This window comes from Pinus tabuliformis, chromosome 4_2, assembly GCF_031772625.1.
Source record: "Pinus tabuliformis cultivar Carrire ecotype Pingquan chromosome 4_2, CPIR1, whole genome shotgun sequence".
NCBI lineage: Eukaryota > Viridiplantae > Streptophyta > Pinopsida > Pinales > Pinaceae > Pinus > Pinus tabuliformis.
The window spans coordinates 730,398,337-730,470,425 of NC_142304.1; the positions used below are offsets into that span (position 1 = coordinate 730,398,337).

Sequence of the window (72,089 nt, forward strand, 5' to 3'; positions counted from 1 at the left end):
GGATATTATAGACGGTTTGTTGAAGGATTTATAGGGTGGCATATCCTATCACATCCTTGCAAAAGAAAGGGAAGGCCTTTAAATGGACCCCCGACTGCCAAAAGAGCATTTTCCAGCTCAAACATCTACTCACCACAACACCCATTTTGAGCATCGTTGATCCCAACAAGGAATATGTGGTTTCTACAGATACTAGCAAAGAGGGTGTAGGTGGCGTATTAATGCAAGAAGTTAGGGTTGTAGCTTATGAATCAACAAAACTTAAGGAGTACAAACAAAAGTATTTTTCTTATGATTTTCAACTCACAGCGGTGATTCATGCCTTGAAAATGTGACGGCACTACTTAATGGGTAAGAAATTCCCGCTATTGACAAATCATCATAGTCTAACAAGTTACTTTAAGCAACCCACTTTGAATGCCAGACAAGCTCGTTGGGCATATTTCCTAAGCGAATTTGATTTCAAGCATTTGAAGGGGAAAAAACTGGGATGTGGATGATCTAAGTCGGAAGGTAAATTTTATATATGAAATTTCTTTCAGTGAATCAAAAACCTTTTTTTATGAGTAGATTCGTGAAATAGCCATGCAATATTTAGTATACAAACATTTATGGCAACAACTGAAAATTCCAAACAACCATGAACAACAATTAGGATATGAGGTAAATTCAGAAGAATTACTAATTTATCAGAAGAGGTTATATGTACCTAATGAAAGACATCTCAAAATTTTAATTTTAGATGAATTTCATAAGATTCCTTATGCAGGCCATCCTAGATACCAGAAAATGATCTCTGCCTTAAGGAAGGAATTTTTTTGGCCTGGAGTGAAAAATGAGGTAGCTGGATATTTGGCCAAATGTTTGGAATGTCAGAAAATAAAAGCTGAAGAGCAACACCCAACATGTTTACTCCACCCCTTACCTATTCCTGAATGAAAATGGGAAACCATATCCATTGATTTCATCACTGGATTTCCTAAGTCAAAAACAAAAAATGACTCCATTATGGTAGTGGTAGAGAAACTGAGCAAATCTGCTCATTTCATACCAGTCCAATCAACTTATAAAGTGGTGCAGGTGGCTAACATTTTCATGCAACACATTTTCAAGCTACATGGTATACCCAAAATGATCATCTCAAACCGCGATGTGAAATTCATATCAACCTTTTGGAAGGCCCTCTTCGAGGGATTGGGCATGCAATTACACTTCAGCAGCGCTTATCATCCTCAAACAGATGGACAAACAAAGAGAGTAAAGCAAGTGGTTGAAGACATGTTGCGAACTTATGTTAGGCAACAACCTTCGAAATGGGAAGATTGCTTACACTTAGTAGAATTTGCTTACAATAATGGATACCATGCATCTCTACAGATGAGTCCTTTTGAAGTATTATATGCGTGGAAGTGTAGAACACCATTGAGTTGGAGTGGACCAGAGGACAAGTTGATGTTACGACCAAACATGTTGGAGGAAATGGAGGAAATGGTAAAGAAAATACAAAAAACCTAAAGGCCGCTTAAGACTGGCAAAAGACCTTTTCTAATCAAAAACAGAGTTTTCAAGAATTTCAAGTAGGGAACTATGTTTACATTAGAGTTCGAGCTAAGAAAAGTACATTGCAATGGGCCGGATGTGGTAAGTTAGCACCCCAGTTTTGCGGACCATTTCAAATCCTAGCTCAAATCAGGTCAGCGACTTATCTGCTTGCTTTACCCAGCCACATTCATGTGTACAATGTCTTCCACATTTCTTTACTTAAGAAATACATTTATGATCCTAAACACATAATCAATTGGCAAAACATCCAGGTAAAATATTCGAGGAATATTTTTTTTCTTTTTATATATATTAAGAAGTTTATTGCTGACTTAAGTTGTTTGTTGCTATGTAGGTCGAACCAGAAGGCGAGTTCGAGGAATATTTTTTTCTTTTTATATATATTAAGAAGTTGATTGCTGACTTAAGTTGTTTGTTGCTATGTAGGTTGAACCAGAAGTCGAGTTTTTGGTCGAACCTTTAGGTATACTAGATCAAAGAGAAGTAACGCTACAGAAACGAGTTATCACCCAGGTTAAAGTGCAATGGAAATACTTTGGGCTTGAGGAGGTCACCTGGGAAGATGAGCAGGTTATGAAAGAGACCTTTCCAGATTTCTTTTAAAATGAAAACATCGGGAAGATGTTACATATTTGGGGGGGAAGATGTGATATCCCCCAAACTATGTAAATATTTTAATTACTACAGTTTGGACAACTATTTATTTTTAGTTAAAAATACCATTTTTGGAAGTTAATATTTTTTGAATGAAGACAACAATTAACAGTAAATATTATTTTACTTAATAAATAGTTAGGGAAAACAATTACCTATTCCTAACTAAGTTCTTGAAACTAATTTTCTTGAGGTTTTAACTAAGAGATCAAGAGGATAGAGGTATCAGAGATCGAGGGAAGAAAGGAGAGGATTACTAAGGAGGATGTTGTGCTGAAGAGTGAGACAGTTCTGAAAGGCCATGTCTGGTTGGGAGCAGAGGGCGCAGAGACTGTAACTCTTGGGAAAACTAAAGAGTTCCTGTGAACACTAAAGCTCGGGGGGAGAGTACTGAAGTAGATCTCAAAGTTGGGAGGCAAATATATAACACGATTCAGGTCTGGTGGCAAGATTGAATAAGGGATATTCAAATAGAGAGTAATACATATAAATATTATTAATAGTGCTTATTAAGTAGTTTTTGTGCTGATCATGATATAGAAATAATGATCATCTCAGTAGTTCAAGATTGAAATAGCTTGTACGAATGTTAGTTAACGTTCATTTTAAATTGTTGACATTGTATGATTCAAGAAAAGAACAGAAAAGATTAGCATAGTAAAGTTCATGCATTTGGAAATCTAAATCAAATAGTCTTATAAGGTTCCATACAGATGTAAAATCTAAATATACATGATGGACTGACTTCATTTTCATTAGAAAAGTTGTACTAACAGGAATTACAGTACACAAAAGAATTTAATAAATCTTTTGTTAACAAAGACAAGGAAAAATTGTAGGAAAACTATCTTTCTACATAAAAGAAGAAACTAGTATATGAGTATTGTTTATAAACAGTTAGTCACCCATGTAATTCGAAGAATACATAACAATAGGGAGATTTGTTTGAATTATAGACATGCCCAGAATGAAAGAAAAAATGAGTCATGTAACCTCTCCATAAAATTATTAGAACACGCAAAGGGTATTTCATTCGAAAAGAATAACCGCATCGATATTAACTGATTCCTTCAAATTAATATAAAACATTACCAGAGATAGAGTCTCTGTTGATACTATAGACAATAAAACTTTCGAAATAGAAGACATACGTAGCTTATTTTGAACCATAAAACCCTCACAAGGCATTCGAAGGAAACCTTGACAAAACATTGCCAGAAGGAAATTAACTGAACAAATTGGAGTATATCGCACGAAAACGTCTAGGAATGAAAGAACGAAACAAATATGCATACATTTTCCATTCAACTATTCTGAAACTATGTTGTAACCATACCAGCCAGGGTTCGAGTGTCTTCACCCTCAGTATACTTAGAAATGATACAAATAATTAAGTCGGTTGACGCCCAATAAATTTAGCAATTTGTTCATGGCTGATAGGCCTCAAAAATAAAAAAAAAATAGAATCCAAAAATTACAGAGGATAACCGAATATCACAGTCATGGCAAGGAATAAAGCATAAACTCTCCACGAAGTCATAAACCCTAAAAGATTTAAACTTCATTGCAGGACTCTTGCATGCCCGGGATACTTATAATCCTACCCCCAATTCAAACCGAGGGCCTCGTAGTAGGCAAGAGTTGTGTTTTGACCATTTCATGCCCACTGCAAAACCCTCCACCCCGAATGGGTGGAGATAAAACATGTATTAGCATACTGGTTAGCAAATAACAATACAAGAATAACTAGAGGAGAAACTAAAAAGCAAAGTTGCCATTAACAATACCTGGAAGGTAAGGTGTGAGCCGACTGTAGGTAAATCCACATCGGCAAGCCAACAGTTCTGAGAGTTGTTGATAACTCTAGCAACAAATCCAAAGAAACTTAGAGCTCAACAAAGGGCAAAATCGAGGAACCATCAAGCAGCAAATACAAATCAACCAAGGTTAGCAGCAGCATGAACCAGAATGGAGAAATGACAAAAATTCATACACACTTGAGGGTTAGGAGAAAAACAATAAGACACTCCACCGTTCAATCAAGAGAAGTTACCGGAGCCATTGATCCATAACAAATTAAAAGTCACCATGTACGAGGGTCTGCAGCATTAACTCCAGCAAGTCGCCACCTCCACCTAGGCCAATACAGCGATCAGCCAGGATTAATGATGGGTGGTGCGAGCCATAAGGTAAGTGTAGATGTCACATAGGACCAGACCATGAATTATTGTGAACAAATCTTACAGTACAAGTTCTTTAATGAAGAAAATCGTGGAGGTATCTTACGTGCTAAATTAACTCTGAGATAGCATGAGGGCTGGAGAGGTGTCCCTCTCTGACTTTATATACATTGTAATCAGATTAAAGTCTAAACTATAATTGCAGTGTATAATCAAATCAATGTATTAAGTTTTTTTTTTTAATTCAATGATTATGGTGATAAAAGATGTAAATCATTATGTTCATATATCAATAGTATTATCATTATCCAGTGGTTTTAGAAAATAGATAAGTAATTTTTTAATTTTATATATATATATATGCTTAATAGATGTGTGACAAGTAGCAAACTCTCACAAGAAAAGGATTGATGTATGCTCTATTTTAGATAGTCAATATTTATCAGACTTAACTTAAAAAACATTCAAATCCCAATGAGATAGGAAAATTAACATTTTCAATCATGTAAAATATCAACACCACTATTTTTAATACTTTCAAGTAATACATACCATCAAAGAATCACAATCAAATATTACATATCAATAATTATATTTACAATCACTCTTTGCCAAAATTTTGCCAAAATATAACATAGTCTTTGCATGTAAGAGTTACTTCAAGGACCACCAGCGGGTTATTTCAGGCGGCGTGGTTTTCCTTGATAACAGTGATGTGTCAACTGACATTTGCGGATAGCAGCCAGAGATAGCTATCCTCACTGTTGGTTTGACAAACTGAGTTTGATAGGTTTTTCCACCTTTTGAAAAAAAAAAGAGTTACTTCAAGGAAATTTGATTAAAACTCACTTTGGATTTATTTTTAATATTTAAATTTATCAATTTATATATTTAAAAATATTTTTAATTTAAGAATATTCAATATTAAATAGTGAATAAATATGTCATATTTGTTTTAAAATAATATATTATTATTAAAGAAATTATATATTTTTGCAAATATTTATATAAAAATAACAAATTTTTTTTTATTAAATATATATATTAAAAAATCTAGAGTTTATATAAATTTTAAGAAATAAAATTTAATTTAGAAATTAGTCAAAAAGTTAAATTTTGAATTTTTCTTAAAGCATGTCATCATATATTCACCCAACATGTAATTAACATAATATTTGAATAAATAAATATATAGGAATAAAATGGAACAGTTTCTAATTAGTTAATACATCCACCCGAAACAAGGCGATTTATATCTTATTTTTATACGCTTAACTAATTTATAAATGTTATAAAAGTTAGCCATAAATTAAATTTAATGAGAAATTCACCTTCTAGTTACACATCAATCTAAGAACATGTATATCATTAACTATAATTTAACAATTTTAAAAATAGAATATACATGTGTTTTTAACATAAAATATTTACTCATCCTAACACATATACTCATTCCTCATATACATCAAATAAATTTCAAAAATATTTGTAATTTAATAAATAATTTATTTAGATTAAATAACATTTATATATAATTATTATCTTTTTATATTATATTAATGTTTTGAAACAATATAATCGTACAATTTACATAAATATAACAAAATTTAAGCTTAATTCTTTAGATTCATTTCTATATCACAATGGGTCATTTGTATATTATCATCATACAATCCATTGTTAAATTCTTCCGTATTTCCTAAAACTACTTATTAAAAAAATAAAACCAATAAAGTGTAAACCGCTTATTCAAAAGACCAAAACATATAAAGAAGATATGCCTAAAACCAATAAAGTGTAAATCGCTTATTAAAAAAAACAAAACATATAAAGAGGATTATGGTATATAGAAGAGTACATTATAATATTTTAAATGAAAATGGAAATTACTTCAATTTACAATCAAAATGTAGATAGATATAAATTATAAATAAATTTAAAATTTAAAATAATTTCAAACCCTTAACATTAAAGAAATATAACTTTATTGTATTTCATTACATGTTGATCATGATGTTAAACGACCATTTCCCATCACGAGATGGACTTTCACGTTTTTAATATCAATAAACATATTCCGTGGCAAATAAGTAGCGGATAAACTTTCAACTCTTATGATGTCTATTTGAATCATAATTCTACTTACCAATAAGTTAACGCTTCACGATTCAAATCTTTCTCCATGCTTCCGCATTTTTTTTTATCTGGTCATATTTGTAAGATAGGAGTAAATAAACGATTGGTTTACTGTTTTTCTTGGATATAGGAATAGGAATAGATATAATGTGATACTTAATCAAACTAAATGAAATGTGATCCGATCAATTATTAACATTTTGTATGGATTAAATATTTAATTAATTTTAAAATATTATTATTATAAGTGAAAATAGTTATGTTGAAATTAAGTTGTTATTGATATAAGTAAAAAGAATTATGTTGAAATTATGACTTTTATTTAGGCTAAAGTAGATGTGGTCAAGATATTTAGTTCTTACTCTCACTAATAAATAATTAAAAGTAAAAAAATCTTATATTTTAGCTTTCTAGTATTAGAAGATGTATAATTCTTATACTATTTTAAAAATATTTCAATAAAGAATTTCAATATTTTTTTTCAAAGAAACAAAAGTCATAGATACTCATGTTGAAGAATATATACATTTTGCAGTCAGTTGCCCAAAATTAAAACCATAATAATAGATATTTCTACTTTCTATCCAATATGGCAAAACCATTTCCAAAAGTGACTTGCTCCACTTTTCAAAATTACAAAGCTTTGACAAAATTTAAGTTCTGTGTAAAAGCTTATAACAAAAAACCTAGAAATTCAATCTAGACCTGTCACTAAACTCATATAGATGGACCTTCTGCATTCATTTCCCACACAACATAATTATATGAAATGGGGCTTAAATAAATTATTTGAATATTCATATTAATTTATTTATTTTAGCAACAACTTTATGTAGACAACCCCTCTATAAATTAAACTATTTTAATATAAACTATCATAAATTATTTCAATGAGAACCATGGACATATCATGTACGGTTAAATTATTTCAGGTAGCCTCAATACATGTTTTGGTCAATTTTGTTTGAAATGTAAAAAAAAAATATTGGATGGAATTGTAAATTTAAGCTACATAGTTTATGTAATCTACGTTATCAAAAAGATTTTCAAGATATTGAATTAATTTATACATTCAAAAATATAATTTAAAAAATGACAAATTATATTTACAACTAGTATAAATTTATTTTAACCAGTAATCTAGAAAAACTTTGAAAATAATCAAATTCTTTAAAACTTCTTTCGAAGAATAAAATTTGAAAAAAAAAAATTACACCTGCTTCTAAAAACACAGTAAATTTATAATTAAAATACACCTATATTAATTTTTTACTTTTAAGTTTTTAACATATTTAACATATTGGCAACATTTGATCTTCTGCGAGCATCATAAATCTATGGTTATGGTTAAGATTTATCTATATTTATTTATAAGTTTCCAACCTATCCATTCATTAGGTTATTGAGAGCAGTTAAAAACATTCAAAATTTTGGATTATGAATAGCGCAATATGCTTTTCGGAGCAGGTAAAGAAATGTAAAGAGTTGAATTATGAAAAGCCATTAGTTAATTGTTTATATATGTCCAAATATGTCCAATCGTGGTTCGTTTCGTTTTCAACGTGTGCACCCACAGTGCTATTCCGAGTAGGTAATGAATCATGAACTTCCACAACTAGCTTAATGATGTTGCTGGAGGATTTTGAGACAAATACGGCCATTCATGGCGATTGGATTCGAGACGATCGTAAATCACTTGTAAAACGCTTTGTTGACATCATGGTGTCAGCGCATTTTCAGTGTTAGCCGAAACTGATAAGGCACGATTCCGATCGTTTGGATATAATATAAATCCTTTGAAAATTGATTACACAGTAACTTTTATATATGGTTCGTAAAAGTTGATGTTACGGTAGTATAAATGTTTTGAAAATTCATTACATAATAGCTATATAAATTAAATACCCAGTAAAAATTGATAAACATTTATCATAAAAATTATTCAAACATTTTATTATTAATTATAAAATAAATTAATTCACAATTTAAATATATAAATAACAAGAATTTTTATCATGGAAAATTTTGATTTTTAAAGAGATATTGTTATTATATTATTGGTCAATATTAAGTTTTATTAATATTGTATGCTCAAAAAACTATAATTCATCGTAAATAATTTTTGTTTATATGATATATTTTTTTAATTGATCAAATTAATTAAAAATGAAAAAATTATATAATTATTTTAAAGATAAATCTTAATTTTTTATTTGTGTATAGTATTATTGATATTCTTAAATATTTTGTGGAAGTTAAATCTCTACCATCCATTTAATAATTAGTAATAATTGAATTAAAATTATGAAAATTTCATTTTAAAATCAATTCACATATTATCTTAAACAAAAATAATTAAAATAAAAATATAAAAATAATTAAAATACGTCAAAGTGATCACAAATTAATTTCATATATCAATTTATTATAAATCATTCTATTGCTTTATACTACTTTCTTTTTATTTTATATATATATATATATATATATATATATATACATTGCAGTATTTCAGTAATAAAAGCATAATATACATATTTTTAAACTAATGTGAATTTATATTACATCTATTTTAGTTTAGGAGAATGTACCAAATCTCTTTCTTGCAGAGTAATATTATTAAGATTATATTAAAAAGACCGAACTGGCTCATTCGAAAATTATATGGAAGATAATTTACGTTGATACATATAATCCACTACAGAAATTAATGAAAGTATTTGAGAGCGCTGTTAAATACTCTATACATAATGTTTTTGGATAACGATCTAACTATGAAAACATTTTCTGAAAATATAGAAATCAATACAGACGAATTAGATTGAGGAAAACTATGGTTCCGTTTTGTGAAAAATATAGAAATCAATACATAAGAATTAGATTGAGGAAAGCTATGGTTCCGCGTAGGCCTTAGCCTTTCCACATACAGTTTTGAGTGACATGCTACACACGGCTACACATATAACATGGGAGAAAGTATTCGGGAATAAAGCAGGATTCTAGAATTTGAGTATTATTTTCACTTGGTAAAGCAGGAAAAGCTATTCTGAACTTACACAATGAAGAAAAGTTTTTCTTTTTCAACACATTACAGTTCTCCCTTATTTTCGTTCAGACGTAGGATTGAATTAAACTCGGCTTCACTGACTACCAATCCAACTTCATCTTTCTGTGGCGATTCAAAATCGTTTTGAATAAGTGAATGTTCATTCAACTGCCAAATATCATTGTCCCACAGCGACCCATAGAAATCTTCCGTAATCTCAGCATTGCCGTGAACAGCATCCAAACACATAATATCGGCCATTGAATCTGCGCCGATATAATTGTCGATGATGATTCCAAGTTCGTTCGGATAAATATGTTCTGCAAAGAAACCAAACTCAGCAAGAACATTGTACTAGTACGTCATGTCTCCTATATCACACCCTGAGGTCGCTTCAGAATTTGATCCGTATGCAGTTAATTCGCCTGGCTTATATGAACCCATCTGATCAGCACTGCCTTTCTCTTCTGGGTATTCAATTTGATTTTCTGCTTGTGCCTCCAATCCAATTTCATCTTCCCGGCCCTTTGTAACCACGTTGAGCTCATTCACAGCCTCTGTATCTTCTGGATTACTGTATTTGGATCCATACATTCTATTTCTTATCAATCGCTTTGAAGGATGTGCAAGAACTATATATATTTGGATCCATACATGCTATTTCTTCGATGCGTAAGAACTATATATATTTGGATCCATACATGCTATTTCTTCTCAATCCCTTTGAAGGATGTGTAAGAACTATATACCAATTAGCCTTTAGATAGACTTGTAGGTAGAATGAAATTTAATCAAAGAATAAAATCAATGAAATTCAAATAATTTATCCTTTTAACTGTAATAAAGACTTTACATACATATAAGAATTTAATGAATGCATTTTAATTTGTTGGTTTCTCAGACGTGTGGCAATGTTTTGTTAGTTGGAAAGTGTGAGGGCCTCGAGTTGGATGAACCCCTGTGATGACCCACCAACTCATGGAGAGTCGAAAAACCGAACTCAAGTGATGGGCTCGTTTAACAGAACCCACATGGGAAAGTCGGAGACATGCACACATAATTGAGGGGCGAGTCACCCAAGCACGTTTAACCGAAAATGTGTGATGAACAATGCGGGCGCTCGCCACACACAACAAGTGGATGGGCATGCAGACACGACCTGTGGATGGATAGGTCAGCTGGAGTGTGCGACTGTGCAGTGCGACCCAAGTGGAGGTTAAAAGATGCGACCCTTGGACAAGTTGCATGGGTGGAATGTGTATATATTAGACAACGGCCATTCATTCAAGGCAACCAAGGAGCTCAACCAAAAGAGGAGTTCGACTAAAAGAAAAGAGATGTGAATTATAGAGGCATGAGCCTAGCAAGGTTAGTTGACCATAGGAGGAAGAGCAAAATTCGATAAGACAGAGCCAAAGTGAAGGAGGAAGCTTTTCCGCAGGCACTGTATTTCCGTAGGGAGTGAAGGTTGATTTTTCACAGGTAGAAAACAGAGGCAAACTGAGTACAGGTCGATTTTCCACAGGCAGCGCTGAGAACTTGGGCAGGTTTAGACATCTAAATTTTGGGGTTTCTTCGGAGTGTGCCAACACTATGGTTGGGCACAAATTAGGAAGATTTTTACTTGTGCACCTAGCTTGGAGGCATGGTCCATTTGTTGAACTTTTAGGGAGAAGTTTACAACATTAAGGTGGGACTGGCCCGTTGTAACAATATTTATATCTTCGAATATTATAACAGTTCAAGGCAAGATCATTGGGGAGTTTCCCCCTCCCGTGTAAATCTTGTCTACATTGTTTTGGACTGTTGTATTTGTTATTTTCGCTACGTATCTAAGTAAAGTTAATGTTATTGCTGTTGCATAATAAAAGAAGTGAACACTTAACAAGAATTAACTAAGTGTTGGTAAGTCGTAGTCTGAAAATTTAAGTAGTTAAAAGAAAAAAAGTTGGTGTGGCATGAGTTGTTAGTTAAGAAAGTTGGCCAGTTTCCTTAAGAGTTGGGGCTATGACAAATGGTATCAAAGCCTTCTTTGTGAAAACTAGTAGCAGAGATACATCTTCGCACTTCGTGGTTTGGTGGTATCAGAGCCCATTTTTGCGGAAAATGGGCTAGTAGAAGTTGGTTGCAGTGCGACATAATTTGGCAGGGGCAAGGTAGCGAAGTCAAGGCCAAAGATGAACAATTGGAGACTACGATGATACCTTGCCCATTTGTGAAAAAAGGATTATTAGTTGTTGCAAAACTTGTTTGGGAAATATGCGGCCTTAGAGAAAAAGGTGCGGATGCTCGTGACAAGGGTGGAACACGATAGACTTTGCGATGGATGAGTCATGCCTAGGAAAATGGAGAATTGGCTAAATGCACGACATGACTCATGGACAAAACGAAGGAAGGGCACACCAAACCAAAGTAAAGAAAACATGACATACTTGGGTAGACTTATTCATTGTAGTTTCATTGAGGACAAAAGGAAATCTTGGGAATACAGTTAGTGTGGGAGACAATGATGAAGGGAGGTACCTGCGATGCGATATGAGGATAGAGTGACTGAGGGCACTAACCTGGATAAAGGTAATGATTTGATGATTGAATTTATGTTGAGTCCACTAGAGTGGACGAGTTGGGAAGTCGAAGTCATGGACATCGAGTTAAAGGGAGCATGACAAGCTTCATGGAGTGGCATTAAGCAAAAGAACTTGTAGAGATGTTGTGTATGGGAATCAAGGAGAAGTGTCAAGGTAAGGATGTTGGGCAAGATGGACTTGCCAATGCGACTTGATGACTTGAGATAGTTGCAGAAGATGAAGACTTCATACTATGGTGGTCTTGGAGTATTTAGTTCATTAAGGAGATAAGGTCAGTTCGGTACTTGACTTTGAAGTGGTATGGATGCATACATTGGAAATAGTATGGGATATTTTCGTGAGGAGTGACTTGATGAATGCGATAGAGATGTAATACTGTGGAGTTGAAATGATGGAGGTGCCTTGTTGGGAGCACTTAGGCATGGGTTGAGCTGATGAGACTTAGCCACTTTTTCATGGACATGGAGGTTGATTGGTCTATGGCCATGGGAAGCACATGGACGAGATGATGAAGCAGGAGTAAAATTACCACTTTGATAGAATTTATGAGCAACATATCGTTCAAGGGATGGAGACTTCTTCATGGACTTGGATATGGCACATTGAGCATTGGATTGATGGGAGGAGTTCTTGATGGAGTTTAGGATGTGAAAAAATTCAAAAAAAAAAATAATGAAGGCATGTGAAGGTGAATTCTCATGGTGTGGGTGCGATGGTTGGATTGGCTACCCAACTGGTTCAATTCATGGGGGTGTGCAAGTGCACGGATACATGGCAGAGTTGAGTTGGAGTATTACAACAACAATTCACATGATTATGATACATGGTGGATAGGCACGATATGAGTTGTGATCGTAGCATGTAGCCAAATTAGACGGAGCCTCCTTCTACATGATAAGGCAATATGGAGGATTGCGACAAGTTGTGACCGATGACCATGGATTGAGGAGTCTTACCCACATATAGTCATGATCCTTGGTGGACGTTCGTGCAATAGAGAGTAGGGAGTTCATGCTACATGAGCATATGATGTTGGCATTAGTGACACTTTGCGACATTTGGTCTTGGAAATGGCGATTTCAGAGATGGTGTTGTCGAGGGTGACAACCTTTTTAAAGTGCGGGAGGATGTTAGGGCAAGAGCTAACCAGCCATACATTGGGTATTAAATGCCCAATGTAGGCTGGCCCATCTCTATGTATATCATGGGGGTCATCCATGTACACCATGTCTGACATCCCGATCCCCGGCGAATTCCCGGCGACTCCACGACAACTCTGACGCCAGCAGCCATAGATAAGACATGAACTTAAATGCATTTAATGCTACCTCCGCACCAAAAGATTTCAAAATTCAAATGCGTTCCCGCCTAGGATTTCAAATTGAAATATTGAGCCCGGAGTTTCTGCAACAGATTATTGATTAGGGAAGAGATGGTTCTCTGCTTCATTGTGAACCTCTGACGCACCGACTTCGGCACCGTCCCCCACTGCAACAACATCCAAGGCAACTCCATAATCGACATCAGCAACAGGCTTCTCATGGCCAGATCTCTTCCTCATCTGCGGCTGCTGGATCAATTTCTCAAGTTGAGGGGCATGGATATGATTGCGGATCAAATCTAGGCATTCAGGCTATGTAAGCTCCCCTCACAACGCCGCTAAAATCTCCAACACCATATTATGATCTCCATACTTTTAAAATCGAAGTTTATATTAGAAATAAAAAACTATTTTACTTGATTCCGTTCCGTTTTAATTGATGTTTCCGTGCAGGCGAGGATACAATTCAGTAGCGTTGAAGGCAGAAAGTAGAGGACTAATTCGCGCAGAACCAAAAGGGCAGAAAGTAGAGGATTAATTCGAGCAGAACCAAAACAAGCTGTTGATACGCCTGCTGCAGGTTATTAAAAAGGTTTTGGATGTCAGATCCTGTAACGGGTTATTATATCCCGGGATATCTCTTTGGTGAGGCCGATGTAACCGAACAGAGAAAATATTCTCAGGATGGATTCAACTAATTCCAGCGGAGTACCAAATTAAGGCTGCTCGATTCAATTTCAAATATAAAACTTTAATGATGTGCAAGTCCAGCGACCCTTTTGGTAGGAAGAGATGTACTTTGGATGCATTTACATATTATTGTATCGTTTTATTATCATTTTATTAACTATCAATGAAGGAAGTGTGTGTTGTCGAACTTCTGAGTTTGAAGTTGTTGTTTTAGATAAATTGTTTTGTCTTGTATGACCATATTGCATTTAATTAATAAAATTGACTTTAATTCTTAGAAATCAGTCTAGGTTGGCTTCTGAATTGTTAGCTACTGTAATCCTAAAACCAAAAGCTAATCGTGAATACAAACAAGAATACAAACAAGGCATTGGGGAATTCTCCAACTCAGTAAAAATGTGTAAATTATTCAGAAGGCATGGGAAATTTACTAAATCAGTCTCAAGATCGATATTAGGGGGACACTAAGGATGTAGAGATTTACATCATATTCTTATTTTTATTTTGGTTGTAGGGCTTTCTCGATGGGGTTGTTGGTTTTAGGGCTTTTTGGATTAGGTTGTTAAAAATAAATTTTTGATAATAAAAAAATTTACTTATGTGTGGGTATAAATAAATTTAATTATAAATTTTACAAGTTTTAAAATATAAATTAGCTGACAATATTTTTTTTGAAATTGTTAGTTCAAATTTTGTGTTAATTTTTTTCTTTAATATGTTGGATGTTATAACTTGTTGATTCCAGAACTTCAAAGTAAAAAAATTTGACAAATAAAATGAGTAATAAAAAAATCATTCATTTACTAGAAAAACTAACTTAACTGCAATAAAAGAAATTATTTATTTACTACCAAAATTAACTTAACGGCTAATAATAGCAGTGCAGACTTCAAGTTAGAGGGTTCCCAAATGCAAAAATTCTCACTTACATGATTGTAAGAATAGGCTGTAAAATGTATTATTTTGAAATAGTCCTTTGAAATTAATTTTTTTTAGAAGGATCATATTACATTTTAAGTTATTTGTTTAGCATCACAATATGCTTATTCATAAGAATATATTAGACAATTTTTTTCAATAAATAAGATAAATGGAAAAATATTTCAACTATTAAAAGAAGGTAAAATATTTATGGATTTTTAATCGTAATATGCTAAGTCATTATATGGTACTCAATTTATTTTTGTCAGTTTGACTTCAGTAAGAAGGCATAAATTCAAGGAAACATCAAAAAACTTGTTAATACATTGTTTTATGGTAAGGTTCTATGTGGTGATGGAAAGAAAATCTCTTCTCTTGTAATTAGAAACTTTTCACGTTGACTGGTATTTAAAATACTGAAGTATTTAAATCATGTATGTCATATTGTTCAAAAAAAAATTGTGAACTATAATTACTTTAATTGATGGGTTTAAAATTTGTAAAAACCTCTATAGTAATTTAAATTAGTAAAAAGCTTAGATACCAACACACTTTCTTGTTGAAAACATAGGGTTAGAAGTAAAATAGTTAAGAAAGTAACAAAAAAACATATAAATTTAAATAAGATAATAAATGTGTTACAAAATAAAGATAACTGATCAATTAAGTATTTAATAACGATATAAGATTTTCTTTTTGGTTTTTACCTACTATTCTATATGTCTCTATGTGTGGGGTCCTAGTCATGGAGATGGATTCCATAGATTATCTTATACTAATGACCCATATGATAAGATGTAGATTTCGTCTACTTTGGATTGCAATGTTGGTTTCTCATTGAGGGTCTCTTAGGTGGGCACATCCTTTCCCTTATGAGAGGATGGCGTCTTAATGGAATTGATGAAGTGTCTATATGTATAAATAGTGGTGTGGCAACAATGGAGATTCTAGTTGTGTATACAAAGATTCCATTTGGTTCATGTGCAATTCTGCTACAAACATTTGGCTTTCTTTGTTAGAAAATTTCATCATTATAGTTCTGCAAGTTGGCTTAATTTACTTCAAATGGATGCTTTCTGGAAGTAGTAACTCAACAATCGACCTACTAATTGTAATGTGGAATATTTGAGTACACTTAGTTGCTAGAATTCGGAAAAGAATGAGAAAACAAGTAATTAGATGCCATAACTAGTTATCCAAACTTGGGGTCACTTGATATCTAAGATTGATAATTGTAGAGTACTCAAAGATTAGTCCAAACTGCCAATGAAAGACTCATTGTCTGAAATACCCCATGTAAAATTGTTGTTAGAGAAGATCATGAATAGAAAATGTAGAGACCATAAAATGTTCAAGATATTATTATAAGACTGCTTCCAACAATGAAAAAGACACAAAACATATACTACAATGAAATGTCCATTATGGAGCCTGTTGCTTATGTCTTGGCTCTACTTTCTTCCATATTCCTTCATCGATTCAAACTAAAAAAAAAGTGTTTTTGAAATAGTCTCCAAGACAAATGAGACGTGGTATACTGCAACTTTAATATTTTGAATTTAATTTTAAAACTCAAAAAAAACTGCCCCATCACATTTAATATTTAAACTACCTTTTCAACTCACCATATCACTTACTCAACCATTTGGAAACTGTAGCAGTGATCCTAACGAAGATTACTTCAGACGAAGGGGTTGACAGAAAATGGATGACCAAAATATGGGAGGAGGAGGATGCTATAAAAGTGCCAAGATTATCAATAGCATACATGCATACATATAGATAACATAATCCTAAGGTCTCTTCATTCAGGTGGATAATTCTCATCGTTCTCCCACATAATGGATACATTTCTCCCACTACTCATCATTAAATAATGGATACATTGAAAAGATATATTTTGGAATCAATTCAAGAAAAACTATGACCTTTATAACTCTATCGAATGGGAACTGTAACCCATAGTAAATATAACCAGTGAGAACTATTACCACAATTACTCTATATGACAAGAACTTTGATCAATGAATGACTAAGATTATTATAGGTCGTTGGTCATAATAGTTATCTGATCAACAAATTTCCTATAGCTATGACTAATAGACATTGATTATAGTTATTGTGAGTCAAGGCTCCTAACTAACAAAGGAATTATTCCCTAGAACTATGACTGGAAAAAAGGGTCCTATTTTAATTTCATTGTCAAAGCTCCCACATCATAATTCTTGTGGTCATGATTCTTGTAAAATAAATTAAAAGTTCCTAATTGACAAGGGAACTATGAACAACAGAGGAATGATTCCTAAGGTCATAATTCATGAGGGTCAAACTTCTCGAGGTCATAGTTATTATGCGTCATAGTTCATAATGGTAAAATTTCTCAAGTTCATAATTCTTGTATGTCATAGTTATTATGGTCATATTTATCATGGGTCGTATTTTCTATTGGTTAGAGATTCCAATGATAAGAAAGCTCATAAAATTTCTTCAATGAGAGTCGATGAAGTGCTTGTTGGACAATGAGGGAGGGAGGGAAATAAAAATAGAGAGAGAGAGAGAGTAGAAAATGTGTAAATGGAAATAGAGAGTTATAGAGTGTTGGGAATAAATTAGTCATAATGGTATAAACAACAATTACATCCATACAATTCCATTCCATCAAATTCTACAATACTAGCATTCTCAAATTCCATAAAAGTAGGGTTTTCAAATTGCACAAAATTAAGGTCTTCAAATTTCAATTCAATATACATTCACAAACGTCGCCAACTTGTGATGCAAGGTAAATATGGTTTTTTTACTTACATTGTATAATTATGCACTCAAATTTGAACTCACTATATTGGAGTTTCCACATTCCACATTGATAGGGTTTTCAAATTACACAAAGCTAGGGTTTTCATAGTGCATAAAGTTAAGGTTTTCAAATTTCATTATGATATTTCCTAATAATGCACGTACACTTTTGAGCCATGCTAAGCAGGTAGCCTAGTTTGGGCCTTACAGAGCCTAGACAACTAGGACCACGTGTGCATTCCTAAGGACAGGCACACGTTCTTGTGGGCATGTGTTCCTCATGATAGCCCCATTTGCACTTCTGGGGTCATCATTCTTGTGCAAGTTCCCTTAGTTAATTCTCACTAGTTTTTTCAATTATGCATAATCCTTCTCAAGGTCTCATTATAGAATTTCTCACAACATTCCTTCATACACTTCAAGCCAGGTGTTTTCTCATTAGTCTACATAGTTTATTTCTTTTTCCACATATGAAGTCATTGCCACACATATGTGATTCCACAACCACTTGCCACACACTTATTTATAATATACAAGTAGAGTGCTAATTTATTTCATCATTACTATTCCATAATTACAAAAGCCTCCATAATGTTCTAGTTGATTTCTTACACTTGTTTGAGAAAATTTCACATATATAACTTTATGTATCCATTTATTACCCTTTTATGTTCGTATCATCATTCTAGATTGATCATGGTTATGAGCACTACAATAGGTTATCATTGCTCATTTCTTAAAACCCCAATTTATTTATACTTATTTTTTCTATCTTCTCATAGGTTTTGTATTCTTTTAGGGGTAAGTTTCTTCCAATTTTGACTTCATTCGTATGTAATTTAGGGAATTGTGATACTATTTATCATCTACAGTTTCTCTTGATTCATATTGAATTATTATATTGTTCTTTATCTATCTCAATGCTTTCAGAGTGGAAGAATTACTTGAATGAGCTTGTAGGGTATTTTTTATCGATGGGTCCCAATTTGAAAATTTTGGGTATGAAATCTTCCATAGCCATTTTGAGGCATTAAACAATTTTTTTTGGGGTAAAAAAATTATCGCTTGTGTGAGACCATTCAGTACTCAAAGTTTGTATATAAAATCTATGCCTCTCACAAGTTGATCTACCATATTTACTGCCATGGTACAAGTCAATGTGACATTAATCCCTATTACTCATGCATATTGGGATAACCATGTATGGAATTTCAAAAATACTCTAGAAGGTACAAATTTATAACTTTAATTGAGGGTTGAGGGAGTCAAACCTTTCATATAATTACACTACAACAAAACCAGTGATTTGCGCCAGATTTAGCACCAGATTTTAGTGCATTTTTTTTGTAATTGTGATGAGCAACCTGGCGCTAAATCTGGCTCTATTGTACAATTTTTAAAGCGTCCTTTTTTGCACCTGATTTTGCATCCTTTTTCACGCTAGATTTTGCATCATTTTTTACACCAAACTATGCATCATTTTTTGCGTCAAATTTTGAACCAAGATTTGCATCTTATTTTATGACAAGTTTTGCTTCTAGTTTTGTGTCATTTTTTGCATCTATTTTCAATTCTCTTTTGCTTCCTATTTTGTGTCATTCTTTGCTTCCATTTTTGCACCATCATTTGCATCAAGTTTACACTGTATTTTGAATCCAATTTAACGTCTTTTTATGCATCCATTTTGTGTCAGTTTTTGCATCTAGTCTTACCCCAGGTTTTGCATCTAGTCTTACACTAGTTTTTGCTTCTATTTTTGCACCAGCTTTGGTGCCTATCTTTGCACCATGTGTTGAATTTGATTTAGCACCAAATTTTGCATCCATTTTTGTGCCCATTTTTGGACCATTTTTTACATCCACATTTACGTTTGATTTGTCTCCATTTTTCCCATCTCATTTTGCACCATATTTTGCGTCATTTGTTTCATCCAATTTTGCATCATTTTTAACACCATCTCTTGCATCTAATGTTACATCATTTTGAGCATCCAAATTTGCATTTATATTTGCATCTTATGTTGAGTCATGTGTTGTGTCCACCTTTGCATCTTATTTTGTGTCTAATGGTACATTCAATGTAGAGCCATTTTTTACGTCTAATTTTGTATTTGTTTTTGCACCAAGTTTTGCATCCAATTTTAAGATATTTTATGCCCCTTTTTGCACCATTTTTTGTGTCTACTTGTGTCCAATGTTGCACCATTATTTACACCGACTTTTTCATCCAATTTTGCATTTTTTGGTGTCTAGTTTTACATCGTTTTCACCGTCCAAATTTGCATCTTTTTTTGCCTCATTTTGTGTCCACATTTGCATATAATTTTGTGTCTGAGTTCGAGCCTAAATTTGCATGAGATTAGGACTCATTTTTTACATCCAATATGGCATCCTTGGTTTCACCTTTTTTTCAGCCCCATTTTGCATCTTGTTTTATGTCTTTTCTTACATCTTTTTCTTTTTCCTTTTTTGCACCCAAGTTTGCATCCCAAATTTACACCATTATTTGCATCATCATTTGGCATATTAATTTGTAACGTTTTTTGCTTCTTTTTAACACTCAACTTTGCATCTTATTTTACCTCTAGTTGTTGTCTTTTTTTGCATCTAATTTGGTGCCCATTTATGTGTCCTTGTTTTTGCCCAATTTGATATCCTTTTGTATGCCATGTTTTGTTCCCTTCTTTGTGTCAACTATTGCACAATTTTTCACTTCTAATTTAAAACACTTTGTATGTCAATTGTTTGCATTTTGTATTAATTCCTAGTTTAACATCCAATTTTACTTTCAATTTTGCATCCATGGTTACATCCGCATTTGACTTCTTATATAGAGTATATTTTTCTTTACATATATGACCCCCTTTATAGATTCATAGTGAAATATATGATAGTTTCTAAATATCATTAAAGCAGATATCACAATTCAAAATCATCTGTAAAGAAATTTAAGAGAAATTGACAACATCCATCCAAAAAAATAACAATGTGTCATTAACAATTTTCAAAACATGTATAAAATAGCAACATAATACTAATAAAATCAGTATTATTTTTAATCAAAACAACTAAAATTCAAATATGATTAACAAATCAAAATATTTCATGAATATCGTTATTCTACGATAAATTAACAACATACATAAATCAAACTCATCGTATGATTACAAAATCAAAATGTCTCATTGATATAGGGTAAATTCACAACACCCATCTAAACATAACAATGTCATTCTACACAATAATTTCTTCATAAAAAACAATGCATGTGCATGCCTAGCTACCACCACCAAGATCATCCTCATGATCATCTTGACCATCCTCATTACTCTGATCCACATCATCACCAACACCGCAACTATCATCATCATCTCCTCCTTCACCACCATCATCCTCATCATCTCCTGATATATGTTGAACATAATTTGGATCATCGTCTTGGCAATCATTACCTATAGCATTCTGACAAAAAAAATCAATATTACATGTTAGTATTAATTACATAACACAACGCATGTTTTTGTTATACAATGTTAACCATAAAATGAGGTAAGATATAATATCTAATAGTACTAAAAAATAAAATGAAAATATGGTTTAAAAGTATATTGGAAATCCAACTAAGATTACATACCATAGAGTCCATCCAAACAACAAATTCAACCCATCTCTTTTGCTGCAGCACCTCCTTTTCCAAATGATTTGGAGGTCTTCCATATTTTAGTTCCTATCAATCAGTAAATAGGGAGAAATTAGATAACAATGACTTTCTTCTAGTACAAAATTTATTAAAAAAATATCACATGTTTAATATACTTACAAAGGTTGTTATCAGTGCTTTTAAACCTTTCTGGCCACTACGATGAGTGACTTTTGTCTTGGTTAACCTCGCCTTGGATGCCTTGTCCTTAAACATAAACCAATTCAATTTATTTTCACACAAATACATGTCTAAGATACTTATAAGTATTAATACATTCTAAATAATGTTTAATGAAAAATTCAATACCTGAATGCTCTCATTGCCGGCTTTTCTTTGTGCATCCAACTTCTCATATGATTTTACAAGTTCTTTCCATACTTTAAAAGGTATGTCAATAGGTCTTTGTTTCAGTCTTTGATCTTGAGGCATTTTTTTAATTTTTCTTGTTTGGTTAAAAATTTTGGTTAAAAAAAACCGAACAAGTAATTCACATCAATGGCATGGGGACTCTATGGATATGTGTAAAAAAATGGCTATAAAGAAAACATCCAAAAAACATATGAGCTCTCCCTTTGATGGTCACTTGGGGCATATGGCTGGAAAGGAACAACTCCATTTTCGAAAATCAAGGACAATCCTTTCTCAAAGTCCTTCCTAATATTTGCTCCAAATGTCTTAAAATGAAAAACAAAATTCAAACATCATCCTTAAACATCTCCCTTAAATATAATATTGGACCATAAATTCTTCACTTTTATTGTTATCGGCTCTGGAATGATTTTTCTATATGCAATTATATAATGAAATATGTGTGCACTAATGAAAAAACATTGAGTTTCATTTTTCATAATCACAAACAATGAAAAAAGAATCACACGTAACTAGCATCATTTTGGAAATTTTATATTTATTAAAAATCTTTAACATGTTTTCCTCCCATATCTCATAAAAAGGTGTGAAATTTTTTATATACTCTCCAATAAGCACTACAACAAAACCAGCGATTTGGAGGTTTTACACTAAGTTTTTCAACATCGAGCTTACTAGGGCTTGCACCACCGGGGTTATTAGTAAGAATCTCATGAGGTTTGCATAGCCATGATTATTAGAATCAAAATAGTAGGATTTGCACTAAAAAACAGTTCATAGAGCTTTCCTGCTGGGGAGAAAATCACAAGTTCAACTTCTGCAGTGCAGAGCACCGAGAGCTCGTAAGCTTTCTTCAGCAATCCACCTACGTTTGGAAAATGTAGCCTGCCTGTTGGCGATGTTCTCAATCCTCTTCCTCTGCATCTTTCCCCTCACTATTCTTGTATGTCCTCTTTCGTTTTTCCCTCCAAACAAACCCTCTCAAATTGAGAAAGCAGAACAACTCACTCGATGAGAATCCGAATCCAATTATCGCTTCTAACAATAACCCAATACGATACCAGAAGTGATTACACAAAACCTCATTGACTCTTCATTTGTTTGGAAAAGAGCCAAGCATATACTTCTGACGAGGGTTTCCGTCTCAAGTCTGGCTCGCAGGACGTCGCTTAGTCAATTGCGAGAAAAGTTTTCCACTTGCCTGTCACATACGGTTTGTCACACTATATATTAAAATAAGGTTGATCATACTAACAATAAGGTTGTATAGTTTAAAAGGAGGGCTCTCCTGACTGCATTTGGTTGGTTTATAGAAAAGATTGCTGGAATGCGTAATGTGAATGCTCTGCTAACTATTTTTTAAGCATTTGGAAGTATTAAAACCCCCTAGGATAATTAATGTAAGACCTGTTAATTAATGTGTAAAGATGGCTATTGTCCTTGGGCTACCTTAGCTGTTCGTGTTTAGTGATCTGTGGTATTATGACTCCTCAAGTCACTATTAAACCATGAGAACCATGCCCAGGCAGACTAGTGTGACATTGTGGATGAGAACCAAAACTAGACTCCTATAACCTCCTTTTTCATCCTTTAAATTGCAGAATTAACTGACTGTTCTAGTAATCGTTCTTGAGCACCTGAAGATGTGCACCCTAAATAATAAGAATAATACCCTGTAACATATGAATAGTCCATCCTGTGCATGTAGGATATGCACATGAGGTCCAATAAAATCACTAACCAGAATACCAGGTGTTATTAAAGCCTCTACAGGTTGATATATATGAATGTTATAGTGTGCAGGAGTATGATTCAATTCCATACGAAAATACAAAACATCTGATAGGATTTCCTTATACCTCATAGGCAAACAACCATTGTCCCTTCTATAGATGAGCAGAATAAGTGCTTGGTTCTCTACACTAAATAAAGACAAAGTATAGTACTTATTGCTGACAAAATAGGATTTAAATCGCGGTTCAATTGCTTGACATTCAGCTGGTCACAGAATTGTAGAGCGCATAATCGTAAGTGATGTTGCGAGCCTCATTGCTCAAAGTCTAAGGGTCTTGCGAGCCATAATCACAGCCATGTATGGCATATCTTGTGATTATGGCATTTTATGAGGTCAATTCTTGTGAAGACATTTCAGTTTATAATAAATTTTGAACCTCAACAGAGTTTTGGCAAGACCTGGCTGAGCTAGTACATCAACAACACAGCTGATATGAATGACATAATCTAGCCTCAAGAGGGAGCCTCTTTTGTTTCATCACTCTAACAATCTATGAAGTGGTGGAAAGCATAACAACTTCCCCTTGAATATGACACCTAAACTGAGTACAAATCCTAAATGATGCAGCCCTTGGTGCATGTCTCTCAAAGTATCAATATTTCAAATGTTGAAAGCTCTTGTGCCCATTTGATATGCATTCGATTGCAGTTCCCCTGAAGAAAGAATCTTATAAAGGCCATGGCCAATATGTTAGCCATATCCATTGGAGTTGCCATTGCTTGACAACTTTAGTGTGATCAGTCCCACCATGATTCACATGGGCTTCTACTCAACACTGGCTGTTGCTATTGTAAGAGTCTTCAAGCTCGTTGAACCCATAGTATTGATAAGTGTATTCTTTGGGTCTCTGGTTTTCAAATTCTTCCTATGTTTTCCTCTCAGTATCATTATTTCAAATGCTGAAAGCTCTAATTCCCATTGCTGTGTATTTGATTGTGGTTTCCCTAAAGAAAGAAGCTTATAAAGGTGAGCCCGAGGCCAATATGTTGGCCATATCCATTGGAGTTACTATTTCAGCTTATGGGGAGGCCAAGATGAATGCATGGGAGGTGATTCTCCAGTTAAGTGCAGTTGCATGTGAGACTACCCAATTGGTTCTCATACAAATTCCACGAACATCAAAAGGGATTAAGTTGAATCCCATCACATCTTTGTTGCTCCTTGTTGCCTTGTTTTTCTCAGCACCCCCTGGGCCTTAGTAGAATACCCATTTCTGATAATCAGGGTCTCTTCCTTTGATTTGGATTACATGACATTTCTGCTTGTGCCTTGGCTCTTAATCTTGCAGTGTTTCTTCTGATAGGAAAGACTTCAGCCTTGACTATGAATGTTGCTGGTCTTGTCAAGGACTGGCTGCTCATAACATAATCTTTGTCTGTAATAAATGAAAAGGTTACAGTCATAAACTTGAGTGGGTGTGGACTGGCTTTTCTCGCTGTCTGTTACTATAATCATTTGAAACTTCAAGCTCCCAAGTCCAATGACAACCAACCAAAGTACCTCAGCAGTGCAGCTGATGCCAATGATGAAGGAGAAGGTTTGATAATGACGAGTGGGAGATTCTCAATCAGAGATTCAGAACCAGTAGAGAAAAATCAAACTCAAGCTTCAAGATTAGGTATTTAGATCATTAATATTGTCTTGTGCTAGAGATTACTGTTCTTGGATTGGCTCCTCTATGCCCAGATTTATTTGCAGGGAACAGGCCAGTCATTCACAGTGAAGAAGATAATGACAAGATTAGTGTATAATGATGGACAAGATGGTGCCATGGTGCCAACCTAAATCTCAAGTAAGGAGACATTTGTTCATCAATTCGTCAAGAAGCATGGCCTACAATTCAATTTCTCTAAGCCTATCACTTCTTCCACCTGTCAAATAAATTGTTTCCTGTTTGTTTAGTTGACTATGGTTCTAATAAATATACTATTGTTTGATGTAAAAAGACAAAACAAAAAAAAAAATATGGAAAGTTGTGACCCCATTTTCTAACTACAAATTGAAATCAGATTACCATAGTGACCACCTCTGCTTATTGGAATCCAAAAGGGGGTGGGTTATGCACAATCCTCCGTATCATTTGCTATTACCAGAGATAATTAAAGCCACCCTAAACTCAAGTCTTAACTATGCTGATAGGGTGTTTGGGGAGGGGGATCCCTTACCAACCCACTATAATCTGCACAAAAGCATCCTAAGAACATATGCAAAATCAACCCTTCAATGAAATGATCCAAGAATATAGGTACTCAAACATTGATTTTATCAAAGAAAAATACAAGACAGAAAGAAAAGATCATAACAAGGATTAGAAGAGTCTAAGAACAGTGCTCACTGTCTACAGAGCCAAGACGAATGCAGAAGAGTTCTTCCTTCAGTTCCCCATCTGAGAAATCAGTTGCATGCCAGACCCAAGTTTTATCACTACCTGCGTGCTCCTGAAGTGACATTGGGGAATGAACTGCAAGGCAAAAAAAAAAACAATATAATCCAGATAATAAGGATCAACACAAATTCTCGGCACAGAAAGCCTCTTAAAACTTGGACGTAAGATAAGCTATTACAATCTCAGGGGGGAAATTACACAAAAAAAAAACAAACAAACAAATTTACCTACTTAAATGGTTTGCACATATTTTCAATGTCTTGGATTGCCTCATGACCAGCCGAACCTTTGTAGTATTCTTGTGCTTAAGAAACTTTACTGTTCCTACACCACACTCCTTCCATTGATTCCCATCATTGGATGAAAAATTGGAATGAAACTCTTCAGCAGATTGTTCTTCTTCCTACCCCACCACCACCATAAATGCCAACAAGTATATATGAAAAGGAAATATTTCAGGACTTTAGAGCTCAAAAAAGTTCAATCACTATCACCCCAAGTTCTGCTGATATGAAAGCCTATTTCTGTAGAGAAGAAGTTCTTCGATACTCTGTTCCTGACAGGGCTGTCTCTTACACTACTGTAGATGGGAGTAATGCAGTTGTTGCTCCACTAAGGAAATTTGGTTGCAAACCTACCATAATGCATACACCATAGTGCATTATGACTCTTATTGAAGGATTGTCATTAGGGAACACTAAAGGAGATTACTCATTGATAATGAGCCAAAATGGAAGTAATAAAATATCTATGTTGAGAGCTATTGCGGGGATGTGGTGTTTTGGTAAAGGAACTAATAGGTTCCATATTAAACACAAAAATAAAGAATCAAATAAATCTACTTTACCAGAAGTTGTCAATCATATTCAGCGACTTAAGTCATGTTGTGATCTTGAAGTTACAGTGAATGACAAGGCCTGATCTCAAAATTTCATAAGGGTCCGAGTTGCTGATTGGAAGGCCAAGGCCCTGATCTTGAAGGCCAAGATTAGGACTTGCTGGAGGGTGGACAGTCCTTATGTTAGGCTTGAATCTGCTCTAAAAAAGCAGCATGGAGGGCAGCATCTTATTGGAGGAGAGCCGCAGAAAGGGAAAGCAATTCTGGGCTAGTTTGATGAACTGTTAGGGACTGTGATTGGTGCCCTAAACAGTCCCAGAATTGCAGCAGTGCAGCAAGAAGTCTACAGCACTTTTAAGAGATGCTTTGAGCATTCGGTTGGCGATGTTTTGAAGACATTTTCTTCAGTGTTGCTATGTGCTAGGCCACGGGCCATAGCACCATAGCAAGGGTTACCTTGGGGCTGCTGTCTTAGGACTGTTCGGAGACTGATCAGATTAGCCATTCATCACAGTCAAGGGAGTTTTGGCCTGCAACCAGAATTGCTGGAGCAGCTAGCGATTTGAAGAATGCTGCATCAGGATATGCTTCAGCACTCTTGATGATTGAAGACTGTCATAATGATGTACCTTCTTCTGCTGTCATAAAATCTCAGATTTATGTATTTGTACGATCTCTCTCTCTCAGATTTATGTATTTGTACTATCTCTCTCTCTGCTGAACTATTGAAGATTATAAGAAGAATTGATCAAGGGTTCCCCACATTGGGGTTTGTCCCTGGCTGGTGCCACATCTTGTGTCCTCTTCTCTTGGCTTGTCTTCTACTGTTTATGTTTATGTTCTATCTGCACTTTACTATCATGTTGATGCGATTGCTAATCTGAATATTGTCATTGGGCTAATATGAAAAATTGAAGTAAATTGCTCTAAGCATAGATCATACCTAAAATTAACACATGCAAAACTTATCCATGATGTGATGATGTTCCAGCAGATGATTAGCAGAGAGAAGTTAGACGTGTGAAATTTAGCCTAGAAGCCTATTTTCAAACCCAAACAAATCTAGCAGGCCAAAATAATATATGATTCCATCAGTTAAATTGGATGATCAGTCCTCACGAAATTGAAGAAATTGGTTTCTGGAATTCCTGATGTTCAAGCCCAACACGATGGAGTATGTCCTGGATGTGCTAGTGGAAAGAAGAGAAGGGGTCCATTTCCCTCTAGTGAGAACAAGACAAAAATACAAAAGACATCCTCCATCTCAGTCATTACGAGATATGTGGTCTGATGCCCGTACATTGGTGGTCATCTCTACTACATTATCTTCATTGATGATATTTTAAAGAAGACATGGATATATTACATGAAGCATAAGGATGAGGCCTTCGATTTGTTCAAGAATTTCAAAGCCTTGGTCAAAAATCAAACTGGAAAGAAAATTAAGATCTTCAGGTCTGACATTGGTGGAGAGTACATTTCCAATGAATTCATAAATATTTGTAAGGCATCACGAAAGAGATGATTGTGCCCTATAATCTCAAACAAAATGGAATAGCCAAAAGGAAGAACGGGTCTATTGTAGAAGTTGCCCATGCCATGCTCCATGATCAAAAGTTGTTGAAGTTCCTTTGGGGGAAGCAACTAATGCAGTTGTATATGTTCAAAACAGGTACCCCATCAATCATTGGACAACAAGACTCCTGAAGAAGTATTCACAGGTTTATTCAAGTTGACCCTCACACCCTTGAAGAAGCTGTGAAAGAACAAGTTGGAAGGATGCTATGGTGTTTGATCCTTGTCTTTGCTAAGTCAGGAATCTCACCCAAACATATGATGCAATGTGTTCTACCACATGACTCTTGAGGGATATTGTTTGGAAGATCAAGAAGCAATAGGATGGATGGGATATTGTATCATGCCTATTGCTCAACATAGGGTGGAAAATGTTAGTTCCCCTATGAGATGACTTAGGGTGAGAGTGTCCCATAGGACCTTCTTCATTGTCCGATGAAATTTTACAAGTAGGCATCAGTCTCTCTTTCAGCCCATGGGAAAAATAGAACATGTAAACAATAGCTAGTTACTCAGCCATTTCTATATATTCTGAGATATCTTTAAAAGCCCGCAAACCAGATCTCAGTTGGGGAATTAGCTGATTATGTAACTCAAATGTATAGCTGGGGGAAATGTACAATATTTTGATTCTGTTGAGATTAAATTCATTTTTCTGTTGAGATTAAATTCCAAACTGAACCAGTTTCTTATTCAACATCTTAGTATCACTGAAATACAAGCAAAGAAGTTCAGCAGTTATGAGGCAATAACAGTAAGATTAAAATTCTCTCCTTTTACACACCTACACAAATAATTGTGACCAAGAAGATAATTGATTTTGTCTTCTACTGATATGGGATCAAAAAACTAATATCATTACAATTGGGCATTATAAGTATGTCAAATGCAAACTGCTTCTCCTACTACAGTGTTTAACCAATTCTTAATCAACAGCACGCATACTCAATTTATTTGCATCTAGCAAGAATGAACCCACAAGCATAATGCTGGCCTAAATGATAAAACTGGGATTCCATATATGTATAGAGAGCAACTTTGCATACTTCGTAACATTTCGACAAAGTTTCAAGAGAGAGATAATTTTCTGCTAAAGCCCCCATAATATGTTAAGATGCACTAGACAATCTTAATTTTATTGTTCTGATGACATAGTGCCAGCTCACTAGCCTACCTATGATATAAATACTTCTCCTGAGTTAAAATTTATACAATTTTAAGCAAATATATAATAAATACAGTAATTTAACCATTAAAAGCATATCTACCAAAACAAATTTGCATCCAACCAATAATAAGGATAACAATTTGGAAATCTTTGAACTAAAATGCACCAAACTGAAATCGTGTTTTTTTTTAAAACACTTTGGAAATTAAAGTGGGCAGTAATACACTCAACCCTTTTGCAGTTTTAGTCATTACATAAAATAGAAATTACAACAATAGGACTGTTTTAAAATTACAAATTTTAAGAGAATACTATTGTATGCATGACACAACTAAATGCATTGTGACATGCTTTTCCCTGGATTTCATGGCTAAGTACATACCCATGAAACTTGAAAGAGTTGTGGCAACAAGTCGTTTCTGTAACTAAAGAGGAGAATTTTAATTTGGTTGTTCACATTCATATCAAGTATAAAATCACCCAATAAAATTTCTCTCGAGGCATTAAAAACGACCAACCTCTCACAAAAGAAGCGCTTACCAGTTTTTGGCAATAGTCAAATATAGCGCCCTCTCTCAATGTCAACACGAGTCCTACTGGAGCCTCCTTCATAACTTTCCTTCATTGCAGACCCAGCACTTGCCTTCATGGTTCCTCCACCTCCAATCTTGTCCATTGCTTTCTTCCCTTTCTTCACTTCCGTCAAGAACTGATCCAAACCAAATGGATCAGCTTCTTCTGCATCCTTTTCAAACTCAACAGGTCTGTCCCTAGGTCCACCCCTTTCAGTAGCACCAGCAAATCCTTTATCAGCTCTGAAACGGTCAGTCTTAAGCACCTTATCAAGCTGTTCATCTGCCCCTCCGTACATTTCATTATCTGCATCCTTCTTGGGTCTATAAAGAGTGGACAGTGTGTTATGAGCAGTAAATAGACCTTTATCATAAATATTGTACTGATCATCAGTTGCAAATCCAGACTCCATGCCCTTCTCCTGGTTGAATAGTCTCTGATCGTAGGCAACTTCACCTGTACCTGCAGTGGTATTGGCCATTCCGAGCGCAATTTTCTCACTAACATCACGGTCTCTGTCTCTGGTAATCTTGCTTTTCTTCCCAACGTGCCCTTCTTTAGCCTCCAACCTTCTTTCCCTTTCTCTCTCCCTTCTCCTCTCATCGCGAAGCGCTTCACGCTTAAGCCGTTCCTCTCTTTCCTCTTTATTCTCTCTTATGTTCTCCTTGGGGGCATCACGATCAGACTCCGTCTTCCTTTCACTGCCACCTGCAAAGGGCGTGACAGTTGCCCTTTCAGGTACTCCAATAGCGACCTTATCACCACCACCAGCACCGGCTCCGGCACCTGCACCTGCTCCACTTCTCTCCATCCTAGCTCGTTGAGCCAGAGCACGCAGTTCCTGTTCTTTCTTCTCCTTCTCCTTGAGCATCAACTCCTTCTGGATCTTGGATCTCATCTCAACCGCCTCTCTGGCCTTCTGTTCAGCTACATACAACGCCTCTGAAAGCTTCGCAAAGTTGTCATTAATCTGGACCTCCTGGAGCCCTCTTCCATCAGCCGCAAGACGCTTGTCGAGCGGAATTGTATACCCTTTGGGATTCTTCCAATTGGAGATGCAAGGTGGGATTTTCCAGTCTTGCTGATCCTTGACAGTCACAGGCCTCGGAGGTGAATGCATAACAGGAACGGGGGGTGATCCGGAAGCTTTTGGTACCCTCTTATGTTTGAACTTGGGAGGCTCAAGAGGATCCTTGGGCATCTCAACCATCCTAATAATCCTTTCTTTCGCACCAGAATTAAAAGCCACTGATTGCTGTGAAGGCGTGTATTTGATATGGGTTGCTTCAGAGGACTGCTGGGGGACATTCTTCGGCTGTGCGGCACTGAGACGAACATTTACAATCTTTTCCAGGGCTGCCTTTGTTCTTAGGGTTGTTTCGTTTATCTCCTTATCCTCCTCCTCTTCGTCCATCTTCTGGATCCCACCAACCTCGTCACCCAGCTTAGGCACGAGATCCCTATGTTGAGAATACACAACCTTGGATGCATTCTCGTTCTGCTTAACAATGGCGTCGAAGGCTATATTGCCCTGCGCATCAACGCTCACGGGCAGAATCTTGGTGTCTTTCCTTTCTTCCTTGCGCCCCATGTCCAGTGGATATTGGGCAATGTGAATCTCTGGGAAGGCGCCCCCATCGCCGAAGTCTTCGATCTTGCGAGGGACAAATCCTGCCCGCTTCCCGTAAGGGGGTATTTGCTTAACCTTTACGACCGAATTGGGCTTGTGTTGATCTACCCGATCCCTGAACCATGGATCCGAAGCAAAATCATACTGTGGCCCGTTGTTTACCTTGGGAGCTGGAAGGCTCCCAAGTAGTGATCCTGCCATCTTCGAAAACGGACTAAGCACTGAACACAGAAGAACAGATAATACAATTGAAACCTAGTCCAAAAAGAGCTTCAAAATGAAACCTGGCGCTTCTGCAGAGAGAATAATTTGAGGGTTTTATTTATATTTTTACCCGTGGAATGAAGAATCGGCGCTTCTGTTCGAAGAATTTCAAATTCTCTTCGAAGCTTTTCAGTTGAACATCGGAGAGCAGCACCAAACCCTGATCGAAAAAATGAAACCCTCTCTGCTGTAAGCTGTCAAAATACTTATACGGGACCATGCAGGTTACAATGTGAATTTGTTGGTCGGCAGCCGGCTCGTTGAAATTTAAATAAATCCTTCAAAGATTTATCCCATCGATTTTCTCCCCTTGTGTTTTCGGCGGTGAGTAAGTTTAGTGGTGGTGCGTAAAATAATTTGGCATAATGAAATTATCTCATGAGTTTATTGAGGTTCAAGTCTCCCCGTTACCTAGATTTGTAATGGAAAAATATTGGAAAATAAAATACCTTTTCTAAAATAACATTAAAATTAAGGCAAGGAATTGGGTATCTCTTCTAGTTTCATTAAGATCCCTTCATGTTGTTTAATTGATTTGATATTATTATTTGAACCTTATTTTTCATTTTGAGTTTTAAGTTGTTTATACGGTGTAATGCTTTATCAATGTTGTAAAGTTAGATTTAATCAACTTTTTTTAATGAAAAATTGTTTTTATTTGGTTAAGAATTTGTCTTTTTTGAAGGTAAAGAAATAGATTAATTACTGAAGATTCAAAATATCTTGCAAGAGTGAAATTACTAGCAAGTAATTATAAGTGGTATAGTTTTTCTTTAATAATAATAATGAGTCAACCTATATTAGCCTAGCACATAACAGTTAGTGATGGTTATCCTCACTGTTGGTTTTATAATTGAGTTATGATAGATTTTCTCACTCTTTAAAAATAAAAATAAAAATAAGTAATATGTTACACTTGCTTTATACATTATAGAATCTAACCTTTGATTATATGTTGTTCTTTATAAGTAACATTATCCATGAGTGCCCGTGAAATACATGTTGAATTGCATGTTGTTCGTACATTCCCATAGAATGGGAGAACTTGAAATTCCTTTGCATTATAGAGTCGTTGTCCATAGACTTTATGAAGAGGTGAAAGTCAAAATTAGGTTCCAAATAAGGTTTTACGACACATGCCAATTATTCCTAGACTACAACGGATGTTTCGTTGTAAATCTCTTGCACAATTGATGGATTGGCATGCAAAGAATAGGAGTAAAGATGGATTCATGCGAATTCCTATGGACTCCAAAGCAATGAAACATATAGAGGAAAAATGGCCAAGAAAATTCAAGGATGAACCTCGCAGTATTAGGTTAGGAATTGCAATGGATGGAGTGTGCCCTTTCTCTTTCCTAAGCTCAAATTATAGTGTTTGGCCAGTTGGACTGATAGTATACAATATTCCCCCATGGATGAGTGTTAGAAAGGAACACCTTATGCTAACTCTCATCGTTCCAGGAAAACATCAAGTGAAAAAAATGGATGTTTACATTGCACCTTTTATTGATGAGATGCAATTGTTATGGAAAGGCATAAGAATGTATGACATATCACGTCCTCCATCAAATAGGTCCTTCATGTTTTATGGCATACTATGTTGGACAATTCATGATTTCCCAGGACTTGGTGTTTGTTCTGGTAAGAGATCAAATAATTTGCATATTCGTAGTACATCATAATTTATTTTCAATTCAAGTTGTATATAAGTATTACATTATTATTGTTTTCTTATGTAAGCTAGTTATTGATTATAGGGCTACAAACAAAAGGGATTTTTGCATGTCCAAGATGTGCAGAACAATTTGAGGGGCGATATTCTAAAGATCTACACAAAGTTATATATGCAAACAACAGGGTTTTTCTACCACCTAACCATAAGTTCAGAAGCCGCCTAAAGAATCAATTTGATGGAAAAATTGAAAATAAACCTCCTCCCAAGGTTATGGGTCCAGCTGATTGGCTTAAAATGTATGGAGATGCTGAATCAAAAGCTTGGAACCATTTTTTTCGTCATGATCATTCAATTGAGGAACCAGAACAAGTTATGGTTGAAATGCCAAAAGGAATGAAAAGGAAATCCATATTTTATGATCTCCCTTACTGGAAGGATCTATTAATATCTCATTTAATAGATCCTATGCATGTTTTCAAAAATGTCCCTGATTCTATTTTTCGACATATATCTAGCAAAGATAAAGACACTTTGTCATCAAGGAGGGATATTGCTCTTTCACGTACCAAATTTGATAGAAGACATTTGTGGCCAAGTAAGGAAAATGAATCATATGCAGAAGCTCCATGGATACTAAAAAGGAAAGAGTTAGATCAACTAAAAAATGTGATTCGTTCAATAAGAACACCCACTGGATATGGATCATCATTGAATAAAGCTTTTACAGTAGAGGGACATATCACAGGATTCAAAACACATGATTATCACAATTTTATGAAGGTATTAACATCAATTAATTGTTATTCTTATCATTTACTTACTAAAACTTATTTTGATATATTATGATAAATCAATACTAATGAACTATAATAATTTGGTTTGATAGCATATCATGCCACTAGCAATAAGAGGGGATTCATGCCTTACAACTGACTTAAGGAATGCCATATGTCGATTGTCAGCCTTTACGAGGTATGTGGTCGCTTGATATTTACAAGGTTTTACATGGTATGAAATGTTCCTCTATATGATACAATGATATATTATATCTCATTCTAAATGTCACTAAAAATTCATACTAACTTACTGACAATATCTAATTAGGTGGGTGACCTCTAAAGAGATCCATGAGTCTGAAGTGCCAAGATGGAAGAAAGAAATCACAAAAATTGTATGTGTATTTGAAAAGGAGCTCCCTACAAGTTTCATGGACCTACAGGTCCATTTACTTATACATCTAGTTGATGACATTGAAATGGCAGGTATCATTTCAACAAGATGGATGTTTTTCTTTGAGAGATACATGAAAAACCTAAAAAGATATGTCCGACAGAAGGCACATCCAGAGGGTTGCATGGCTGAAGGGTATGTACTAAATGAAGCATTTTTCTTCCTATGTGAATTCCTTGGTAAAGATTTTGAAGATGGTGCACAATTTTGGGATCAAGAACGTGCATCTGATATTATAGATGGAGAAAAGCCTCAAACTAATGGTGTTCAAGAAGTAATTGGTATGTAAAATATTCATTATTATAGTTATTTTAGAATCATTTACTATATCATTTTGGGCTTCCCGAATTGAAAGAATAATATTTTAAGTTTGAATTATACATGTTGATTTTTAATAGGTGTTGATGAAAGTGTTGTGCTCAACAAATTTGTCCTCTACCAAATGGAATTCATGAATAAATGGATTGATATGTATGATATAAAAAGGAAAGAAGTGTTAGAAGCAAGGAAACAATTTAAGATATCAAACCCAAGGAATACCCCACTTCCCACTAATATTTCCGGTCAATGGGGAAAAGAATGCACAATAGAATGGGTTTCTAAACAAATTCAAAACCAAATAGATGAGGAAGGAATAGATGCAAACATAATAGAAGATGAGATCAACATGTGCAGAGGATGTGAAAAAAAGGTAAATTTTGAATTATTACAAAATGTTGCTTGAATACATTAATCACATTGTTAACTATTTAACTATGCACAATCATATTTAATTTCACTCAAGTAAATGGCTTGTCACAGGTGAGGAAGTATCCTGCAATGTGGGCATACGGTCATCATTATCGTGTAGAAAGAGTAGATGCAAAAAGACGATCCTTCGATTGTGGTGTCATGGTTGATTTCAAGCAATCAAGTCGAGCAAGTTCAAAAGATAAAAATGTTATTGAAGGGAATCTTCAATACGTTGGAAAAATACAAGAAATTATTGAGTTAGATTACCGCTCTTTCAAATGTAGTATTTTTAAATGTAAATGGTATGAAGCATTTAACAGGACACAGAGACATGATATCCATAGTGGATTGTTTTCTATAGATTCATCAAAATACCTACCACTGGATAAGGAGCCCTATGTTCTACCAATTCATTGTGAGCAGGTATTTTTTCACTAAAACAATATAAGAAATAACGGTTGTATGTAACTTTGTAATTCATTTTTTATTGTGGATATATACATTCTCATTGATAATAAAATTTGATACCACTGGAGATCTAATATATTTATCTTCTTCACATGCAGATTTTTTTCTATGAAGATATTTTGGATCCAAAATGGATATTTGTCATTCATTATGATCCAAGATTAAGGCATATATTCGAAGATGCCTCAATCAATACAGAGAAAAGTAATGATGACCAACCAAATATAGTTCAAGAATCGGGGAACATTGAACAAATTGGCATCAATGATGATGTTCAACCAGAGGACTGTGAACTAGATGATGATGACAACATTCCTTTAGCAGTATGGACAAGCAGGGCTAGAGGTGTATTTTCACAAAATGATAAATTAGATGAGGCAATTCACCATGACAACCAACAATTTCCAAAGGCAAATGATCTTATAGAAGAAGGCAATATTGATGATATACAATATGAAGATCAAATTAATAGATCTGGTAACACTGATATTTTTGATGACGAAACAACTTTTATTGATACAGAATATGGCGAAGGTGAAGATGAGGATGATCACAATATTACTTTAGCAGAATGGTTTAGGAAGAGTAATATTAATTTCTTGCAAGAACATATGAACATTGACAAGGAAGCATTGGAAGACATAGATGCAGATGATAACATAAATGAAGACTTCTAGATAATTTACAGGGTATGTCATTCATGTTTAAATAAGGACAATTATTATGTCCCATTTTCAAATGATTCATTGTTATTTGGTTGTAATAGTCATTTAATTGCCATGTTTAGAACTCATAATCTAAATTGGTGTTTTGAATATTCTTATAGGTATACTCATTACTTGATGCAATTAATGTCATTAAAATGTATGTTAGTTAATATGGTTTGTTGGTTGGAAATAACAAGCTCAGTTAGTTAGATAAGAGTTACTATGGTTAGTTTCATCTATTAGTTGAAAATGGTTAGAAATAATATGAAGTTATGACTGAGACAAAATGAAAATAATTTATGTGTGTATAAATTGTCACATATTGTGAATATAGACAAATATCGTTTAACACACAAATATAACTTGTTAAGTTGAATTTATGGAATTAATTAACACAAATATATTAAACTACACTAAATAAAAATTCGAATTATTAAGGATATTTGGATGGGTAATGAAGATGATTCAAATTTTCTACTGAGTTTATTCATTTTTGTGATCAATAATAACTTTCCCACACGCAGGTAATATTTTCCCCATATAGGGAATACCTAATGGCATAGGGTCCCTATCATTGTATTGTTGTCATCGTTATCATCATTTAATCATCATCCTCATTGCCATTGTCATCGTCATCATATTCACCATCGCCACCACTATCATAGGTCATTTTTGATAACGATTATCATCATATCTTCCTTGGTTTCTAATATATATATGTATATGATGATGACGAGAAAAAAAAAATCATTGGTCATAAAAGGTTACCATACGTCTAGACTATCTTTAAAGGCAGATCAAATTATTTTTTTGCACACTTCCAAAACATATGGTTTCTATTCCAAGGTAGATCTTGAACACATTGATGAATGCAACTTTGTCTTGGATGTATCATCCAAGCATTCTGTATATTTACAAGTTCACTTGTCATTTTCATTGTTTTTTAAAATGTTAAATATTTTCACGCATGATATACTGAATAGTTAATGGACACTACAAATAGTTTCCAGTACGGTTGATATTATTCTACTTATATGCTCTTTGTAACTGAACAAAATTATTAATTTTGTCTTGAAAATTAGACTTGTAGCACAAAGAAAATGGTTGGGAATTATTTAATGACTATATCAATTCACAACTACTAACAATTGTTTTTGCTTTCTCCTTAAGTTTTGCAACCCAATTTGACTTAAATTTGCTTAACAGTGAAAAACCATTTGTCAATACTTCAGGTTTTACAAAATTCCTATAAACAACTATATCTACTTGGTAATCTAAAAAATATCAACAAATTCACAATCTCATATATTAGTCAGAAGAGGCCATCGTCAAAGTGAATCAAATACCAAGAATGATCTATGTCTGCTAAAACCTATAATCACATTGTTTCCTTAATAGCAACTAAAAACTTCTATACCCAGTTGTTGAACTTTTGCAACCAATTATAAACCTTCAAGAAGAAGTAGTTTTCTAACGAGAATTATTTCCATATCTTCCTTGGTTTTACGAGGAAAAAGAAATAAAATTTCATTTGTTGTCAAAGGTAAACCAAATTCATTATTTGCATACTTCCAAACCTAGGGTTTCGTATCCAAAGTAGATCCTAACCACATCAATGAAACAAACTTTGTTTTTATGTATCATCCAAACATTATGTACAATTACAGACTCACCTCTAATCCATTGTTTATAAAAATGTTGAATATTTTCATACATGATATACTGAACAGTTGGACAATGAAAATAGTTGTCATCGCTATTCTTCCATTTATATGCTTTTTGCAACTTATTTGAAAGAGCAATTTTGTCCCAACAATTATACTTGTAGCATAAAGAACATGGTTAATACATATGATTAGACCAAAAACTAGTTACTACCAAAATTCAACCAAAAAAAATATTACTTCATAAAAATAGAATTAAAAACAAAAAATATAAAAACAAAAATTTCCCAAATTAAAAATAAATAAATGATAAACTTTTTTGACCAAAATTTAGTGATTTTTTTAGTGCTAATACTAACATCACCATTACAACAAGATATTTTTCTAGTGCTAATATTGCCATTACCACAAGATATAAGAGGGATATAATGCAAAAAGTTTAATAATAATATGTATGTAGAAGATGGTCTTCAGACTGGTGAATTCATGATAATCAATGGGACTACAGTCAAAATAATTGGATGTTATTTACTTTTTTACATAGATTGTCAAAATAATTGCATAAATCGGTTTTTTTTAACCAAAATTTAACAAAAACTTTGCTAGTGCTAACATTAGAACCACCATTACAACAAGATATCTTTCTAGTGTTGACAACACCATTATAGTAAGATACCTCAAGAAAGACAGAAAATTTTAGAAGTATGATAGTAATACGTATCTAGAAGATGGTATTGAAACTAGTAATTGTTCATGAATCCATAAGATTGTAAGGTCATTCTCATTATCATAATCATTGTCATCATCATCACCATCATCCTTGTCATTGTTATTGCCATCATTACATTATCATCATAATCACCATTCATGCCATCATCATCATCATTATGGACATTGTTTGCAATTGTTCATAATTGTAGATGTTGTAAGAAATATCATCAACCCAAAAAATGTGATCAGTGCTAGAAAAGGGTTGTTTAGGACACATTGATATACGTAAGAGAAATAACAACTCTATTTTTGACAGATGATCGATGATCATCATCATCACCACCATTATCATCGTCATTGTCATTTTTATCATCCCCATCATCATCATTAATGTAATTTCTATCGACATTGTTGTAATCATGCATCATCATCATTCATGCCATTATTGTTTTTGATGATGACCTAGATGAAAATGATGATCATGACACCAAAGATAATGCTTATGATTATGACAATGACAACATCTAAAATTGGGAAGATTCGCCAACGTCATTAGCACCATCATCATCATAATCATTGCCATCATCATCATTGTCATTGTAACCACTATCGTCTTTATCATCATAATCACAATTCATGTCATCGCCATCATCTTCATTTTCATCATTGTCAATATTATTGACATTGTCATCAATTGTTCATAATTGTCAATGCCATAAGGAATATCATCAATGCAGAATATGATGAGTGTTGGAAAAGGGATGCAAAAGCAAACATAGAAATGGGGGCAACAATAGAAGTAAAATTGGATGAAAAGTGGATACAACATAAGTAGATGCACAACAACATGAAAAACCTGACACAAAAGTGGATGCAAAAGTAGATGCAGTTGTCAAGGCAAACTTGGATGCAAACATGAAGGCAAAAGTGGAAGCAAACATGGGTCCAATGGTAGGTGTAAAACTTGGCACAAATTGTGGTGAAACAAATGTGGATGCAACAACGGAAACAAAAGTATATGCAAAAATGGATGAAACAAAAGTGGAGCAATAGGGGATGCAAACGTGGAAGCAAATGTGGTTGCAATGGTAGGCGCAAGATATGGTGCAACAAAAGTGGATGTAACAATAGACAAAAAATATGCAAAATAAGATGCAAAAATGGATGTAAAAGTGGAAGCAAACATTGATGCAACAGGCAAAACAAAATTGGATGCAAAAAATGGATATAATGTAAGTAGATGCAAAAGTAGATACAAAACGAGATGCAAAACCCAATGCATAAACCTGACATAAAAGTGGATGCAAAAATAGATGCAATATTTGATGCAAAAGAGGATGTGAACATGGTTGCAAAATTGGAAGCAAACGTGGATACAACAGTGAGTGCAAAACATGGTGCAAATTGTGGCATAACAAAAGTGGATGTAATGATAGATGCAAAAAAAGAATCAAAGTATGATGCAAATGAAGATGTAAAAAGGGATGCAAAAAGTGTAATTTAAAATGGGTGCAACAGTGGATGCAAAATTGTGTGCAAAAGTGGATGCAATAGAAGTCGATGCAAAAGTAGATGCAAAACGATACACAAAACCCGATGCAAATCCCGGTCCAAAATTGGATACAAAAAGGGATGCAAAAATAGATGTAGTAGTTGATGAAAACCTCGACGCAAATGAGGATGCAAACGTGGATGCAAAATTATAATCAAAAGTGGGTGCAAAAGGAGGTGCCAAACTCGGCGCTAATTGTGGCACAAAAATATTAGATGCAATAGTGGGTACAATAATAGATGCAAAAGAGGATGTAAATATGGATGCCAAACAAGAGGGAAAAGTTGATGCAACAAAAGTAGATGCAAAATTTTATGCAAAACTAGACACAAAACTCGATGTAAAACTTGGCGCAAAAGGGATGCACAAATGGATGAAAAAATGGATGCAAAAAATGATTTAAAAAAGGATGTAAAAAAGGATGCAAAAGTCGATGCAAAAGTTGATGCAAGTGTAGGTGCAAAAAGTGGATGCAAATGAGGATACAAAAGTATGTCAAACAAAATTAGGTGCCAAACTTGATGCAAAACCTGGAACAAAACCTGGTGTAAAGGATGACACAAAACTTGGCATAAAATTTGGTGAAAAACGTGGTGCAAAACCTATTGCAATACCTGGTGCTAAACTGGATGTAAGATTTGGTGCAAAACTTGATGCAAATTTTGTGTCATGTTTTGCACCATATTTGATAAATGGATGCAAATAGCACCAAAAATGGGCTCTAGATGCAAAAAAAGAAGTAAAAAGGGACGCTAATCGCTGGTTTTGTTGTAGTGTTAGATATTGGGTTATGTTAAATATTAGGCCACTAAGAGGAGTAAGGGTTCCATTTCATGGTATTATATTTTCTTCCATATTTGAGCAAAGCAATTAGGAGTGGGATGCCAGAGAGAAAGAAAAAAAGGATTAAGATTTTGTAGCAGCTTTACAAGATATAGGTATTAGGAAACTCTATAGAGAGTACCTCTTTCTTTGTATCTACACATTTTTCCATACTAGAGAATAGATATCAAACAAACCTCACCTTCTAGCTAGGTTTCTCCCGTAAGGGTTTCCCAAGGAAAAATTGTGCCTATTTCAGTTAGTGTCTGTATTTATTTTCAGTTTATATTGCTTGCATTTTAGCTAATTTATATTTAAGCATACAAACAATAAATAAAGAATCCGAGATCTAAAAGGAATTAACATCTACATTAAAAATTTCAATATTTTATCATATCTATTATGGCGAATTATTCCAATGGAATAACCACGACAATTCACTGATCATCTCCACATCTTGCCTGAACAACTAGTGTCTTCTTTACTACCACATGTTATGATAGCCAGTTTAACATATTATGTGACTGTATGTTACTTTATCTTTGATGTTCTTTTCTTGATGTCCATGGTTAGGCTTTTATTGCCATTATTCCCATCTTCAAAATTAAACATCCTCAAAGAAAGGCAATCCAATAATCATTAATTAGGAGTCAGGCTAAACAATTATCTTGATTTCATTTTGTATTTGAACCCATCATTCATATCAACTGAAATTGCATTTTCAAACTATGCCATGATCGCTAGGTTGTTACTTTCATTAATAGTATAAAAATATTCTAATATGAGGACAAGTATAAAAGACAATTAGTTCATAAAATAATTATTAAAATTTATTTTCCCACACATTACAACTATTTATTGGTCGTATCTATATTCCCTCGCCCTTGTAGCACTAAGTAAGGTTCCAAATTCCTTTATCCTCCCTTAATTAACTATATAAACCTCATTACATCTAAAATGTAATAATAAACCTTTATATTCACATAAAGTTACTCATATTCATGAAGTTAAATAAATTCAATTTACCATTTTTTTTTAATGGTTATACACATTTATCAATAACCAAATTATTCTCATCATAACTTAGTCCACAATAGTAAAATTATTATTTATAAAAAAATATAAATCACAAAAAAGATAAATGTAAAAGTATTTCCCAAAAATTTCATATGAAGATATTAACTTCTTATGTATTAATTTGTTACATGTCTTACATTTTTGAACTTCTTATAGAATGTTTGAATTCATTTTAATCATTCTTCCAAATTGTGGAATGTGTAATTATCTATCTTTAACATTTTGTTTTTAAACCATTGCACTAAATTATATCTTTAACAAATATCATATAAAGACATTACAAATTAAATAAAAATAGAAATAAAATAAATCTCATATAAAAATATATTAGTTATAAGTAATTTTTTTTCCTCTTTTAATATTGTTTCAATATTTTATTTTATCAATAGATATGTAGGAGTTAAATGTTAGATGTTAGACATAAATATTTTATAAATTCAATTTTTTTATATAGTAAGTTTGTTTTTATTAATAAAATTACAAACACATTTTTAGATAAACCATCCTAAATCCATCTTAATCCCGATCTATCAAGCAGTGTGCAAATTTTGATGAAAGGTTCTCACCTTGAGATATTAGATCCCTCTTGGCGCTTTATAGATCCAAGGTTAAGATGGATCTAGGCTAGTTATATATTATCTATATTTGTATCTATGTGTCTCTTTCTTATTCCCTCTCTCTATCTCACCCCCCAAATATACACGCTCTCTCTTCATATATATCTATCTCTCTCTCACTCCCTCTTCCTTTCCCTCTCTCTCTTCCCCTCTCTCCCTCTCTCTCTCCTCCCTCCCGCTCTCCTCTCTCCCTCATTCTCTCTCCATGTCTCCCTTGTCACTCCCTCTCTCTCTCCACCTTTCTCCCTCTATGCCTTTCTTCTTTCCTCCCTCTCCCCCCCTCCAACTCACTCTCTCTCCCTCTCTCCCTCTCCTACTCTCTATTCATTCCTATCTCTCTCCATTTCTCTCCCACCTCCCTCTGTCTTCCCCCCCATCACTCTCTCCCTCTCTTTTCCCTCCAAATTTGTCACTATCTCCCTCCCTCTCTCTTCCCTCCAAATTTGTCACTATCTCCCTCGCTCTCTCCTTCTCTCTCTCTCTCCCTTCCATCTATGTGTCTCCCTATCTCCCTCTTCTCCTTCTCTCCCTATCTCTCTCCTCTCCTCTCCTCTCTCCCTCACTCTCTCTCCACCTCTATCTCTCTATTTCTTTGTTATTTCCTCCCACTCTCTCCCCCTCCAACTCCATATATATGTCTCTCCCTCTCTCCTTCTCTCTCTCTATCCCCCCATGTCTCTCTTTCTTTCTCTCTCTCCCTTTCTCTCCCTCTCACTCTCACCTCCCTCTCTCCTCTCTGTCTCTCCCTTCCACTCTTTCTCTCTCTCTCTCACCTCCCTCTCTTTCCCTTTCTCTCACCTCCATCTCTCTCCCTCCCCCCATCACTCTCTCTTTCTCTTTCTCCCTCTCTCCACCCTCCAACTCAGTAACCCTCCAATTATGATCTCAACTTCGATTGATATGTACTATTCCCGAGAACTATGACCAACAAGTGAAGGTCATAGTTCCTTTGTTTGTAAACATTCCTTCATCATATTTCTTTTGGCCACAGTTCTTAAAGTTCTTGATTGATGACCAAACAAAGGTTAAATTAATAAATACTCTAACCATTCGAGCTATAATGCTTTTAGATAAGGAATAACCAAAACATGAAATTAACCATCTCAAATTTTTTTTATTAAATAATGGATACATTGAAAAAATAGATGTTGGAATCAATTTGACAAGAACTATGATTTTAAGAACTGTAGCCAATAGGAACTGTAACCCATAGTAACTATATCCAATGGGAAATATTATTGCAATGACTCTAAGTGGCAAGAACTTTAATCAATGAATGGATAAGATGATTATAGGTAAATGGTCATAATAGTTCGTTTATCAAAGTTCATGATCGATAAATTGCCTATAAATAATGCTAATAAACATTGGTTATACTTCCTATGAGTCAAGGTTCCTAGGTGACAAAGGAATTATTCCCTAGAATTATCACTGATGAAGAAATGTAATATTTACATTCACAGTCAAAGTTGCCACGTCATTGTTCTTGTGGTCATGGTTCTTTCCAAATAAATTTCTCATTAGTCAAAGTTCCTCATTAACAAGGGAAATATGGCCTTTGAATCTATGAAGGAAAAAGGAATTGATGGTTTTAACCCTTGTACAAAAACTACCTACAAATGAATTCTTAAAGAAAGAAAAATATACAATGGCAAGAAAATAAAATACACACAAAGATTTTCCTCCCAAAACCCAAAAATGGGAAAACCATATTTATTTTTCATTATATTCCTTTCAATGTTAAAATACATTATATACATGTCAAATCAGTCATAAACCCCCAATCCATTAACCATGGATTGGAACATAACTATAGTTCCCTTGACCAGATCTACAAAATGTCATGGGAAAAACCATTATATCCAAAACCATGCATAAAACCATGGGTGGGTCCACACACCATCCTTAGGTTCACTCCCATCCTTGGGTCCACTGTCATCCTTGGTCCACCCAACCATCTTGAGGCCTGCATATTTTTTTTTTTGGACGAACACCTTGGAAAGGGGATTTGTTGCCCCCTTGTAATCCCCCTAGCATGGGGCTCTTCCAAATCCCTTACGACTCCCCTACTAGACCCTGCACACCATGAAAACGCCTGGTGCTAGTCATGCAAAGGATATAACACAATACCCAACAGTCTCCCTCTTATTGTCTTCTTTGCACAGAAGGGGTCGCAAGAGTACATAAGTAATCAGCCCAGGGTTGTAATGCCCATTATTTCTCTACACCAAGAAAAATTCTCAGTGCTCACAAAAATTGTAAATACATTTGCAATATTCTTCAATGTTTCCAGCTTTAATAGCAACACCCTTTTGTCTTCAACCATATCCCTCACAAAGTGATACTAGACACCAATATGCTTTGTCTTCGAATGATAAGCATGGTTTATTTCTAAGAAAAATGCACTTTGGTTGTTGCAATATATCCTTATAGCTTGTTGTACCAAAACCATACCTAAACACAAATATCTACAACAAAATTGTTTCCAGGCTTGCAAGAGTGGCTGCCATGTATTCAACCTCTATAGTTTGAAGTGCCACTACATATTGTCTCTTTCTCATCTAACTGACTGCTCCTCTAAGTAGGTTAAACACATACTCACTTGCAAATCTTGTTTGATCCAAATCTCCAACCCAGGATGCATAAATAAAGCTACATATGTCCAACACTCTGTCCAATTCTAGTCGTACTTGGTAGCATAGACCATAATCACTAGTGCCACGCCTTGCTTTACTATTGTCCAATGATCATTCCCTAGTTTTGACATATACCTGCTCAATACTCCCATTGCATGTGTAAAGTCTCGTTTGGTACATACCATTGCATACATCAAACTACCAACTACACTTGCATATGAAACATGGACATGTCCCCTTCCTCTTCATGTGTCTTGGGACATTGTTTTGCAGATAGTTGTACACCTACATGAATAGGAACCTTCACTAGTTTGTTATCCTGCATATTATAATTTTGCAAAATTTTCTCGACATAATTCCTCTATTTTAACCAGAGATTCCTCATTTATTGATCTCGTTTAATTTCTATGCCCAATGTTAAGTTTGTGGCACCAAGATCCTGTTGAGATTGCAACAAGATGATGGAGCTTAGTGAAAAGAGTCGCCTTCACTAAGTGGGCCCGCAGGCTATTTTTGGCGCAAGTCTATTTTTAGACATATGGATCATGTCTATGTTTATGGATGATTGATCAAGTTGGGAAAAATAGATGGACTTCTATTTTTGATGAAAGTGTGAGTGATCACAGTGTGAGTGATCAAGTCTATTTTTAGACTGGCTGTCAAAAATAGAAAAGTCAAATATTATTATCTCACAATAATATTTGGACTATAAACTTAATCTTATTCTCTTGGAGCACTTCAGTTTGAGCTACGGAAGTGGCACATGCAGCTGTCAGAAGGAAATTCGTTTTTCTTATGAGTCAGTTGAGTTGTTGCATGCATGACTTCAGTTAGAACTCAAGTGAGTTGAGTTTAGTGGACTGGAGGTACAGTTGATGGAGTTGTGTTCAGTTTAACTTAGTTAAACTGGTTGTAGTTAGTCTAACTGCAGATAGACTAATGATGAGTTGTTAAACTAATTATTAACTCATAATACAACTAAAGAATACATCAGTTAACTCAGTTACATGTCAGTGCATGTTCAGTTCAACAGGGACAGGTGGTAGAGAATCAGATTGCTATCAGTTGTGACTATAGTTGTGCACCAGATCTTGCACAATCAAAGGATTGAGTATGCCAATGAGTTTGCTCACGTATTTGGCCCGCATTTTAGCCTTTGCTCACGTCCACAAAGAGTGAGTGACTATTTTGCAGGTGAAAAACGAGTTTGGGAAGCTATTCTCATCAGTTCTTGAGCAGGTATTGAGCAGTGGAGGCAGGCAAGCAGTGGAAGAGATTTTGAGATCAGATCTGAGCTGTATTGTGTGTAACAGAGGTGGAGATACTTGTGAGAAGTATTATGCTGTGTAATGTTACATGACTCAATCATTAATATACAGATAGTGTGGGGTTTTTAGCGAGATGCTTTCCCCGTGATACATACTGTGTTAATGTGTGAATGCTCTTGATGTTTTATTGTTATTGATGCTGCTATATTGTTGATCAACGTAGAGGAGCTTATGTATTGTGTATGTTTTCCGCAATAGTACATGATCAGGATAATCTCCATTGAATATGTGTTAAATTATTCAAAATTTCTACAGATCCTTCATGAAAAATTTAGAGAACAACTAGGTCTTCATATCCTAGATAGTTTATTTATCATTTATAACTAGCAGTATATCATCCACATGTAAGACCAAATAAATAACACTCTCACCAACTATTTTAAAATACACAAAATTATTCACTTTGCTCCTTGTGAAACCAAGTCCTTGCATATATGTACATCAAATTTCTAATATAACATCCTTGGTGATTACTTTAACCCATAGAAAGACTTATTTAACCTACATACCCGTTCTTTCTTACCCTTCAATGAAAGTCTTTCTGGTTTCTTCATGAATATCTCTTCTTCCATATCCCCATGTAGGAATGTTGTATTCGCATTCATTTGTTCTGCCTCAAAATATAGAGTAGTAGAAACAGATAAACGTAATATAATAGAAGCTAACATGGCAACATGAGAGAAAATATCACCAAAATCAATTCATGACACCTATGAATAAAATTTCACTACTAATCGAGCTTTGTACTTCTCCACTTTTCCTTCAAAATTCATCTTCTTCTTAAACACCCGTTTGCTTCCAATCGATTTACTTCCAGCAAGTAGTTCTACCAGATCTCACACATCATTCTAGTTTGGGGCTACTATTTCTTCCATCATGGCCTTCTTCTAGAGTTTTCCAACCTTTGAATCCACTACCTCCCTGATATTTCTAGGATCATCATCAATAAAAAAGTAAATAAAAAAATTGAAAAATTAGATGGACTATACCTCTCTAGCTTCCTTCTTTGTTCAACTAATCTCCTCAAAACCGCAGTGTGTGGTTCTTCCTCTTCTGATTCCTATTCTCTTGTAGAGTTTGATTCTTCCTCATTTAGTTAAAACTCTACTTCTATCATTCATTTTCCTTTGATAGGACTTCCTGTCTGATAACATCCTTCACCTCTGTAAGTACCACATTATGATAGTGCAAACCTTCCTTGTTTCTCGGTTCTAAAGCTTGTAACCTTTTAAACCATCTTTACACCAAATAAATATGGGATAAATATGCACCTTTCAGATTTTCTATTCAACTTGGTTCTTTTCTCCTGTGGAACATGTACATATGCATTACAACCAAACACGTTGAGGTGTGAAAGAGAGGATTTCTTACGAGTCCATACTTCATGTGGAGTCTTATCCTCCAACACTGATGAAGGTGACCTGTTAAACAAGTAGCATGTGGTATCCCTTCCTCTACCCAGAACTCCTACCCTAATCCAATGCCACTAAGAATGCTTCTTTCATTTTCAATCAACATCCTATTCATCCTTTCTGTAACTCCATTTTATTAAGCCATGTATGGAGTAATATTCGACCATGATATACCATACTTATTTCAAAACACTTTTGAATTCCTTCTTGCATAAGTGTCCACTATTATCTATCATCATGATCCAGGGGATCATTAAAATTCTCAAAATTCAGAGTGCTCAAAAGTTCTCAAAATTGGTGCCAAAGCGAATATCTCATCGTCCTGAATCAAACATAACTTGTTTCACTCAAAACCAATAACGTATGCTCCCGATATCACGTTCTAATTGATTTGTCAAACAACTAAAATGTTTGTAATATTGGTTGCAGGTACAACTAGTCAGTAGTATGTACGCTGACTAGGCAGGTGACTCGGAAATTGATTGTGTGTTTGTGGGCCAATGGTTTTTCACCATGTATCTCAATCTGGTTGGTCGAAATTTCTTAGTTTTTGATTGGTTGTGGGTTCGTTGATGTGGTTCAATGATGGAGGGCCACATGGGCCAATCGTTGGCTTCCACATGGCCTCTGAAATGTGCAGTGAAATTTAGTATGGGGTCTAAGCACCCCATGGGAATCAAACTCATGACCTACCACCTAGCAACAACAAGCCATACTATCACACTATTCATTTGTTTCTTACCCATATTGTTCATGGGTTATATTTATAGTGGTAGCACAAATGTAATGGGGGAAGGTGCCAGGGCTAAGCCCTAGCCCATTTCCACACCCCACACCATAGGACCATGGCGGAGGGAGCCTAAGGCTAGGGATTAGCCTTGGCCCACAGTCCCAATGCTCACACCATGAAACCACTCTAGAGCCATAACAAAAAACCGCAGGCGGAGAGCAGAGGGGACCAGCCCCGGGCCAGATGTAGCTAATATGACCACCAACATAGAGTAGAAGGGGGCTTAGCCCTAGGTGCTTGCAGCCGCGCAAACCCTAGGTCATATAACTCATCACATGACCACAATCTACAGAGTTTCGGGCGCACGTGCCAGGTGGGCACCAGGCCCAGGTTTTATGGGTGCATACAACCATGATGCAACATGTTGGGGGCCTAGCTAGTGGGGGCAGGTGGTTAGCCTCGACCCCTAGGCACGTGGTCCCCATATGACCATATATTTTGGAATTGGGGGGTTAATGGACAATTTAACTGTGTGAAAATTTCACCTGAAGGGCGGGATTGTACGCGAGGTTTACACGTTGGTTCCCGGTTTGGGGTCATATTATGGCAGGATATACAATAAAGCCTAGAGACCAGTAGATAAGAAAATTCCTCACGGTGTAGGTGGAGAAATCTGGCAGCATCCATGTTTGTGTTAGGGCCTAGTGATCTGGTGGGGATTGTGGTAAAGACTGAGGAAACCTAATTTGTTTTTGTTTTGAGTCCCACATTCATGCTTGGAATATGCCTTGGGGGTGATTAGATGAAAGAAATATTTGGTTCAACAAGTGTATGGTAGGGTGTTTCATGGAAGTCTCAAACTTGTTTGGCTTGCATTCATTAATAATAACTTCTTCTTGGTATTTCATGTGTAAATGTATTGGGTTACATCCTTGTTATTTGTGTTGGTTATATGTTGGTTATGAGTATTGTTTTATGACATACTTGATGTATGTTGCTCATTATGTTTTGATTTGTAAATAGATGTACAATGAATATATGACCTAATAGATGATAATTAAGCTATTGTGATATGGGAAAATTTATTCTTTACGAATCTCAAATATGTATGAGACCCCTATGCTCAGATATGTTGTTATGACCTGTAGATTTTATATTTGTGACATGTTTGATGGAATGTCTATCATGGCTAGTAGGAGTCTTGTCAAGTCATTGAAGTGTTTTCATTTTCACCTTTTTCTAATGCCATTTATATTTTCTGAAAGTTTCATTAAGTTCTGAGCAGCGGTTTGAGCCTTGGCCCTCAAAAAGTGACAAATAATATGGGGTCGTAGGCTCAGAACTAGGTGGAAGTGGTTAGCTCTTGCCACACCACTATTTATACATATAGACACTTCATCAATTCCATTAAGACGCCATCCTCTCATAAGGGAAAGGATGTGCCCACCTAAGAGACCCTCAATGAGAAACCAACATTGCAATCCAAAGTAGACGAAATCTACATCTTATCATATGGGTCATTAGTATAAGATAATCTATGGAATCCATCTCCATGACTAGGACCCCACACATAGAGACATATAGAATAGTAGGTAAAAACCAAAAAGAAAATCTTATATCGTTATTAAATACTTAATTGATCAGTTATCTTTATTTTGTAACACATTTATTATCTTATTTAAATTTATATGCTTTTTTGTTACTTTCTTAACTATTTTACTTCTAACCCTATGTTTTCAACAAGAAAGTGTGTTGGTATCTAAGCTTTTTACTAATTTAAATTACTATAGAGGTTTTTACAAATTTTAAACCCATCAATTAAAGCAATTATAGTTCACAATTTTTTTTTGAACAATATGACAGACATGATTTAAATACTTCACTATTTTAAATACCAGTCAACGTGAAAAGTTTCTAATTACAAGAGAAGAGATTTTCTTTCCATCACCACATAGAACCTTACCATAAAACAATGTATTAACAAGTTTTTTGATGTTTCCTTGAATTTATGCCTTCTTACTGAAGTCAAACTGACAAAAATAAATTGAGTACCATATAATGACTTAGCATATTACGATTAAAAATCCATAAATATTTTACCTTCTTTTAATAGTTGAAATATTTTTCCATTTATCTTATTTATTGAAAAAAATTGTCTAATATATTCTTATGAATAAGCATATTGTGATGCTAAACAAATAACTTAAAATGTAATATGATCCTTCTAAAAAAAATTAATTTCAAAGGACTATTTCAAAATAATACATTTTATAGCCTATTCTTACAATCATGTAAGTGAGAATTTTTGCATTTGGGAACCCTCTAACTTGAAGTCTGCAGTTAATTTTGGTAGTAAATAAATAATTTCTTTTATTGCGGTTAAGTTAGTTTTTCTAGTAAATGAATGATTTTTTTATTACTCATTTTATTTGTCAAATTTTTTTACTTTGAAGTTCTGGAATCAACAAGTTATAACATCCAACATATTAAAGAAAAAAATTAACACAAAATTTGAACTAACAATTTCAAAAAAAATATTGTCACCTAATTTATATTTTAAAACTTGTAAAATTTATAATTAAATTTATTTATACCCACACAACTAAATTTTTTTATTATCAAAAATTTATTTTTAACAACCTAATCCAAAAAGCCCTAAAACCAACAACCCCATCGAGAAAGCCCTACAACCAAAATAAAAATAAGAATATGATGTAAATCTCTACATCCTTAGTGTCCCCCTAATATCGATGTAAATTTCCCATGCCTTCTGAATAATTTACACATTTTTACTGAGTTGGAGAATTCCCCAATGCCTTGTTTGTATTCACGATTAGCTTTTGGTTTTAGGATTACAATAGCCAACAATTCAGAAGCCAACCTAGACTGATTTCTAAGAATTAAAGTCAATTTTATTAATTAAATGCAATATGGTCATACAAGACAAAACAATTTATCTAAAACAACAACTTCAAACTCAGAAGTTCGACAACACACACTTCCTTCATTGATAGTTAATAAAATGATAATAAAACTATACAATAATATGTAAATGCATCCAAAGTACATCTCTTCCTACCAAAAGGGTCGCTGGACTTGCACATCATTAAAGTTTTATATTTGAAATTGAATCGAGCAGCCTTAATTTGGTACTCCGCTGGAATTAGTTGAATCCATCCTGAGAATATTTTCTCTGTTCGGTTACATCGGCCTCACCAAAGAGATATCCCGGGATATAATAACCCGTTACAAGATCTGACATCCAAAACCTTTTTAATAACCTGCAGCAGGCGTATCAACAGCCTGTTTTGGTTCTGCTCGAATTAATCCTCTACTTTCTGCCCTTTTGGTTCTGCGCGAATTAGTCCTCTACTTTCTGCCTTCAACGCTACTGAATTGTATCCTCGCCTGCACGGAAACATCAATTAAAACGGAACGGAATCAAGTAAAATAGTTTTTTATTTCTAATATAAACTTCGATTTTAAAAGTATGGAGATCATAATATGGTGTTGGAGATTTTAGCGGCGTTGTGAGGGGAGCTTACATAGCCTGAATGCCTAGATTTGATCCGCAATCATATCCATGCCCCTCAACTTGAGAAATTGATCCAGCAGCCGCAGATGAGGAAGAGATCTGGCCATGAGAAGCCTGTTGCTGATGTCGATTATGGAGTTGCCTTGGATGTTGTTGCAGTGGGGGACGGTGCCGAAGTCGGTGCGTCAGAGGTTCACAATGAAGCAGAGAACCATCTCTTCCCTAATCAATAATCTGTTTCTCTTCCCTAATCAATAATCTGTTGCAGAAACTCCGGGCTCAATATTTCAATTTGAAATCCTAGGCGGGAACGCATTTGAATTTTGAAATCTTTTGGTGCGGAGGTAGCATTAAATGCATTGAAGTTCATGTCTTATCTATGGCTGCTGGCGTCAGACTGCTGGCGTCAGAGTTGTCGTGGAGTCGCCGGGGATCGGGATGTCAGACATGGTGTACATGGATGACCCCCATGATATACATAGAGATGGGCCAGGTTACATTGGGCATTTAATACCCAATGTATGGCTGGTTAGCTCTGGCCGGATATTAGGGCCTCGATTTGGATGAGCGATCATGATGACCCACCAACTCATGGAGAGTCGAAAAACTGAACTCAAGCAATGTGTGTGTTTAACCTAACACACATGTGAGAGTCGAAGTATCACGTGCACATAACCGAGGGGCGAGTCACATGGGTGCGTTTAACTAAAAACGTACAATGGGAAAGGTGGGCATTTCCCAACACAACAGGTGTGGTGTGTAGCAAGTGTGTGGACGGGCGTGCGGATGTATGTGGGGACAGGTATATGGATGAGTGTGCATATGGGTCTGCGGATGGGCATGCAGATGAACGTGCAGATGGGCGTGTAGATGGGCGTGCGGATGATCGTTTAGACATGTGTGTGGACACAACACGCGGATGGATAGGTTGGTTGGGTTGTGCGGACATGCAAGTTGACCCAAGTGGAAGTGAACAAATGCAACCCTTGGATAAGTCGCATGCGTGGAAGGTGTATATATTGGACAATAGCCATTCATCCAAGGAAACCAAGGAGCTTAGCCAAAGGAGGAGTTCGACCAAAAATAAATAGATGTGAATTATAGAGGCAAGAACCTAGCAAGGATTGCTAACTCTAGGAGGAAGAGAAAAATTAGCAAAGGCATAACTGAAGTGTAGGAGGGCGAGTTTCCCCAGGCAGGCCGAGTTTCGCAGGTAGTGTGTTTCCGTAGACTGGTTTCACAGGCAGTGAAGGTCGGGTTTTCGCAAGAAGAACACAGAGGCATACTAGGTACTGGCTGAGTTTCCACAGGCAACGCCAAGCCCTTGGGCAGATTTGCATAGCCAAATTTTAGGGTTTCTCTGCATTGTGCCAACACTAAGGTTGGGCATGAAATGGGCGTATTTTTACTTATGCACCTAGCAGGGAGGAAGAGTACATCTGTTGAACATTTTGAGGGTAGTGCACATGATTAAGGTGTGACTATCCCATTGTAAAAATATTTTTACTTTTTAAGATTATAACAGTTTGGGGCAAGCTTCTTTGGGGATTTGCCCCCTACTGTGTAAATCTTATTTACATTGTTTTGCACTATTGTATTTATTATTTCCGCTACGTTTCTAAATGAAGTTAATGTTGTTTTCGTTGAATAATAAAAGAAGTGAATACTTAACAAGAATTGACTAAATTGACTAAGTGTTGGTAAGGCGAAGCAGAAACTTTAGCGAAAAGAGAAAAAGTTAGTCGGTGTCGTACAAGTTGTTGGTTAAGAAGGTTGGGGAGTCGCCTTAAGAATTGGGGCTGTAACAAAAAGCATGCCACCTACTCAAACCCTATTTTATGCGGCAGGCCAATAAGCAAGTTGCAAGGAAAAGAAACTAGTTTTGAAGCTACAAAAGTTTAGCTTGTTCCATTGAAGAAAAAAAAAAAATTGATGACAAACAAAAGTGCATTAATATTTCTTCACAAATCACACTTTGATGCTCTAAGAAATTCTCAAATTATCGTATCTATTTGCATTTCTAGTGAAATTTTAGGCCTCATATTCTGTGGAGTATCGAACGATTACGATTTGGAGAAATACATTTTCTTGTTCAAGGTAATGATTGTAGTAAACTTATGTTTGTGTGTTACAAACTGATTTATTTCTTTTCGAAATTTTGTAACAATAAATTTATTCAATTTCTTATATAGTGGAATTTATTAAGTACGCAAGATTTTACAATCTGTGGCAAGCTTCTTTAGTTGAAACATATGAAATAGATAAATTTACGCTCTTATTAACCCTTTCCCAGATAAATTTTTGCATTTGAACAATGGATTGATCTTTGAAGATGATTGTTCCTTTAAAATATGAATTTCTCTTTAATAAGCTATGTCCCCGGGTACGAAAATATTTTTCACAACAAAAATTCATGACCCTGCTAGAATTTATCTTATACAAGAGCATAGTCAATTTCTTCTTTGTATTTTTTGCGTGTGAGAAGTCGAAAACCCTCTTCAAACATAGATAGGTAAAAGCCTAAAGTTGTATAAGGTTATGTTTGCTTCCATTAATTAAAATATGTACAAATGTCTTTAAAATTTACAGTGTGTAATTCGTAGCCAATATGACTTTCGGAATGTAGTTAGCGTGTTCAAATTCTGATTCGAATACGATAGTGTACAGAAATAACGTGATTCAAAATTTTTCAATTTGCACAGAATTCGCCAGTATACTTCAAAAAAATTTATCTTATATGTTTGAAAATATACCAAATCTACTTTTAATGGGAATAAAAATGCATGTTGCTATGGCCTGTTCCGCTGATTTCTCCCTCTCACTGGTGAGAGAAACCTATTAATGATTTTTTGAAGATTTAAGCTACATTATTAAATCAATTTTGTCTACTTTAAAATCTCCTGCCCATATAATCCTCATATATCGAAAAACGAATCAATTCCTTACAAATAATTCGGCAGAATCGAACGAACCAACGAATATTCGATTTTTTCACCAATTCGACTAAATTTTGTAACTATAATAAAAACTAAACCATACTCATTGTTTCTAACAAAATTTGCAGTTTCACTGAAAAAATAGGTTTTTTCGAATTTTTCAAGCAATATTTAATTTTCTATTTATTCAAAATTATTCTCCTATAATGAAATGTTTTTGAAATAAATGCAATTATGTTGGAACTATGCCTTAGGCGTATCTTATAAATCTTGTTAATACCGTGTTCATTTTCAGTTACCTTGTATGAGACCTTCAACTTTCATTGTAAGTTGCAGCTTGCGACATATTAGGAATGAGCTTCAAAGACAATGGACTAGCACTTGCAAACCCCACGACCACCTACTGTAGACAAAGGAAATTATGTACAACAGTCAAAAGTTACAGTGGAACAGTAACAATAGTAGCGACACAAGATTTAGGTCAGCAACAAAAGTAACAAACTACATGTGAACCAAAAAATGTTAAAGAATTCAAACATAAAGCCCTTCAAACTCGAAACCATTGAACCATATGTTTTAATTACAACAACAACATGTGGATATGTTCTTTAAGGTGATGGAATCAAACCTCATTCATTAGCTCGGCCTCCAGAGTGCCATCGCGAATGTCGTTGTTCCACGACTCTTCCTCCATCAAATAGTTGGAAGTGTCATTATGATAGTGACGGGTGTAGACGATTGGGATGTATGGGCTCAAGAAGAATCAGTTATGCAACGAATTGCGGGGAGAATGTTAGCCAAGTGTTATATTTTAATTGGAGGGAGGAAAATGAAAATGGAGCTCGTTATTAGTTGGAGTGAACAATGCTTGTCCACCCCAATTTCATAGAGAGACACTTGTGAGTGTAATAATAATTTAGTTGTTGAATAATGCAGTGTATGTTCTTAGAATGTGAATTTTATTTTCTTAGAAAAGCATTTAGGAGAATATTATGTTTTGATGTTTATTTTCATGCATTTAAAACCATGTTAATTAAATTTCTACGTATTCTTGTATCATGGATTTGTATGGGAAGTACATATTCTTGTCTCAGGGATTTGTATAGGAAGTATAATATCATAAAACATTTTCTTAAACGTATAAATAATTAGATAATTAAATAATTATCTATTAAGCCAAGTTTTAGATAATTATTAAATTGAGATATTATATAAATAATTTATTATTTATGAATTATAATATATTATCATTGTAATCTATTAACCCAAAAGAAAACATAGACATTATTTTTTTTAATTACAAATTCATGTCTTCCAGGTAAAGAATTACATTAACTATTTTGAAATTAAATTTTAGTTATCTTCTAAAAGAAAAAATTCCTAATAATTCTTCCCATTGTCATGTAATTACTTTACTCCACTATAACATTGCATAGAAAAAGATCAATAGGTAATAAAATATGATTGACATTTTCACTTTCAAGTAGTATAGTTTCATTAAAATCCTCTTTAGTAACACTCTATATGCCAATATAGATAGGTTCATTTCCTTTGAACATAATATTTTATATCAACATTACATGTGTAAATAAACATTAGTAACATGTTACCCTTCATTAGCCTGAGCATTTTTTAATCTTTGGGTAGTTGGGATACCTACTCACTTTTGTGTTTATTGAAAGAGGATTTTATGGTAAATTTTTTGTTAATGTGATGTGATGATGCATATTCCCTTTGTTAAACTTTTTATAATTATTAAGATGGAATTGTTTGTATTCACATTTTTGGGCAATTACATAATTTACAACACAATTCAGATTCCCTAATGTAATTTGTAATCTAGGAGGAAATTCACGCTTACTAAAATATTGTTAAAAAATTTGAGTTATTTATCTAAAATATTGTTAAAAAAAAATTGAGTTATTTATGCATGCATGGAAATCCTTGAATTTTATAACATTCTCAATTTTATCCTCTTTTTACACTTGATTTGAGGTCCCACCAACTCATTTGTACATCATACTAGATATTAGGGGTTTCATGGCCTAATTTGTGACATGAAGGGTTGTTATAATGCTCCATGGGGGTAACTTGACCTGGTATACATGCATAACATGCCTTTGTGACATATTGTGAGTGTGTATGAGCATTATTTGAGGATAATTCCCATTTGGAGGTCCTTATTTCATCATTTTCAAAACATTTATGCCTTGGAGGTCCATATAACCACCTTGGAGGAAATGTATATGGCCCGATTTGCACATTTTGAGGAGGTGGTTAAATATCTGCACACCTTCAGGTCCCTTGGAGGCTATCATTACACTGTAATCACTCTTTCTGTAGGTTTTAACCTCGTATAGAAATTACCTGCATACGAATTCTAAAAACAAAAAATAAACAATGGCGAGAGAGTAACACATAAAAAAATATACACAAAGATTTTCCCTTACATCCCAAAACCGGGACTACTAGATTGATTTTTCTTTATGTTCCTTTCAATGTTACAATAAATATATATACATGCCAAAGCATCCATAAACCTCAATCCATTAAACCTGGATTAGAACATAACTGTCGTTTCCTTGACCGGATCTACAAAATACCATGGATCGAAAACCATCGTACCCAAAACCATGTGCGAAATCCATGCACAAAACCATAGATAAGTATGCCCACCCAGTCATGGAAGGAATATAACACAACCCAACATTCTCCCACTTGTTGTTTTCTTTCCATAGGGGGGCCATGAGAGCTTAGTCATTGATCCAGCCCAACAACGACCACTGTTTCTCTACACCAAGAGAACTTCTCAGAGCTCATAGACCTTGTCAATGCATCTGCAGTATTCTTCAAAGTGTCTACTTTTACCAGAAACACTTTTTTGTCTTCTACCATATCCCTCACAAAGTGATACTGAACATAAATGTACTTTGTCTTTGAATTATAAGAAGAGTTCTTTGCCAATAAAATTTCACTTTGGCTATCACAGTCTATCCTTATAGCTCATTGTACTAACCCCATACATGAACACAATATTTGCAACCAATCTGCTTCCTTTCTTACATGAGTGGTTGCCATGTATTCTGGCTCTGTAGTTGACAGTGTCACTACAGATTGTATCTTACTCATCCATCTGACTGCACCTACAAATAGGTTAAACACATACCCACTTGTAGATATTCTCTGATCTAGATCTCCAGCCCAGTCTGCATCAACAAAGCCACGGATGTCCAAAACACTATCCAATCCTCGTCTTCCCTAGTTTTGACATAAACCTGCTCAATACTCCCACTACATGTGCAATGTCTGGTCTAGTACAGACCATCACATACATCGGGCTACCAACTACACTTGCATATGGAACATGAGACATGTCCTCTTCCTCTTCTTGTGTCTTGGGAGACTGTTCAACAGATAACTTTACACCTACAGGAATAGGAACCTTCACCAGTTTACTCTCCTGCATATTAAACCTCTGCAGTATTGTCTCGACATACTTCCTCTGGTTTAACCAGAGCTTCCTCTTTACCTAATATCGTTTAATTTCCACGCCCAAAATATAGTTTGCAACACCAATATCTTTCATGTCGAATTTGGAGGAAAATTGGGTCTTCAAATCCTATATAATTTCTTTTTCATTTTCAACCAACAACATATCATCCACATACAAGACTAGATAAATAATATGGTCACCAATTAATTTAAAATACACACAGTGATATTCTTTTCTTTTGGTGAAGCCAAGTCCCCGCATAAATGTATCAAATTTCTGATACCACATCCTTAGTGATTGTTTTAACCTATACATTGAATTTTTTAACTTGTATATCAATTCATTCTTACCCTTCATCACAAATCCTGCAGGTCGCTTATGTAGATCTCTGCTTCCAGATCCCCATGAAGAAACGTTGTCTTCACATCCATATGTTCTACCTAAAAATAAAAAGAAACAGTGACAGATAAAAGTAATATAATAGAAGCTACCTTGGCAACATGAGAACACATATCACTAAAATCAATTCCCAGCACCTGAGAATAACATTTTGCTACCAACCGAGCTCTATATTTCTCCACCTTTCCTTCTGCATTCATCTTCTTCTTGAACACCCATTTGTTGCCAATCGGTTTCCTTCCAGCCGATAACTCCACCAGATCCCAAGCCTCATTTTTGTGCAAAGATGACATTTCATCAACCATGGCCTCTTTCTAGAGTTTTCCATCCTCTGAATCTATTGCTTCCTTCACAGTTATGGGATCATCATCAGTAATAGATAAAGAAAAATTTGAATAGAAAGAAGATGGACTATACCTTTCTGTCTGCCTTCTTTCTTGAACTGATCTTCTAATAACTAGATTTTGTGGCCCTTCATATTATGATTCCTCTTCTGCTGTAGAATTTGATTCTTCCTCCTTTAGCTCAAACTCGATATTCTTAGGTTCCTTTGCTAGGACTTCATGTTTAATAACATTTTTCACCTCTCTAAACACCACATCTCAACTGTGAAAAACCTTCCTTGTCATTGGGTTCCAAAGCTTATAACCTTTTAAACCATCCTTATACCCAATAAAGATGCACTTTTCAGATTTAATATCCATCTTTGTTATTTTCTTATTTGGAACATGTACATATGTATCACATCCAAATACCCTCAGATGTGAAAGAGAAGGTTTCTTACCAGTCCATACCTCTTGTGGAGTTTTATCCTCCAACGCTGATGAAGGTGATCTGTTAATCAGGTCACATGCAGTGTCCACCACCTCTACCAAGAATTCCTATTCTAATTTGGCACCACTGAGCATCCTTCTTGCCCTTTCCATCAACGTCTTTTTCATTCTTTCTGCAACTCCATTTTTATCAGGTGCATATGGAGTATTATTATACTGTGCTATACCACATTTCTTACAGAACTCTTCAAATCCCTTCTTGAAAAACTCTCCACCTCTATCCTCAACACCTTTATCTTCTTCTCTGTCTGGTTTTCCACCAAAGCCTTAAATTCTTTAAACCTGTCAAAGACTTCAGATTTCTTCTTTAGGAAATATATCCATGTATTACTTGAGAAATCATCTATAAATGATACATAGTACATAGACTTACCCAGTGATGGAACCAACATAGGTCCAAACACATCATTGTGCATAAGATCTAATATTTTTTTTGCCCTCTTACCACCAGAGGGTAAACTCACTCGATTTTGCTTCCCATATATGCAATTTTCATAAAAATCAAAATCCAAAGAGCTATTAGACATACCTTCTACCATACCTTTACCATGAAGTATTTGAAGGCACTTGTCTCCAATATGTCCAAGCTTTTGATGCCATAGCATGGTATTTTCTCCAGAGACCACTAGATTTTCTACTCCACTTTCAAGAACCACATAATTATTGCACCCATCAATAACAATGCTACCTTGCAGCTTGTATAGAGTTCCAATCCGAACTCCTCACATCGATACCAATGCTCCCCAAGCCATCTTGTAGGTATCTTTCTTGAACATTGTTTTCACAGCTGCATCATCCATCTTGCTTACAGAAATCATATTTCTAGCTAATGCAGGAATAAGTAGAACACCCGGAAGTGCTCTAATCCTTCCACCTTGCAACTTCAACTTGACTTTTCCACAAGAAATGATTCTAACCTTCCTATCATCTCCTAAGAAGATATCACCACCATCATATTTCTCATACTCATATAATGACTCTATGGGGAGTGAAGTGAAAGGATGCACCTGAGTCAATCAATCATGCCTCATGATCTACATGTGTACTTGAAGAAGAAGCCAAGTAGACATCCCCACCTTCATCTGAGGTGGTTTTTGCCTCTCCTAAAGGAGCATCATCAGATCCCTTTCCTTTCTCAGGAGCTTTAGATTTACAGTCCCTTTTGTAGTGCCCTTCCTTTCCACATTTCCAGCACACCTTTACAAGTTTTCCTGGAGATTTAGATCTCCCACTTGACGAATTATTTTTGTTTCTATTCTGGGATCGTCCTCATATAGACAATGCATCACCATTTTGGCTCTCCATATTTTTCCATCTCATATCACTATTACAAAATTCATAATTAATTACTAAACAAACGACTAAAATTTGCATATAAACGACCATTTTTCAGTCGGTGACCAGCAGTAGCTAATTTACAGTATCTTATAACGCGACCAACTTTTAGTCCTTTTTAGCTTAGTAATTAATTCGTTTGTATAACCTTTATCATCTAGTAGTATATTTAGTCATTAATTTAGTAATTGATTTATTCATTAATTGCCACAATTAATGATCAAATATATTACTATATGATCACACGAGAAAACCAATTAATGACCAAAATGTTAGTCGTTTAATAAGATACTGTAAATTAGCTACTAATATTCATATATATGCAAATTTTAGTCATCGTTTGAAACCAACTAATGACCAAAGAAATATGACTAAATTTTGGTCGTGTTATAAGATACTATAAATTAGCTACTAATAGTCTTATATACGCAAAATTTAGTTGTCATTTGTAATCACAAATTTATCATTTGCAGTAGTGATTTATCTTTTTTTTGGTAGTTTCATATTCATTATATAAATGACTAATTTAGTAGTTCATATTTATTTCATTTACTTTTATCAATAATTATTATAAATGACTAATTTAGTCGTATATTCATTTTATTTGTGTTCATCATTAATCAATATAAACTACTAATTTAGTATTTTTAGATCGATTTTATGTGTTCACTATTAATCAACATAAATGAATTAGTATGATTTTGCGACTAAATTTAAAAAATGTCATACAATGTGCATGTTCTTCTAATATGAAAACACATAGTTACATATGTTAATTACAATACTAAACAATATCAAGTGCAACTATAAATAATTTCAACCACATAAATTATATTATATGAAATATTAAAGTATTACAATATGAGTTTCCAACTTAATATTGGTTGGACTACAATTTACACATGAAATGATGTTTCGTCACTTCGAAACATTATCATTGTGTTGCCAAGGCATTGCAGGTGAATTCACCAACTTTGAAGACTTGACCATCAATCTCTATGTGTGTATCTTATGTGGGATATTTACTCTAAGGGTATCACTAGATCAACTCTCTTGTCTCTCCCTTTTGGAATTTGTCGCTCCAGTGTTATTTCTCTCAGCCTCTTTTTTCAATTCCTTCTTTTTACCATCAATATTGAGTTCCTTTTCTAAAAACAAAATAATATACAATGCAGAGTGTAAGACATAAAATACAATTAACACTAGAATATAAACTAAAGTAGACTATAAATACTTTATACGACATATACCTCAACATCAACAATGTCATTTTTCCCCATACAAGCAAGAAACTCGAACAAGTTTTCTTCAGTTGGACGATAGTGGCCACTATAATGTGGCTAGATGACCTGTATAAACAAAGAAAATAAAATGTCACCATATAAAATAACACCTTAGTAACTTAGTATTCAACCTTCAAGGAAAGCTTAAGCACAATCATGCCAACTAAGTTACATGCTAAAAATCTCAAGGTGTAGATAACTTATGAAAACAAATAATATGAGGTGTGATGTTTAATTCTTTTCATTTTATTCACAACAACATTTCATTTTCTATTGCGTGAACTTGGTCAAGTATATAAACATGTGCTCAAATAACAACATGAAAGTAAACTTTTTTATATTCATGATTTTTTTTAACACAAAATAGCTATAAGGATTCCAATCAATATCATGTAATACTAATTTCATCTTCAAGCTTTGGTTGTTGTTTAAATGGAAATGATACAAAGTATTTTATATTTCATAGTTAAAAGACAAAAAAAAAAATCAAAATAAACGTTCAAAATACAATCAAACAATAAAGAGAGGATATCATGGAATGGAGATTGAAATTATAAAAAATGTGTTTACCTATCCACCGATGTCTTGTCTGGCATTCCTAAAACATTTTCTCACCCAAAATAACCATGAGGTGAAAGAATCACAACATTAAAAACCATAGGAATCCCTACTAGAAACATTTCCAAAGTCGATGGCTCAAGTGCCTGAAGGATCTCTAACAGCAAATGAATCATATCCAAGGCATGCTCTACATTGTCTCCCCATCCTTTTTCCAATCATATTTCCTGTAACCTTCCCACAACAGAGTCAAGTAACAATCAAATGAAGGCATTAACATTTGTTTTTATCTTTTATATCCATAAAATTTGAATCTGATTTGTTTCAGGAACATATTAATTCATATTTAAAGTCTTCCTGAGATATGTGAAGGTATCAATCAAGCATGACATCAGAAAATGGAACTCAATGAGGTCCTTAAACAATTTCTACAATATCAATATTTTTCTTGCTATCATATCTTGGGTAGTAAAAAGAACATATCTATAAAAGAAAAATCCATATATTGCTTATGTTCAAACTCTGTATATGGTGTATTCTTAGGCAACGTTTTAAGATATTCCTTCGCCTTTACCAAAGTGAACTATAGCTTGGTTAAACTTTGTATCCTTTCATTCAACATCAATTTCTGCAAGATAAATGTCACACATTATTCTTTCCCATTTCTCAACATGTTATCTATGATAAAATGAAATTCACATAAAACCAAGAGAAAAACCTTTTCTATCGAAAACAAACAAACAAAAAATGCCTTTCATAAAACTTCATTCTAATATCATTATATGAAAAGAGAGTGGAAAATTTTTGCTGCTTGACTTTGCTTGGTTTTGTTATGAAAGTGTTTGAGATTCAGGAACCAATGAATGTGAGACAAGTTGTAAATATGAAAAAAATTATGTTAACCTTTGTAGACTTCTTCAAAATTATATGAATGATGCCATTTTTGGATGTGGTAAATCTCATAATAATAAATGGCCACATTGGATGCAAAGATTAAATATAAAAACTTGTAGACATGGCATGTAATCTAATAAATTGCATTGCAATGACTACCCTGGGCCTCCATGGGTTATAGATCCTAAATATGTTAGTATTGATGATGAAAGAGAGATGACAACGATAAGTATGGGTGGTCCTAGTTTGTATAGTGGATATCTTCAAACGAAGGTCGTCATCTTAATGAACCTAGGTTTTGACATGGTAAATCTGGATCTGGTCCTCACCCAGTTTCATTCCATCATACTTTTTCAAGACTCAAGAGGACATAATGGTCCTTCAACTTATAATAGGGTTTATTTTGTGGTTATAAATAAATCTTACCCAAATCAAATGGATTTTTTGGCTCCAAGAGATATGGATCATTTAAATGATAACAATCATATGTTTTTTTCCCAAGATTCAAATGTAGGGATACATTTTGCAGATTTTACATGTCCATCGGTGTTTTCTCTAGCATTCCTAAAACATTTTCTTGCCAAAAATAACCATGAGGTGAAAGAATCACAAAATTAAAAACCATAGGAATCCCTACTAGAAACATTCCCAAAGTCTATGGCTCAAATGCCTCAGCTCCTTTTGTATTGGCAAACCATATAATGTAAAAAGTGAACTGCCATAAGATATTTTTTACAGCAAACCCTTCATAGTTGAATTTGGAGGTTTTTCTTGGAAATTCATCTATTTAACAAAAATAAGCAATGCTTTATTCATGAAATTGATATGATGGTAGAAATTTCAAAAAGCATACATAAAAAATTGTGTAAAAGATTAGCAAATGAATTTCAAAACAAGAAGATTGCAAAGCAACTACATCATAATATGGTGTTTTTAAGAATACAATACTCACTTTATCATCTTCCAACATAATTACAAGGAGACTATCATTGGGCTCTAGAATTTATCCATATGTGGGCAGAAATATTTATGGGAAGTGACAATAACACCCATAAATCTAGTTGGATGCATTTGATTCTAGGTGAGGAAATCATAGCATGGTAGCAGTTTCATATTTACAAAACAACCAACACGGCTAGCATTGACAAGCATATTAATAACAAGAAAAAGTGTATTATGACCAATGGCTATATAAACATTGCTACATCCCATGCTTCTAAAGCTTTAAGAAGTCAATCCATCATCTTATGGAAAAAATATTATTACATATTTCACAAATGGTTGTCTCAAGATAAATGAGCAGATATTGTTGTAAGTATAATGTACACCACCCTTTCCATGACATTAGAGGAAATTCAATAATATTTAACTACTTGTTCACCCGTAATAAGAGGAAAAACTTAAGGAATGCCCCAGCTTACACAAATGGCCATTGTGGACTCCCACACAATAGAGTAAGTGGGAAGCATGGGGTTATGGTTGAGGCCTAAGTGTCACCAGTTGAAAAAACACACTATCAACAATAATAAAACCTTTCATTGGCATGGGCACATTAAATTTCTCCCTAGTTGGCTCTGCCTTCAATGTGAGGAGAGATGTTCACTTCATGGCACAAAAAATACGAACAAAATTTTGTTAACAAACCAAATTCTAAAACACACCTCGTCGGCCATGCCTAAATTCATATGTTTGCAAATGTGGTTGGATAGAAACATAATTATCATCAATCAAGAAAAAAATATGTCAAAAAAGTAGCAGCCAAATTTTAGGGATGTTGATGGGAACAATACAGGCTAATGGAATGAAGAGGAAGAATATCCAGATACTAGTGAAGAAGGAAATGAGTTGGATCAAAGATCTACTTCTAGGAGGGATGGCACATCAAAAATGTATCCTCGAGAAACCGAGATCAGTATCAGTGGAAAATTTGAATGGATGACGATGAATCCCAAAAATGACAAATCTAAGAAAAAATACTCTTTCTCAACAGACTCAAAGGGAAATCCATTGGCCATTGTGGCGGGGGGAATGTGCTTGATCCTTGGGGGGGTGGGGGGGATAGAAATAGTTGTGGGTGGGGTCTAGGGAGGCATCAAATAATTGACCAACTGATCATCATAGAATATTCTTCTCTTATTATGAGATACATGTCAAATTTATCCAATCAAGTGGTTCTTAATCATGCAAGAATAATCTCAAAGATCAAACTATAGGAAAAAAGGTTTGATTTCATTGATTTCTACCATGTGCTAAGAGGACTAAACTAGAAGTTAGATCACTCAACAAATGCAACATGTTTCCTACAAGCCAGAAAACTAGTTACAAATGGAAGGAACAACACTCCTCATTCTCCCTATACCATGATCTCTAATTATGATTTATTCAAAGTTTAATATGCAAGATATAAAATTATATCATAGTTCATATGTCATGACAAGAAAAGGCCTGGAATCTTGTGGCAAGGATGAGCATCAATATTCCTGTATACAAAAGGGTCTGACTAGTAAATACTTGAGAAGATTGTTTTTAACATGCTCGTTAGCTCCATAAAGAAAAATGTAGATGTAACTGACCTATTGAATGGGTTTTTGTATTTTTATTTCTAAATATTCTGCAGCTCTTCCTACTGGACAATATATGGAAGGAAGTATGTCAGATCCTTATCCTTCCTTCTCTAGGGATTGGTGTCAGGCATCAAGAAAGTATATTCACAGGGAAATGACCACTCTGTATTTTAATGGATGGAAGATAAATCATAAGAAATAAGGAAACTCATCAAGATCCACTCCTCCAGCTTCAAAATGACAATCCAATTGATCTTACAAGAGGAGACTCAATGCTCGGTACACCGAGATGTTAGAAATAGTAAACTTACAAAAAAATCAAAATGCTCAGCTACAAATAGTTTGTGCAAGGACTCAGTGTTCCATTCAACCATGAAGAAATATCTACTATGGGATTGTTATGACAAAATATTTCACCTTAGTCCAAAGCATTCCACAAGGGGCTAAGAAAATATAACATGGAAACATTACCATTGTCACATAAGTAACCAGTTCCTCCTTTTAGTGAAATATAAATCCAACACAAGGGAGGATTCCCTTGTAGCCTCAAGGAATCCTTAGGCAAGACAAAATCAATTCTAGGGCCTTCTATACTAACTACTTATTACTACAACTTCAACCTAACATTCAAGGCGAGAAATAAAATGGTTTGTGAAGAGATTTTATAGATTTTAGCATATAAACATTCTAAGACCATTTTGGGATGTTTATCAAGTTAGCATAAGTCAAAGAGTAAACCAAAAACACTACAAATGAAGAAAAAGTTATGGTTGTTGCGAAAATTGCAATTAAGATAGTATATTTCAGAACACAAGTTATTACAACAGCAAATAAATTAGCCCTTGAACTTGAATCCCAATGAAAACTAGGGCTGGAAAGAAAAATTACACTATATTTTAATTAACATATAAATTCTAAAATTAAAAGGGCATATAAAAGCCCTAAAATGCAAACTGTCTAGCCCTACGAAGGTTGTGAAATAAATCAGCAATACAAGATATGATGAATGAGTTTATTTTCAACCATACAAATGCTCAAGTATGATAGCAGTATTAAACAATTCAGAGAATATTATAGGTGAATTATTGGATATGTTGTAAGTTGTTTTCAACTCAAACCAAGTTAGCACAAATTACATGCATGAAGAGATAGATCTCTGACTTGGGTTTGGATACTGTGGTATGCCTTGTCTAGGATAAATTGTTATGGGCATAAGCATGGTTTCATGAAGCAATAGAAGACCAATACTACTTGAACTAGATGATTGGCAATGCGGGTCCACTTAGTGGGAAAACATAGGCCATGAATGAACTTAGTTGGGATGATAAATATGCAGGGGTCCAGGTGCTTGCATCTAAAGTCATAGTGCAATATCAATAAATAAACCAATTTTCTAATGGTTCTTTATCTAGTTAGAAGTAGTATTTTCAATAAGCTTACATTGCAGCCTTCATACCAATGGCCATATTGGGTTTCTCATCAACTCAATCATTTTGGATTGAAATTGAATGGACAATTGGCATTGTCTCTGGGCTTTGTCATCATATTCATCATGAGAGAAAACAATATCTTCATCATGGGCTTCCTAAATTTCAGAAATGGACTTTTATTGAAACAATTAGAATGTTTTCAAGGAAGTTTTGGAAATATTTGTTTAGCAACAATGACTACTTGAATTTGGAGAAATTGTCATCAATTAATGAGGCATCAACATTGAAGTTCATTCCACCTTTGTAGAAATAGCAGAATAGCCAATAATATTGGTACATCTTCATGGAACTAACAAAGTCGTGGAAGTTTTGAGATATTTCAATTACTTAACAGTGAAGAGGAAAGGAATATCCATGTTCTGAAATCCCAACCAATGAAAAAATCCTGATTTTGTAGAGTTATTAGTGGTCAACAATGTGGGGTCAGTTTCAAACCTATGACTTTGTCATGGCCCACTCAAAGTTGGTTGAGATAGGAGGCCCAAGAGTATAGTTGTTCACATCACAAGGTTGAATATATTGTCAAATACTTCACATTCTTTAATGAGAATGGGTAGAATGTTTTTTCATTTTTATTATTTATAATCGTGAATATTAGTAGTATCTTGCACTAAATAGACAATGTTGGCATAGAATATTTTATTGTTTTTTTACTCCATGTGACAAATTTATTGATATTTTATGATTCTTGGTTTCGATTTCCATGCTAAGACTGGATTCATCGCTCCTTCTAGGATTTTTAGTTGTGCACACATCATATTGCTAACTTATAATTGTATAAGAAACAAATAGTGTGCATAATGACATGTAGTGACATGTGGGTGTCTATTTTACTCAATGATGTGCTTGATTTTTTAACCCATTCCAATCCAACCACAATGAAATTAAGAGAGACAAGGACACAAGAAGGACTATTAATAAATGAAATTAGAGACTTTAGAATGCAACTCAAATTTTACTTGAATGTAACAATAAGTATTTGCAGTGGCCTAGTCACCAATGAGCATCGAATCACACTATCAAAAATTCCTTGCATTATGAGAATTTGCTTGCACTTGCACTAATACTCTATAGTAGTTCCTTGACATTCCTATAGATATAATTTTAGAAACAATCCTACTCTTGCAATTCTTCCCGATATGGAACATCTTTGTCCCCCCTATTGATAGTTATTTTTCAAGGCAACAAAATAGAACTCTCCAATTGCATCATTTCCTTTCAGTACAATGCTTGAGTATTTCTAGGTGATTGTCGAACCAGTCTCTACTCATGTCCACAAAATCCTTGATTTGTATCCATCCCATAAACCTCTTTTCATAATAAAATTATCAATCCAACGTCTGCATTAATCATTCCCGACCTACCAATTTTTTACAGTGGAATACATTATCGTTTCTCCCTCGATGCAATAGAGATCCACTACTGTGGCATGGAGATGATTAGTGTCATAAAATGGTGCAGTGCATCCTTCAATATATGTCACAAAAATCCTCTCATCTACAAAAATAAGAGTCCTCTGAAACTTCCTCGTCTCCATCTCATTCATCTTGAAGTAAGTGGATATTTCTACGGGTGACAATGTGTGCTTGGGTATTTAATAGAAGGAGATATCACTAAAAAAAATACAATGTAGAATAATAGTTATCAGCAGGAGGAACAACCCCACCAAGCTACTTCCTAACTAGATCAAGATACTCCCAAATTACCTCTTATAATGAACAAAATATAACCTCAACTACATATAGATTCTGCCTCTGCATGGTAGCAATGAAAACACTGTAAAAAACAACATCTACAAAAACGTTGCTCAATTTCTTCTTCTAGTCAAGGGCATGCCCAACTTTTGAAAAGTATCAAGAAGGTTAGGGTCCACCTCATCCAAGCTCCTCTTCTTCTCCTACTCTCTCTGTTTAGGTTCAGAATAATAGAAAAGGTATTGGAAATTTATGGGTGGGTAAAAGTTATCAGACCATTTGGGTTCTTCCATTTTTAATCATTGTCTGTAAGCATTAAGTATAATTTGAAAAAGCCATTCAGGTTCCTTCTTTTAGCTGAAATTAACCTAAGATTTGGAGAGTTGTAAGGTTTAATGAATCTAAGTATATTCTACTTAAAATATAGTAACATGGTTTACAACTATGGGCTTTAAGATAAGAATCTAAGGATGAAACGAAAAATATTTTATGTTCATGATTACAAGAAATTTTAATTTCATGTAACAAAGTTTGCTAGTATTTGCATCCTAAAATTTTCTTTCATCACTCGAGCCCTTGAATATGGGCATGGTAGAGTCCAATTACATAGACAATCAACCACTAATAATAAACGTGAAAAGAAAAAATAAATGTTAATGATTACAAGAAATTTTAAATTCATGTAACAAAGTTTGAGGAAGGCCTAGTATTTGCATCCTACCAGAAAATCACTTGAGCCCTTTGAATTTTGGCATGGTAGAGTCCATTACACAAACAATCAACCACTGACAAAAGGTGCAAATAAAAAATAAAATTTCATGCATTCTGACACTAGAAAAGTTAGGGAGGAGCGAACTAATCTGTATAATAAGGACATGGAAAATGCTTACTTGTCCATTATCTTTTGATTAATTGTTGGCTGCAATCAAGATCTACATTATCATAATCATTAAACTCTTTGTACAATAAGGAAATGAAAAATGCTTACTTGTGCATTCTCTTTTGATCAATTGTTGGCTGCAATCAAGATCTACATTATCATAATCATTAAACCCTAAACTCTAGATGAAATTTATGATTTGATCATATAAACCCTCAAAATTGTTTACCCATAAGAACAAAAATCATATTTAGTAAAAAGGAAGAACTCTCCAAAGCCCAAATTCATACCCATGTACAAATGGCCAAAATCTCCACGCCCAATGACCTTTCCCTTCATCTAATCGTTTGAATCCCATGAAATCCATAGATCACATTGATGGTCTTCCTTCTCCTGGAATCAATAGATCAAACAAGATATAGAAAAATGCAGTGCTACAATGTGATGTTGTAATCTGTGAATATCTTATTTTAACCGAGCACTAAACTGGAAATGAAAAAGAAAAGAAATATTTATAATGGAAAAAATAAACGAAATATATTGCAATTGGGTTAAACGATTTATTTTTAATAATAATTTATTTTTTTTGCGTAAGACGCTAAATTAAAAAGAAGAAGAAGAAGTTAAAAATGATAT

The 72,089-nt window shown here is 34.4% G+C and overlaps 2 protein-coding genes, 1 long non-coding RNA gene and 1 pseudogene across 3 annotated transcripts; 1 reads left to right on the top strand and 3 right to left on the bottom strand.

The window, feature by feature from the left end:
* The first annotated feature begins 13,338 nt into the window (after nt 1-13,338).
* Nucleotides 13,339-14,346, top strand: LOC149171681 (uncharacterized). The gene is made up of 2 exons (XR_016259575.1): nt 13,339-13,804; nt 13,942-14,346. It is a non-coding gene; the product is annotated as an uncharacterized LOC149171681 (long non-coding RNA).
* Nucleotides 14,347-20,968: 6,622 nt separating this feature from the next.
* LOC149171682 (uncharacterized) lies at nt 20,969-23,267 on the bottom strand. The gene is made up of 4 exons (XM_089424115.1): nt 21,904-23,267; nt 21,715-21,801; nt 21,529-21,621; nt 20,969-21,356 (listed from the first exon to the last, which is right to left on the bottom strand). The coding sequence occupies exons 1-4, from the start codon at nt 22,024-22,026 to the stop codon at nt 21,171-21,173; spliced, it is 489 nt and encodes a 162-aa protein (XP_089280241.1). The 5' UTR covers nt 22,027-23,267; the 3' UTR covers nt 20,969-21,170.
* Nucleotides 23,268-30,284: 7,017 nt separating this feature from the next.
* LOC149171683 (SNW/SKI-interacting protein A pseudogene) lies at nt 30,285-32,147 on the bottom strand (annotated as a pseudogene).
* A 20,515-nt stretch (nt 32,148-52,662) lies between these two features.
* Nucleotides 52,663-53,543, bottom strand: LOC149171684 (uncharacterized). Its single transcript, XM_089426051.1, has 3 exons — nt 53,493-53,543; nt 53,105-53,316; nt 52,663-52,967 (listed from the first exon to the last, which is right to left on the bottom strand). The coding sequence occupies exons 1-3, from the start codon at nt 53,541-53,543 to the stop codon at nt 52,883-52,885; spliced, it is 348 nt and encodes a 115-aa protein (XP_089282177.1). The 3' UTR covers nt 52,663-52,882.
* Between the last annotated feature and the right edge of the window lie 18,546 nt (nt 53,544-72,089).

Excerpts from the sequence above, each read along its gene's own strand:
- LOC149171684 (XM_089426051.1), bottom strand. The coding sequence starts at position 53,543 with ATGTCTGACATCCCGATCCCCGGCGACTCCACGACAACTCTGACGCCA. Across the intron at positions 53,317-53,492 it reads CGACAACTCTGACGCCAGCA|GGAAGAGATGGTTCTCTGCT; the intron begins GTCTGACGCCAG and ends ATTATTGATTAG. Across the intron at positions 52,968-53,104 it reads AATCTAGGCATTCAGGCTAT|GCGAGGATACAATTCAGTAG; the intron begins GTAAGCTCCCCT and ends GTTTCCGTGCAG.
- LOC149171682 (XM_089424115.1), bottom strand. The coding sequence starts at position 22,026 with ATGCCTCAAGATCAAAGACTGAAACAAAGACCTATTGACATACCTTTT. Across the intron at positions 21,802-21,903 it reads CCGGCAATGAGAGCATTCAG|GACAAGGCATCCAAGGCGAG; the intron begins GTATTGAATTTT and ends TTTATGTTTAAG. Across the intron at positions 21,622-21,714 it reads AAGCACTGATAACAACCTTT|GAACTAAAATATGGAAGACC; the intron begins GTAAGTATATTA and ends ACTGATTGATAG.